The sequence below is a fragment of the Sminthopsis crassicaudata genome, chromosome 2, assembly GCF_048593235.1.
Source record: "Sminthopsis crassicaudata isolate SCR6 chromosome 2, ASM4859323v1, whole genome shotgun sequence".
Taxonomy (NCBI): domain Eukaryota; kingdom Metazoa; phylum Chordata; class Mammalia; order Dasyuromorphia; family Dasyuridae; genus Sminthopsis; species Sminthopsis crassicaudata.
Genome location: NC_133618.1, coordinates 560,201,151 through 560,273,239, shown reverse-complemented (window position 1 = coordinate 560,273,239; position 72,089 = coordinate 560,201,151).

Here is a 72,089-nt window from a genome sequence, read left to right as displayed (position 1 = left end):
TTTAGTTTCTATAGTGTGTTTTCTGGATGCAGATGGTATTTTCCAACCCAAGTCTATTATAATTATCTTGAATCACCATATTGCTAAAAAGAGCTGAGTCATTCATAGTTGATCATCACACAACCTTGCTGCTACTATACATGATGTTCTTCTGATTCTGCTCACTTCACTCAGCATCAGTTCATGCAAATATTTCTAAGGTTTTTTGAAATCCACCTGTTTATCATGTCTTATAGAACAATATTATTTTATTACATTCATATGCCACAACTTATTCAGCCATTCCCCAACTGATAGGCATTTCCTCAATTTCCAATTCATTGTCACCACAAAAAGCTGCTATGAACATTTTTGTACATGTGACTCCTTTTTCCTCTTGGTCACCTGCTATTTGTTTTTCCCTCCAAATTTATTTTATTTGAAAAAAACAGAATAAGCAAAAAGAAAAACAGAAAAGTAATACAAAGCAAAAGAGAACATTATCATGTGCTCAGCGGAACATCAGGGAGAATTCAAAATAAATGACAACAAATGCCAATTTAAGAAAGTATATATACATATATATACATATACATATATGTTAGTAGAAGAAATTATATTCATGAATATCTGTCTTTTCTTTATTTCCTTGTAAATTGTTCTTTTGTTCTCTGCTATGCACCTTATTTACTTTATTCTTTCCCCCGCCCTTTCATCTCCCCTTACCCCAAAGCAGGCTATAGTTAAGAAAGGATATATTTATATATACACATGTAGATATATACATATACACATATACATATCTCTCTTTCATCCCTCTACCACCCCAAACAAGCTATAGTTAAGAAAAGATATATTTAAGTGTATACACACACACACACACACACACACACACACACACACACACACACATACACACATACACATACTCAAACTCACAAATACATACTCCAGATATATACACGTCTTTCCTATCCCTGCTGATTCTTTCATTAAATAACTTGGCTTAATATTTCTTAACCTCCCCCACCTAGGCTCCCTCCCTTTTCTTCTTCCTTTACCCTTTGCTTCCCATCCACCTATCCTGCACCACTTATTTCTTTATATATTTTGGAGGGTGCTATACCCTTCATGGTATATATGTACTGTTTATTGAATCCACTTCCAATGTGAGTAGGTTTTCAGAACTACAAGCCCTCCTCCCCTCCTAATGCCTCTGTACCTCATTTGTATAATATAATTAATAGTTTTATCTTTGCCAATTTTTATTTTGAGCTTACCCTATTATTGATGTAAATCTTAAACATAAAGTAAACATTTTCCATGTTTAAAAAACATAATTTGTCCTTCTTTAAACAGTTTGTCCATGTTGACTTCCTTAAAATTGTTTTTTGATATTGACATTTATGTGTTAAATTTTTTTGTTAAGTTTGGGTTTGATTGATAGAAAGTCCTGAAAATCTGCAAGTTTGTTGAATGTCCATTTTTTCTCATTGAAAATTATAAATAATTTTGTGGGATATGATATTTTTGCTGCAGGCCATTTTTTTTGCTTGTCTGTAGGTATCATTTCAAGAACTGTGGTATTTTATTGTAGCTGCTAATAAGTCTCATACAATTTTAATTGTAGCTCCAGCATATATGAATTCTTCTTTTTTTTCTTATTTCTTGCAAATTTCTCTCTTTGATCTGGGGTTTTCTAAATTTGGCAGTAATATTCCTATGTGTTTCCACAAAGGATCTCTATGAGGTATGACCTATGGATTTTTTCTATTTTTAGCCTCTCCTCACGTGATATCACTCTAGGACAATTTTCTAGGATTATTTCCCGAATTATTATTTCAAGGTTCTCTTTTTGGTCACAACTTTATTGGAAAAGTGTTTGTAGCATACTTGACTAATGGCCTTTATCTATCATTGTGAGGTGCAAGTATGGGCAATTCCTTTATTATTGGTGACATTTTTTCCCCCTTAGTCTACAGTTTCCTATCTGTGTTTAGAACTGTGGTAGACATTTTGCTTCTGGGCTTTGTCATTGACATGGAAATACATGATGAAACCCTTTTCTATGCATTGAGTTAATGGGTTTTGTAAACAGAAGCAATAAATTAATTGATTCAAGAATAAGAAGAAACAAAGTCATTAAGGACTTTGAATGAAGATAAAATAGAACTTCAGCCCATTGTGATATAGAAGATACCTCCTCATAGTTGAGTGTGCTTCTTTTAAATGAACAGTATTACTTTCAATCCTTGTGCTTGTTGCCAAATAAATTTTTAGATATGCCTGCAATTTTATTATTATGATTTCCACACTGTGGTTCATTTGTTACTTAATATTTCTAGGAATCTTTTTTTGATGTGGGAATGTGAAGCAACTGCCTTCGTAGATTAGACATTGGGGGAAAATATGTTTGGTCTAGAGGGAAAATAATTGTCTTTTTTTTTTTCCAAAGAAATTTATCAAATAGATTTTGAACTCTTATCAACCTACTCTCATATAAACTTTGAAATTTTTTGAGAAGGTTAGTTCAGAAATGGTTTTCATCAGTGTAGTCTCTTCCCTTTATCCTAACTCTCACACTCATATCTTTTACAAAACTGGTGATATTGCCATTAGATAGTTCTAAGGGACACAACGTTATATTGATGATTTTTTCTATCAGTAAAAATTTTATAATAACTTCTCTCTCCCAAAATGCAAAGAAAATGAGTTAATAATGGTTATGGAAGGTCAAAAAATGCATATAGAAGGTCTCAGCCTTCACTTTCTTTCTTTTGGGTAGGGAAACACTGAAGAAATCCCAACATTCCTTGGGACAACTCCTGATGACAAGTAACAACATCAAGGTACAACTATGATCTTTAGGGCATTCCCCTGGCCATTTTGGCTGGAAAAAAATAAGTAGTACAGGGCTTCTGTTTTTCTAGAATAAGTGAAGGATTCTGGGCTTACATTTATTTATCTCGTATTATACACAATAGTTACTTAATAAGTATCAGTGCAGTGAATAAATGCCTATTGAAGGAACTAAAATAATGCAGTGTTTCATAGAGGCAAAGAATGTCAACACAGAAAGGAATTTAGAAGATAATGAAATTCAACTTTCATTTTTCAGAAAATTCCACTTTCATTTTTCAGAAGAGGGAAATGAGGTCCAGGTATGGTGGTAAGTGTCTGAAAAAATACATATATTTTAAGTTTAATCTGAATTATTTATACTTTCTTAAATATAGGCAACCAGTAAAACAAATCAAGTCCTTATTTGTAGCATTTGTTGATTTTCAAGTTATACATGCTTGTGCTGAAAATTAAATCCTGATTTGATCTGATTCTAGCACAATCCTGGGTTGAGAGAGGAGAAATCATTTGTGGTTTTTCTAGGCATCATCTTGTTCCCTTCATTTTAAGTTTTACCAATGTGGGATTTTTGTTCTTTGTGGTCAAATTACTTCCATGGTTCATGCCATTAATGAGTGTCTTTCCTGGGATCTTCCTTTATTACTTCTAGATAAAAAATTTTAAGATCTTGTAGGATCCAAACAAGGACATATTCACATATACTCAGAGCTACGCCCATGCACACCCACCCACCCACTCATACATACACTTACTCACACCCTCATACATGTACACACCCTCATACATACACACACTCATACATACACACACTCATACATACACACACACATACACATATATACATACTTATATATACATACATATATATACACACATACATATATACACATTCATACATATACACACACACTCATACATACACACACTCATACATATGTGTATATACACACACTCATACATATGTGTATATACACATACATACATGTACATACATATACACATACATATATACATACATATACATACACACATACATATACACACACTCATATATATATACATATACATACACATAACACATACACACACTCATATATACATATACACTCATACATATACATACTCATACATATACATACACACTCATACATATACACACACTCATACATACACACACACTCATACATATACATATACACACTCATACATATACATATACGTACACCCACTCATATATACACACACACTCATACATATACATACTCATACATATGTATGAGTATGTATATGTATGAGTGTGTGTGTATACGTATGAGTGTATGCACATATATGTATATATATATATATACATATACATATATAGGCATACACTCATACGTATACATACACACTCATATATACATATACACTTATACATATACACACACTCATACATGCACACACTCATACATATACATATACACACACTCATGCATACACACACTCATACCTATACATACACACATACTCATACATATTTATACATATACATATATACACACACACACACATATATTCATACACACACACACACACACACACACACACACAGAATGAATCCTAGTAGCCATGCTTATTTTTCCTGCTATTGGGCTTCAATTGGCATTGGCCTATTACCAAGATCCTATGATCTTTGAAGCATTGACATGGGACTTAAAACTTAACTCATTGCTTGAATGCTGGACTTTGGAAAGAGAAGGAGATGGAGATAACTGAAGGGGAGTTAAAATCTATGATGGAATTGTTGATGGTGCTGGAAATAGATAAATCAACTTTGACTTTTTTTTTCCTATTCATACCAGGTTATTTAGCCTCTGGGAAGAATAGGGAGACGTCTTGCACTTCTTTTGTTCAACATATTTAGTCCTCCACATTGCTACCCAATTTGTGAGTAAAAACTATCTTCCAAACACTGAGTTTCCAGAATTTTACCCTCTATGATGCATGGGAGCAGGTATGGGAAGGGAGTATGGTCTGCAACAGAATGAAATGAAAGTCATAGATTATTATATAGGTGGCTAATACATTGATTTAAACAGGCAAATGCTCTGTATGTTTGTATATGTGTGTGTGTGTCTATTTAGATTTAATATATCCGTAAAGTAATGAGATGACCAATTTCTAACAGAGGTAATTCAATGAAACATATGCAAAGACATAAAATAATGGGCCTTGCTTGTGTGGAGTGTGGTGGATATGTTTGTAGAAATAAATAATTATAAGGCCAGATGTAGAAACTATGCAGAAGCACGAGTTAAGGGGTTTCTAACTCCTCAAATAGCTGCTTTGAAATCCTTCAATAGAAGTATAATAATTTTACTTGGCTAATAGATACAAATTTATCTCTTATGAAGTGGTGATCATTACATATTCTATAAGTCTGAGCTCTTGTTTCAGTTTTTAAAATTTTTTTTATTAATTTTTATAATTATAACATTTTCTTTGACAGTACATATGCATAGGCAATTTTTTTTTTACAACATTATCCCTTGTACTCCCTTCTGTTCCGAGTTTTTCCCCTCCCTGTCCCTCCACCCCCTCCCCTAGATGGCAGATGGATTAGCTCTTCTCTATGTTGAAGATATCCATTTCCATCAGAATACATCCTCATACAGTATCATTGTTGAAGTGTATAATGATCTCCTGGTTCTGCTCGTTTCACTCAGCATCAGTTCATGTAAGTCTCTCCAAGCTTCTCTGTATTCCTCCTGTTGGTCATTTCTTACAGAACAATAATATTCCATAACATTCATATACCATAATTTACTCAACCATTCTCCAATTGATGGACATCCATTCATCTTCCAGCTTCTAGCCACTACAGAAAGGGCTGCCACAAACATTTTGGCACATACAGGTCCCTTTCCCTTCTTCAGTATTTCCTTGGGATATAAGCCCAGTAGTAGTATGGCTGGGTCAAAAGGTAAGCACATTTTGATAACTTTTTGGGCATAATTCCAGATTGCTCTCCAGAATGGCTGGATTCTTTCACAACTCCACCAACAATGCATCAGTGTCCCAGTTTTTCCACATCCCCTCCAACATTCATCGTTATTTGTTCCTGTCTTCTTAGTCAATCTGACAGGTGTGTAATGATATCTCAGAGTTGTCTTAATTTGCATTTCTCTGATCAATAGTGATTTGGAACACTCTTTCATATGAGTGGAAATAGTTTTAATTTCATCATCTGAAAATTGCCTGTTCATATCCTTTGACCATTTATCAATTGGAGAATGGCTTTATTTCTTATAAATTAAAGTCAATTCTCTGTATATTATGGAGATGAGGCCTTTATCAGAACTTTTAACTGTAAAAATGTTTTCCCAATTTGTTACTTCTCTTCTAATCTCGTTTGTATTAGTTTTGTTTGTGCAGAAACTTTTTAATTTGGTGTAATCAAAATGTTCTATTTTGTGATCAATAATGGTCTCTAGTTCTCCCTTGGACACAGACTCCTTCCTCCTCCACAAGTCCGAGAGGTAAACCATCCCATGTTCCTCCAATTTATTTATGATTTCGTTCTTTATGCCTAAACCTTGGACCCATTTTGATCTTCTCTTAGTATGTGGTGTTAAATGTGGGCCCATGCCTAGTTTCTGCCATAGTTTTTTTTTTTTTAATCCAAAGAAGATTAGAAAATCTTCTGACCCAAAATTATAGTGATGGAGCTTGGTGTGTTCACCTAGAGCCACATGACACTCATGTCCATGGCCACAGAGTCAAATATCTCTGCTGAAATTATATAGTATTGAAATTAGGACTTTGGCAATCATATAGCCAACTCATCTTACAAATGAGAAAACTGAGGCAACTTGGTCAAAATCATAGAGAGTATAAGAAGTATAGTCAAGATTGGGACCTGAGTCTTCTGATTCCAAATTCAGTGCCTTTTTTGTTATATTACATTAATGATATATTTCTTCCGTCATTTATATCAATAGATATTTATTTATTTTTATTTTAAAATAGCATTTTTTCTAATTACATGTAAAGGCATTTAAAAAAACATTTATTTTTAAAAAATTGAGTTTCAAATTTTCTCCCTTTCTTCTAACTCCCTTCCCTAATACAGTAGGCAATTTAATATAGGTTATATATTTATAGTCATGTAAAGCATATTTCCTTATTAATTATATTGTGAGAGAAGAAACGGACCAAGAGAAAAAAAACCCACAAAACACCAAAAGAAAGTGAAAATAGTATGCTCTGATCTGCATTCAGACTCCATTAGTTTTCTCTAGATGTAGGTAACATCTTCCATCATGAGTCCTTTGGAATTGCCTTGGGTCATTGTAATAGCTGGGCTACTTAAGTCAATCATAGTTGGTTGTCAAATAATGTTGTTACAATGTAAAATGTTTGGGTTCTGCTTATTTCATTTTGCATCAGTTCATGTAAGTCCAGATTTTCCTGAAATCCACCTACTTGTCATTCCTTATAGCATGTCAAAGGATATGCACAATCATCAAATATTTATTAACTAGTATGATTTCTAGAAAAAAAATCTATAGTTTCCTTAACAAAGATGGGACTATAACCTCTTCAAAGCTCTCAGATTGGCTAAGATGACAGGAAAAGAAAATGATAAAAATTGAAGGAGGGGGTGTGCCATGGGGAAAATTGGGACACTGAAGTATTATTGGTTTTCTCATTTTTTCCCTTTTGATATTATTTTTTCTTGTGCATCATGATGAATATAGAAATATCTTTAGAATAATTGTACATACTTAGCCTATATCAGACTGCTTGTTGTCTTAGGGAGGGCGCATGGTGGAGAAAGGAAGAAAAATTTGGAACATAAGGTTTTGCAACGGTGAATATTGAAAACTATCTTTGCATATATTTGGAAAAATAAAATGCTATTAATGAAATATTACAATTCTAGAGAAAGACTTAAATCAAAAAATGGTGTTTACCACAATGACTTCTCCTTGAGGTAATTTTAAAAAATGAAATAAAAGCTTTAGATCAAAGCACTGCATGAAAAAGAAAAACAAAACAAAACAAACAAACAAACAAAAAAACACGATGGGACCGTAATAGCACTCTTTACCTCAGAGGGTTGTGAGGATCAAATGAAATGCTGTTTGTAAAACACAGTTTATTATTTAGCACAGGACTTGGCATATAATAGGTGCATAATAAGTGCTTATCCTTTCCCCCTTCCAAACATATAAGTAATAGTTAAAAACAAAACAAAACAAAACAAAAAAACAAACTGTTCTGAGATTGATTCTGGCGGAAAATAGAAGACTTTGGGATCAGATTATGTGGGGTCAGATCCTATCTCTGATACTTATTACCAATATGACCTTGAGGCAAATTACCGTCCATTGCGTTTCAGTGTCCTTAGCTGTCAAGTGCAGGGGAGAGGGGATTGAGCTAGATGACTTCCATCCATCCTTCTAGTTCTAATGCTATTACAGACAGCTTGGTGTAATAGGATGTTGAACTTGGAGTCAGGAAGAACTGAATTCCAGTTTCATCCCAGAAACAGATTAGCTATGTGATTCTGGGTAAATCATTTAAACTCTATATGCCTTAGTTTCCTCATTTGCAAAATGTAGTGATTGGACTTCATAACCTTAACATTTATGGTTCTGTATTAATGATATTAATGCTGACTCTCATTGTTTTAAAACTAAGCAATAAATCCCTAATGTAATTGAAGGACTTGTATACAGACTTCACTAAGAGAGATACAATATGAGACTTTCATCTGGTCAATAAAGTAAAAAAAAAATCATTCCTACTCTTGCTTTGCTTTTAGGGTTTTCTGTGGCAAGTATTAGAGGATGGAAGGAATGAAAACTAAACAAATTTCTCAGAGTATTCAGAATGTCATAGCCAAGATTAGAATTTATGAACTTCTCTGGTGCTCTAGAGTTTTGTAGATCAGTTTTGTAGAGTTGTAGATCTGTTTCCTTAGCAAGAAGGATGAAAAAAGCCCTGAACAACAACAATGGCAGCATCCCTTATTTTATGTTACAGACAGTAACCTGAACCTATGGGGGGATAATGAACAACTTGGAAAAGCATTCCCAGGACCCCGACTATTGTTTCAGTGGGAAGAAGCTGGGAGCTCAATTACTGGAGAGGCACCGGAACTGAATAGGTTCAGAAAAGAACTCAGTCATGAATTTGGAACAAAACATTGGAGGAGGAGGGAGGGAAGAAGGAAGCTAATCCCAGCTGTTTGGCTGTGTGTGTGTGTGTGTGTGTGTGTGTGTGTGTGTGTGTGTGTGTGTGTGTGTGTAATGAAGCTAAGATCTTCAGCACCTGTTTTACCCTTTGATTGCTCCTGGGAGAATGGAAATGCTGGAAAAGAATATATAAGAGAGAAAAGCATAAAGGGAGAGCAGGAGAAAAAGAGAACATACATTCTCTTGGAGTTGGGATATTTTCACAGGGATGGAACTGATGCTTTCTTCTCAGGCCTTTGAGGACTTGTTATATTCCCAAACTTCAGGAGGAATCCAATTTATTTTTGAGCTCCTGGTTCTGGGAGTCATGTATAGCATGCAATCTATTATCTGCTTTACCTGTTACCCTTTTTTGACACCCAAAATCCCCAGCTAGGGGCCAGGAACATAGGCCAACCGTCTGAAAGAAAAGACATGTTTCTAAAGAGTAAAGAAAACTCTTAACCCACTTTTAAAATTCTGGTTTCCATGACAACTTGATGCAGCAAAGAAAATGGCCCTCTCCTCCACACATCATTGTTTAACTTTTAGTTGCTGCAGCAACTGAATATGGCACAATCAGTCGGCTTCTATTGGCCTCTTTCTTCTTTCTCAGTCACAATTTTGTGGGGCCTTCTTCATGCCAACATTACTTTGTCTTCGATTCTAGAAGTTCATGTGAAAAAAGAATGGGTAAAATGTCAGGCACTGTTGGGAAAACTGGGAAGAATCAGTGACAACAAAGAAGATTGGGGAAAGAAATCCCTTAATTACTTAGTCTCATCTACCTAAGCAGTAAAACCTTACTTTGTCACTGAACATTTCGGGATATGTTATTTATTTTAATTTATTTAATTGTTATTTATTTTTCTAACTGAGGAGTCAAAACTAGTGGAAAATGTAGCACTTGTAGACCTAGGAAACTGATGAGGCAACTTAAGTCTCAGTGAATGTGTTTCCAAGGAAGTTAAGACAGCTTGTTCAGTCTTTCAGTCATGTCTGTCTCTTCATTATCTGTTTGAGGTTTCCTTGGTAAAGATACTCCAGCGCTTTGCCATTTCTTTCTCCAGCTTATTTGACAAATGAGGAAACTGAGGCAAAAACAGGATTAAGAAACTTACCCAGGATCACACAGCTATTATATGAAATCTTAAAAAAATCCTAGTGAATAATTTGTAATATCCCTTCCTCCATCGATTCTAAAACAGTTTGGATTGTATACTTTGTGTGGCTAAGTGCAGGTAGACTTTGAGAACTTTTAATCTTTGTTTTCAAATTTCATTTAATGTCATTTCATTCCTGGCTTATAAATGGCAAAGTAACAATACATCTAGCTGACATCTAAATGTCATATATGCAATCTTAACCTGGGGTTATGAACTTTTTTCTTGTCCGTGGATAGATTTCAAGAAGTTAGAAACTTGGAGGAGAAAAATAAAATACTTATATTTATTTTCACTAGTTTTTAACTGAAATTTTTAGTATTTAAAAAAATTATTCTGAGAAAGGATACATATACTTTACCAGATTTGCAGAGGAGTCCCCAATCTAAAGAAACTACTTTCTATAATTTTACATTTAAAGAAAAATAATGGATTTTGTACCAGACATGGGCTACTTATTTTGTGACTTTGGGCAAATAATTTTCCCTTGGTATGTCTCAGTGTTTTTTTGTAAAATGAGAGTGTTTGATTAGATGACAGCTAAGATCCCTTTTTATCTCTAATCTATGGTCCATTGTGGAAATTCTGGACATGAAATTAGAAATTAGAAATCTGCTAATAGTTAAAATCTACCAACAAGATAATGAATAATGAATTACCGGTGATAGATTAATTTTGTTTCTTTTATAAAAGTAAGTTTTTAGTTCTATCTTTTGTTTTTTTAAATCACCTTAGTTTTCTTCTAATATACCTCTCTCTTCTCCCAAAGAGCTATCCTATAAAACATCATTTTTTTAAGACTTTGGAAGGGGAAAAAACAGTGTACCTTTAATAGATTTTAAAAGTCTGAAAATATGTGTATTATGTAACATTTATGGACTTCTCACTTTTCATAGATGTGGATTGGGAATTTCTTCTTATATCTCTTATTTCTAGAGACATGCTTGTTCTTTCTAATTTTACATTAACTTTTAATATTTTTTGAGGGTGTATATAGTTGGTTTTTCTACTTATGTAGTTGTAGTTATAGTGTTTTCTTGATTTTGCTTACTTTACTTTGCATTAGTTAATGCATATTTTTCTATTCTATTCTATATTCATCCTGTCATTATTTACAATAATACTCCATTGCATTCATGCACTAGAATTTGTTTAGCTATTCCTTAATCAATGAGCATCTGCCTTGTTTCCAATTCCTTGCTATCACAAAAAAATCAGTTATAAATATTTTGATATATATGGGTACCAATATTAGTTTTTATTTCTTTCCTCTCATAAGCTGAGCAGAAAGTGAGGATCATATACAGCACTTATCTCATAGGATTATGGTGAGGATCAAATGAGATAATATTTGTAAATCACTTTGCATAGTGCCTGATACATAGTAGGTGTTTAAGAAATACTTATTTCTTTCCCCTTTTCCTCATTCTCATTCCCTCTTTGGCTGCAAAAGTGATTAGAAATTTCCCTCCTCTGGGCTGGTACTTGGTGTGACTTCTCACCATGGCACAGAGAGTGGGAAGGAATGTTTGGAGTTCTCCTAGGCCAAGGACAGCAAGGCAAAGTTTATGTACAGAGAGTGCCCTGGAATCGTTCATGCCCATGCAGAGCAGACAGGCAGTGGATTTCAAAACAGACTGGCTCTTCCAAAAGACCCCACACAGTGAACTTCATAGCACTCCACAAATCTCTCCCAGAGAAAGATGGAAAGCTTGTTTGAGTCTTCCAGGATGTAAACGTGTGGTTCCGCCAAGCCTAACCAGATGCTGGAATAGAACCTGAGCAGTCAACCTGATGCCCAAGGCCACCAAGTCACCCTTCCAGTTGGGCAGCTCAGAGAAAGCAGCCAAAGGCAAAAACAACATAATACCCAAAGCTCAAATAAATGATGTCTCTGCCTTGAAAAGGATCACTGCACATTGCAGGACTGAGGCCCCTTATTTATTTAATGCTCTCCAAGCCAGCAACAGAAATAATTGCCTACATGGTCAGGGCAGGAAATCCTGACAGAGGGAACTCAACACGGTAGCTCTACATTTTTTTTTTTTTACCTTCAAGCATATTTTAAGGCAAGAATGTGGTATTTAGTTAACACTAGTCCCAAGAGAAATATCTGTCATTTCTTAGCTGAAGATTAGTGTCTATCATCAGTGTAATCCCTCAATTTGGGGACATAAAAAGATATTTCTGCTTCACGGACACTCAAGTCTGATTTTGACAGGGTCTTTCCCTTGGGAATAGTTCTGTCTGTTTTCAGACTTGCTACTAGAACCATTTTCTTCAGAATAAATATTTAGTGGTTGGCAATGAGATGCCAAAGAGGACAAAACTGTTCCATTTGGACCTAAAATTTTTAACCAACAGTTTTTGAATTGAATCCAGTGATGATAAATGATATAGTAAGACCTGATGAGAAATTCACTGTTTAACAGTGGATCACAATTTGCAAAATAGACTATCTTAAAATGTGTGTCATTTGTAGAGAGGCTTTCTTTTCTACTCTTTTATTATTTTCAAAATGTTTTCATGCTTTCTCCCCTCCTTTTCTCCTTTTTTTATTCCCACAGCCATATTCTTAGTCAGAGGTTTTTGAGTGGTACAATTCTTCCCTAATCCACTCAGAACAATGCCCTTCCATCAAATCTCTGATCATTCAATCACTTCCTAGTGCCCCACAAATCCAATGGACCCATTCTCATTTTTTTTCTTCACTAGTGTTTCCTTTAGTGATTTGAAGCCTGTCTTGCTGCTCTTGTATGCTGCTCTGCTTCTCAAATTGCTTATTTATGCTTACCACCATCTTTTCATGGTTTTAATTAGTCTTTCATGGTTTCCTTTGAAGTTCATCCTTTCTTTTCCTTTTTGACACCTTTTGAATTCCCAGGTTCTCTTCTCACCAGCTCCCTCCCAAGTATTTCCTTCTCTCCTGTGCTTAATTGTCTTTCTGGCTCTTAGATGTTCTCCATCCCCCTCTTTTCCTTTCCTCTAAATTTCTTAGAAAAGAACATTTTCTTGTGAAGACAGCCAACCCAATGCCTTTCCTCTATAAAAGCCATTTTTCCTCCTGTTGCTTTGTTACTGCATCTATTGTTCATTCTGAGTTATTTTGTTTTTCTTAGTTTTTTTTAAACTACCACTACCTGAAATAAATTTCTCACCCCCCCCCACTAATTTCTTCTTGAAATCTCCTTCTCTTATAGCCCCATACCTTCCTTTATGGCCACAAGAAACTTTTCTGAAATATTGTGGGCAGATGCTGCTAACTCAGATGTTTTGTTTTTGCTTTTATTCCTCCTGAATTTGGAAATGGCAAAGATGTAATTTTAAGAAGCGTATGTGGATGTGCCCTCCCTTTTTATGGAGGCAAAATGGATAGAATTTGGAATCTAAATCCTGCCTCAGACATTTCTTAGCTGTATGTCCTTGAGTAAACCCTCTAATATTTCTTGGCTTCAGTTTTCTTATGGAAAACTTGGGAATGACATTGGAACCTATCTGATAGGTAAGGTACAAATGAAATGACATGTTTAAAATAATATTATTATTTTCTGTATCTAGGAATTCTTAAACTTAGGGTAAATATAATGTGGTAGCAGTCAGTAGTGATTGGGAAGGCTGTTTGATCACAGATACAATCACTTTGAGAGAAAAGAGGTTCATTTCCCAGAAATCTGTACCTTATACTAGTTTATGGGGGTAATAATGAGAGGAGTACCAAAATAATATAACACTAGGGTCAGTAGCTGTCAGCAGGAAGTACCCAGTCCCAGAGAGGAAACAGTGCCCCTCTCAAAATTTGGCCCTCAGAAGAAAGGTTCAGTTTTCTTCATGCTAGATACAACTCCACAAAGGAGTTATACACTCAACCCCCTTTTTACAGGAGATAATGAAATTTTGTCTTTCACATTATAAAATTGTTTTTAACTTGCATGTGATACTAACAGTAGGTGACTCGTGTAGTTAACATCTTTAGGGTGTCCTAGATCAGCAAAAATCTTAAGAGAAAAATACCTGGCATCTGATGAACAATTCCCATCTTGCCATATGTCTATGACATACTTGTATTCTCCATCCCAATCCTTATAACAATTTGTCATTTTTTGCAGGAATTGTTTGCCTCACAATATTTTCTGGTGCTATAATTTCCTTCCTAGAGAGAATAAAATTTGGACTTAATCTACTCAATGGAATCATTACACATTTCACATTTTAGCTAGCCCCAGCCTTATTTTCTTGTGATATGTATTCAAAATAAACCTGTTTTTTAGTTGTTCTGAAGCTCAAATGAAATTCTTTGCTCCCAGGAATTTAAATAGGTCCCTTGGATTTATTCCAAATGAATTGACAATCAAGCCCCCACCACCTACTGTCTTACAAGCTGCTCTATTCACATGTAAAGCCTCTCCACATAGCTTCCCTTGAAAAGATTTTCCCATCATTCCTCTTTTCTCATAGAAAATACTTTTAACTCTTCTTCCATAAATATAGAAGGGAAAATAGGTAAAACCTGTAATCACGGAATATGAGAGTTGGAAGGGACATTGGAAGATTTCAAGTCCACTTTCTTTAGCTTATAGATGAAGAAACTAAAGTCTCAGGAAGTTAACTTGTCCATGATCACATGGCAGAGCCAGCAAGTGCTATCACTTATATGTTCTAGAATCCAGGGACATTTATACTATATAATGTTGTCTTCCTGGGTTTTAATTTTAATTTCACATTTCTACCCCACAGTCTATTTCTATCAATCTGTCCTGCTTGCTATTGCTTATTTTTACAAAGTTTTTATTTATTTTGTCCTAAACTTAAATAATACAAATATTTCCAGGATATTGTAGAATAGAAAAAATGATTGAATATGAAACTGCAAATCTATTATGAATAACCTGATATTCCTTTTAAATATATATTAAAATTATCATGTAAACTTTCTTTTCCCTCTTTTTACTTCCTTCCACTCACCCTAGAGATGGCTACCATTAGACACACATACACACACAATTTCACACAACTATTTATCAGCATTTTCCTTTATAGGTCCTTTGCTCTTGTTTATTCAAAACATTCTACCTTCTGCTTTGCTCAAAGCTATCTGTTCCCCACTACTTACTATTCCCTCTTGCAATCCATATCCCACTTCAACACTGAGCTCAAGTGCTACCTCCTATATAAGACCTTTTCCATTCTGCTCCCTTTGGCAACACCCCCCCCCCCATTCTACCCCATTCTCAGCCAATAAAATAACTTGTCTTTACTTATTTGTATATATTTTATTTTCCTTTAGTGGAATGCAAGCTCTTTGAAGATAGGGTTATTATTATTATTATTTTAAATCCTCAGCCTCTGGCACATAGTAGGTACTTAATAGAGGTTTGTTGAAAAGAAAAATCTAAAGGAATTTTTTTTTTGAGGCTGGGGTTAAGTGACTTGCCCAGGGTCACCAAGCTAGGAAGTGTTAAGTGTCTGAGATCACATTTGAACTCAGGTCCTTCTGAATTCAAGGCTAGTGCTCTATCCACTGCACCACCTAGCTGCCCCCATCTAAAGGAATTTCTATACACATTTGACAAATGAGAAAATTGAAGCTCAGAGAGCTTAAATGATTACTGGTTCTTATACAAATAGTGTTGGAGGTAGGATTTGAATGCAGATTTCTACAACTAGATCCATTACTACAGCTATTATTTTAGGAAGACTGGCTGAGAGCCTGTCCCTGGGTTCAGCTATCCTCATAGTCTCCTTTTGTTCCACTTTTGAAACTTGAGCTTTTCCCATTGAGTCTAGGAGGTCAAACCTTGGCATAATACTTGTTCAATTATGTCCAAATCTTCATGACCCTATTTTCTTGGAAAAGATACTGGAATGGTTTGCCATTTCCTCCTCCAGCTCATTTGACAGATAAGGCAAACAGGGTTAAGTGACTTGTCCAAGGTCACACAACTAGTCAGTGTTTGAATCCAAATTTGAACTTGAGAAGATGAGCCTTCTTGATTCCTATCTTGGTGCTCCATTTATTGTGCCTATCTCCCTAGATAGTGTATTTGGTATAATAATACTGAGATGTTATTTACTTCTCAAAATTATACTTAGGAAAATTTTGATAGGCATAATGCTACTAAAATTATTTGTGTTTCAAAATACTTCTCATTTCCCAATTATATATCAGTATAAAACCAGATTTCCTTCATTTACTAACATTACAAGCAATTGAATACAGAAGTAGATAGAAGAACCTAGCTGTCTTTTATTCAGCCCAATATTAATGAAATTTGCAAAAATATGTAAAACCATATTACTTTTCCTCACTATTTTTTGTTCTGAAAAAGATAGTTATCCTTAATTAAAATGCTAATGATTATATAATGGGTTTATTATTGTTTTAAAATTATATAATAAACATTTTAAGTTTTAATAGTTTATAGTTTTAATATGCTAAACATATTATGGTTTTAATATGGTAAACATAAAAGCTCTTCGATCTCCTCAAGAATTTTAAAGAGAGTAAAGGAATCTTGAACCACATATATAATATACACACTTTTCTCCTTTCCCCATTCCTCACATAATAAAAAAAAATCAATCTATTTGGACTTTTCTGAATTTGTTATAAGGAGAAGAAAGCAAACTCCATAAGAAATAAAGGGGATATTTACTATGAGTTAATGTAAGTGTTAAATCGAAGTACTATAATTATAATTAAACATCTTTTTAATGGTTCTGATAAATTATTAAAAATTGAAGTTCTCTGAACAATTTCATTATATTATCTATATTTTGACTGCTTAGGAACAAAAGGCTGGCAGACCCTCTTGGGGACCTCAAAGGAATCATATCATCCAGGGACTAGAATTCCCGTCTGTTTAGTTAGCTATTTTGTGGGTGTTCTATGTGAAGAATGAGTGTGCAACTAAAGAATTTTAGTGCTTCTTAGATGAATTGTAATTATTCAATAGGCAGGGAAGCTTGGGTCAAAACTATTAAGGAAAACCTCTTGCCCTTTACAGGAAGTACAACAGAGTCTTGAATGAAGGTTCAGAGCAGACAGTACTATATCTTTTGGGACCCATTTTATACATCTATGGAATAAATTATAGATTATTATCTTTCACCCCAATAAAATATAATAATATATTCTATATGTATAATTACATTTTAATATAGCACTTTAACATTCTCATTCTTTAGTCTACTATCTTCCTTGATCCTCAAAGCAAACCTATTAAACAGGTACTATTAGGATTATTATCCCCATTTTGCAAATTAGGAAATTGAAGCTCAGAAAAGTAAAATATTTTCTGAATGGAATAGTTTAAATACTTTAATTATTTGCTCCCAATTTACTGAAACTTTTCTCCATGTCTTTGCTCCTTTTTTATCAGGTCAAGTGAATCATTATTGAAAGAATGAATCTGGTCATTACATGTTGACAAATTAAAGATAAACTGGCCACTCTCCTTTGAGGATAAGGAAGAGATCTTCTATGGTCTAACTCCAATCCTTAATAGAGCCTTAATAGAGGCTCCTAATAAACCACACTCCTCTTGTTTTGGCCATGCATTCTGTTTGCAAGCCCCCAGCCAGTAAAGCATGCATATTTTTGCAGTAGGGTTTTGGTTTAACTGTTATACCCTCACTACCCACAAAATACACAGAATTCAAGTTAACAAATAGATTTACCCAAAAGTCTACACAATGTCTGCCACAAGTATGCAATATGGAACTCTGGGAGCTGGGCTTTTTGCTGTTCAGAGCTACTGTTGTAAACTATGGGAAAATAATTTGTCCTTTCAGTGCCACACACATACATACTGTGGTTCAGATGTGGTTTGGGCAGCTATAAAATTGGATTTCAGCTGGTTGTGCCCTAGCTTTATATTTGTGTATCAGAATTCCTATTTACCTTAGCCTTAGTGTTACATTCCTAGGACACCATTGCCCATGTCTGCAAGGAATGTGACCAGCTGTGTCTTGCTGGTACAACAAGCCTTGGGGGTGAGAGGTAGATGCCTATTTTTTTGAGTCCTCATAGATTTGTGCACCTTGAAACAAGGACCTTATTACCACTGTGTAACCACCATATTAAGTTGATAATCCTGATTTCATTCATGCCAGAAATAGCACCTTATAAGGTTTGTGTTTTGCCTGGGGAATTAGATTGAGATCATCTGACAATGTATGGCATTTGGGCTGGGCCTTCAACACCTGGAGCTAGAAAGCTTAGCCCATATGTTTAAGGCCCAAAGTAGGATCCCTGAGGTTATATGGATCCTGAAATTTATAGCATGTTACTATTTTTGTATAGCAGTAGAGTGTTTGTAAGATGAATTAAGAGGTGATTGTAAGATTAATAAGTAAATCCAGACTCCCTTCAATCATGCTCTTCTTATCCGCTGTAAGAGAATAGAAAGGTAATAGAAATTTCCTGGCCTGATCACTGTCACACAGGGTCCTTTGAATGGCAGAAAAGGAGAACTGGACGTAGACAGAGAAATAATCACTTAAAGATTGTTTGGAGAGACACAAACAGGCTTTTTGAAATGAAATTGCAACTAAAGGGAAAAGTATAACACAAAGGAATGGCCAACTGATTTTTCTCCATGACAGCATAAATTTGGATTAAGGGAGAATCTAAGAGTAAGGAAAAGACATTACTTCTTATTTCTACAATTAGAGAATGTGTTTTCCCTTTCAGAAAAAGAGGAATACATGGACTAATTCAACATTTTAAAGCATATTCCTTTTTTTTTTTTTTTTTTGTGAAACCTACTTTCCTACATTTAACCTCTGTACTATTATACTTCTGTTTATACTTTCCATGCCTGGAATTCTTATCCTTTTTTTTTCTCTCTCTCCCTCTTTGCCCTTTGAATTTCTATATATCCTTTAAAATCAACACAAACATAAAGCATATTCCTTTTTTTGTGAAACCTACTTTCCTAAGTTTAACTTCTGTACTGTTATACTTTCTATGTCTGGAATTCCTATCCTTTTTTTCTCTCTCTCCCTCTTTGCCCTTTGAATTTCTATACACCCTTTAAAATTGACACAAATATACTTCTTCCATGAAGCCTTTTTTTTCTTGGAGGCAATTGGGGTTAAATGACTTGCCCAACATCACACAGCAAAGAAGTGTTAAGTGTCTGAGGTCACATTTGAACTCAGATCCTCCTGACTTCAGGGCTGATGCTCCATCCACTGTGCTACCTAGTTGTCCCCTCTGTGAAGTCTTAATGAATCATTTCTTGTTATAAACAGTATTTCCACATCAGTTCCTTGCTTTTATTCTTCTAATATATGTATTATGTAGTTCTAATAGAGAACTTGAAGGATCTGTGATGCTGTCATCAGTATTTCTTCAATTGAAATAGATCACAGCACTTCCAAGATTTTAATTCTATGAAATTCTTGTCAATGCCTTCCTATAAATTTATTCCCTCTTCTATTTCTTCTCTCAGTGAGACTAAATATTTATGAGCTGTGAAGAAGCCTTTGTGAGAAGTTATAGGTCCCAAGAGGCAAAATAGAAGATTTTCCTGTTATTGCTTTGGTCTCCCCAACAGATTTCAGGTCAGTACTCTCTTTTTCAATTGATCTCTAGAGAAATCTAGACAATGTGCATATGTGGGCAAGGAATGCCATTGTAAAAGAAGGCAAGACATAGGAATATATTCTTTGTTACAGTGGCAGAAAATCCTTCCTCAGGACCAGAGCAAAGATTCATGGCTGAGGACTACTTTTTCCGTATGAGAACTCCATTCAGTTTACCCTATTCTTGTTCCAACCTCACTAGGACACATGTAGATGATGTAGCTTTAAATATCTTTCAGGCTATATGAGTATTACCTGTATATTCTCAAAAAAAAAAAAAAGGTTTCAAAAAGTAGAAATGAGGTACAGCTGATTTGCAATGAGCAAAACAACAGGCTTTAAAACCAGTGAAAATGCCAGCAAGTTACTAGAAGACTGAGCTGTAATCCTGTGTGTGAAAATACCTTTCTCTGCTCACTATGCTTGGAATAAAAATATTTCTTCCTCTAATAAAGAAAAAAAAAAGATGATAAAAGACTTAGCCATTGGTGATCTATCCATGGTACTGAAGATCTTCTGGTTCTTTTGATCATTTGTGGTGCTTTTAAGCAACATGTTGTCCCTTGCTACATCATGGTCACAGTTCCATTTTTCAATCACACAGCCTTGTTTTTATTTTTCATTGCTTCTCACATGCAGATTATCATTGGCAACATTCTACACCTTGCCTACACATTCCATATATCTTTCTACATTTTCAGGTCTCTTGCATTTGGGTTATTTTGAGATTGTGGTGTTCCTTAAATTATATCCAGATAGTATCACCAAGAAAGTACTTGTTGTGGTACTAAGTTGATGGCAGTGGAGGCTAAAAACTTTCAATTTTTTTAATAAATATTTTTAATAGTTTTTATTTACCAGATATATGCATGGGTAATTTTATAACATTGACAATTGCCAAACCTTTTGTTCTACTTTTTCTGCTCCTTCCCCCCACCCAGATGGCAGGTCAACAAATACATGTTAAATACGTTAAAGTATAAACTAAATACAATATATGTTTACATGACCAAACAGTTGTTTTGCTGTACAAAAAGAATCAGACTTTGAAATAGTGTACAATTAGCCTGTGAAGGAAATCCAAAATGCAGGCGGACAAAACTAGAGGGATTGGGAATTCTATGTAGTGGTTTATAGTCATCTCCCAGAGTTCTTTTGCTGGGTGTAGCTGGTTCAGTTCATTACTGCTATATTGGAATTGATTTGGTTCATCTCATTGTTGAAGATGACCAAATCCATCAGAATTGATAATCATATAGTATTGTTGTTGAAGTATCTCCTAGTCCTGCTCATTTCACTCAGCATCAGTTCATGTAAGTCTCTCCAGGCCTTTCTGAAATCATCCTGTTGGTCATTTATTACAGAACAATAATATTCCATAACATTCATATACCACAATTTATTCAGCCATTCTCCAATTGATGGGCATCCACTCAGTTTCTAGTTTCTGGCCACTACAAAGAGGGCTGCCACAAACATTCTTGCACATACATGTCCCTTTCCCTTCTTTAAGATCTCTTTGGGATATAAGCCCAGTAGAAACACTGCTGAGTTAAAAGTTATGCATAGTTTGATAACTTTTTGAGGATAGTTCCAAATTGCTCTCCAGAATGGCTGGATGTATTCACAATTCTACCAACAATGCACCAGTGTCCTAGTTTTCCCAATTCGTCTTTGTCTTTTCCTGTAATCTTAGCCAATCTGAGAGTTTTCACATTCATTTTTAAAATAGTTTTTATTTACCAGATATATGCATGGGTAATTTTACAACATTGACAATTGCCAAACTTTTTGTTCCAATTTTTCCCCTCCCAGATGGCAGGTTGACCAACACATGTTCAATATGTATAAATTAAATACAATATATGTGTACATGACCAAACAGTTGTTTTGCTGTCCAAAAAGAATTGGACTTTGAAATAGTGTACAATTAGCCTGTGAAGGAAATCCAAAATGCAGGTGGACAAAATTAGAGGGATTGGGAATTCTATCACATTCATTTTTACAAGATTTTGAGTTCCACATTTTTTCTCTCTCCATCCCTTTTTCTTCTCCTTTCTTCTTTTTCCTTCCCTCTTCCAAAGATGACAGGCAGTTTGATAGAATTTAAACATGTGCTCTTGTATAGAACATATTTCCATATTAGTCACAGTTGTGGGGAAAAACAGATTAAAAGGGAAAAAAATCATAAGAACAAAGTAAGTGAAAAAAATGCTTCGATCTGCCAAATCCATTAATTCTTCATTTGATTATGGATAGCTGTTGACCTTTTCACTGCTAACTCATGTTTGGTGATCACCCTCACCCACCTTTCGCCTGTGGCTCCAAAAAATTGTACCATGTACAATGGCCATACCATGGTAAATCTATCTTGCCAGAGAGGTTAAACCAGTTTGAGCGTCATTGACAGGTCTTAAAGCTATAGGTGAGTTAAGGATATGTCTACCCCAAGCATGTGAAGACTTCCCATGGTGGGATGAGTGGATGAGAACAATTTGCTTCAGTGCTCATGTAGTTGAAATAGGTGCTGTGGAATATTGGTGAGGGAGCAAAGACACCAAAGTCATCCAATGCATCTTGGTCTGCCAGTTGTCTTGAATTTTGTTTTGCCATTGGACTTCTGAAAGAGAGATTGAGATTGATGACTTTGCACAATTGTGACTCATTAAAATCCAATTCATATGCAAGTCAAGATACACTTGTGATATCATTGGTCCTCTTCAAAAATGAAGGATGAACAACAACACATGACATTCCAGCTCCTATCTCCATGCTTTTGCATTGGCTTTCATGTCTGAAATATATCCTTATTTCTTCCTAATAGAGTTCCTTTCTTCCCATGGGATGCAGCTCAAGTACCTTCTTGTAGATGAGGCTTTTGTGATTCCCTCTACTTCCTTACCCAATGCTAATATCTTCTCTCTCAAACTACATTGTGTTTAACTAGTATATATTTGTATTTATTAATGTTGTACTTATGCTGTATATGTTTCTCTTCCTGGAATATAAGTTCATTGTGACCAGAGTCATTTGATTCTTTGTACTTGTATACCAGTGCCTAGAGCAATATCTGGCACATAATAGATATTTAATTAATACTACTTGAATAATTTTATTCTTTTATAGATTTTATAAAGATAAGAATATAGATATGTGTGTCCTTGGTATAATAGTATTTTTGGTCTTCTTTTAGGTAAAAGAGCTGTCAGGTTTTGTTTTTTTTTTAATTTTCCTTCTTTGAGAGAACTTGAACAGTCATATAATACCTTTAAAACTGTGTTGCCTCTAGCATAAATTTCTTTTCTGTGTATTTTGTCATATACCCTGAACTTTGCCTTCTTATTGTTCAATAGATTCCAAATGTTGTACTTTTTATCTTTGTAACCAATGAGCATAGATTATTATATAAACACTGTTAGATCTATTCTGATTCATATCTAATTTTTGTCCTTTTAGACAAGTGGTTTCACAATGACTGATTATCTTGGTCTCATATTAGATTTTCTGTAGGTTCATTTTCCTCTCAATTTCTTTTGTGATATTTTGAAGAGATTCTATTTGTAATCTTCTTTCAGCCTCTTCTTTAATGTTTTGTTACTGTTTTTGATTCTAAAACCTGACTTTCATATTTTTCTTTGTTTGGCAAGGTGGATAACTATTTTCTGTTTAAGTTTTTAAGTATTTTTTATTTTTTATTTTTGGTGAAGTACTTGGGGTTAGGTGAACTGCCCTGGGTCACACAACTAGTAAGTATTAAATGTTTGAGACAGGATTTGAATTTGGTCCTTCCGAATCCAAGGCCAGTGCTCTATCCATGGTGCTATTAACTTCTTCTAGTGAGGCAATTTCAAGGATCCTTAATACTCCAAGTTGTGAGTATTATTTCACATAGATTTGATATCTCTAATATGTGATTATATTTAAATGCTATGTCTTTGCTTGAAACAATTTGCTATCGTTTTAGATTCACTAGTTTGTTTAAACCAGTTGGTTTGGAGCTGCTACAAATGCATTATTTATTCATTGATTTCTTATAACACACACACATTCTAGCCAGACTATTATCTGGCTTAATACAGAGCTGATTCTGAAATTACTGTTATATTAAAAACTAGTTATTTCCTATCTTATAATACAATAAAGTTTTTGTGATGTCACTTGATACCTACTATGCATAGGACTTTGTGGCTCTTTTTTTGAATTAAGTATTCATGAAATATAGATAATGAGTTTCAAAATATAGTATAGACTCTTTTTGTTCTCCAAATCATATTTTCTATCCTCTTATATGTCTACTTTTACAGTGAAATCCCTGAGGATCATGATATACATGTTCCTTTGGTTTGTAAGACCTTGTCAAATTTTTATAGGGTTTTCTCCTTATTTCCCTTTAGAATATTCTGCACAAACTTAATGTCTTCTCAGTGATCTCTGCAAAGCAAGATGACTCAAATAGAATGGAAGTTTCTTGAGGATAGGGATGGTTTCACTTTTCTGTTTTTAATTACCAGCACCTAGTATAATGCTGACAGGTAATAGGCATTTTATTGGTCCCTTTGGATACATGATGGAATGAAGTCTATAGCTGCCCTATTTGGCTTTTTGTGAAGAACTGGAAAGATCCTGCGGTGCAACTTCTTCATTAATTTTGGTTTTATTTATCATGAAGAGACATCATCAATATAGTTGTGGCTTAGGCACTCAAAATGCTTCCTGGTAATTAGACAAAAGTCAAGCATTAAAAGGTATCAATAATTAAATGAGTTTTAGATGGTCTTAGGACAGTGATTCTTTGAACTTTCTGTAATTTTTTATTGTGCTATTGTGACTACAGAAGTAGAAAAATGTTGCTTTTCTTGTAGTGCTTTAACACAAAGCCCTTCACACTGTAAGGAAAATCATAAATATTTGTTTTACTGAATCAAATTTTTAATTTGGAAAAACTTTCAGTTGATGAATCACAACTGTTCTCTTAGTGTACTCTGATGTAGTACCATCATTATTTGATTCTGGGATTCCTTGGAATCGTGTTCATTCTTTCTTTGTTTCAGATTTCAGAGAGTCTTGGAGATCACAGGTGGTATTGCCACAACTTGAATTAGGGATATATGATTTTATAAAGATACTGATGAAGATAACCCTCTTGCCAAAAATTGTTTGTACAGTTTGTAATGGCTCATTAAAATATTAATTCCTATTAAAAGAAAAATCCCATATAATTTAGGATTTTATTTTAATCAAATTCTACTCTATTCCAAAAGTTTTTCATTTAATAGAAAAAATGTTTGGAAGAAAGAGTACAGTTCTAGGTTTTAAGACTTCATGTAATACTGTCCTGGATTTTTCCCTGAGCTTCTGAATGAAAGAAATCACTTCTCAGTTTCTCCAAATTACAAAGGTTAATACCTAGGAGAACTTTTTCAATAGACTTAAATGTCTTCTAGTAGAAGGTTGTTTTTGTTCATTTTATTGTTTTTTGGGATAGGGTTTTACAATAGTCAATGTTATACAGGGTATAGAGTGTATGGTTTGAAGTCAGGAAAACCTGATTCAAGACCTGTCTATGATTTTTTATTATTTAATCTCTATAGACTCCAGGAAATCTATAGAAGCCTTTTAAGTTATCATTGTTCTTCTTTGATGGAGAGAGTACCCACAACCAGAGTTCCTTATAAGATCAGAAAGTCTTCATAGAGTTGTGTAAGGTTTTATAAGCCCAACTATTTTTTTCCTGATGATAATTTGAAATAGTAGATAGCATTTCCAGTCTTTCTCCATGGACACTTTATATCCTAAGTCTTGACAGCTATGGGACAGAATGGATCAGTAAAGATCTGGACTGACTTTCAAAAATCCATTACAGGAATGAGATTTAACTAAAAGCAGAAGCTGACTCTTAACATTGGTCACTTTGGAGGGTTCAAACCAAGAACAATGGATAGGAAAACTGGGAAAGATACATCAAAGGTAAAAAACTAGAAAGTGCCACCCACGAAGCAGCACAATCAGGATATAATTGTAGATCCCAGGATTATCTATCCTTTCCTTGATTCTGTGGTTAAATAAAGCCTGGGATATGTGGCTTTTCCCTGAAAAAAATAACTAACTTTTAAAATATGTTTGTAATAAAATTGTGAAGTCTCACCAGAGGACCAGATCTCTTCGGCTAATGATCAGCCTCCTCAATGCAGGGTAACCAGATAGATGATTTGTTTCTTTAGCTATTCTCTAGTGTACCTTGTCTTTCCCTTCTGAAATAATCCTTGTCTCTAACTCCCCCATTCCTGAGTACTCTCCAATCACTTTAAATGAAAGTACTCACAGGTTCTTAAAACTGCTATTGTTATTTCTGTGAGTCTCATCTTTGTTACTATCAATATACCTTCATTGTGTATCTATGAGATAGGAAGAAAGGATTCTGTGGGGTGTTGATCCACCTGTGGATTATTCTATCTCAATAGTATGCCTTGATTCAATATTCAGCTTTTGGTCTTGCTGTGGTTTTCATGAGGGGGTATTCTTGTCAGTGTCCTTAATTAATTGGTTTAATGTGCTTTTGCTTTGCTAACGTCCTGGCTGCTTACACTGATATCTGGATACGTGGTGAGCTCTCAATAGAATCTACTGTCATTAGTCTCAATATTCTGGGACTGTTGCCAATTCATGATGGCTATAATACCATTTGAATCTGACAGTAAAATATTTTAAAGTGAAATATACTGATCTCTCTTGGGAAAAAAAGTCTGCTTATTTTATTGGCTCCAAATGGGTAATAACTTAGACAGCAACATTGATAAAGTACACTGGCTCTCTTTATAATTCTTTGGTTGGGTGATAGGACAAACATGTAAATTATTGGATGACTGTTTTGTGCCAGGTCTTTATTATATAATGTATTGTTTTATGGGGTATAAGATGATAAAAAAACTATGCTGTATACTATTTATTAATCTCTCCAAGAGTGGGAATATAGCCTAAATAGAGTTATATCTAACTTTTTATCTTTTTGATAAAGGTTATCAGGTAGAAAGTCTGTGAATTTCTGTAGTTTTTAGGATTCGAGGATTAGAGAAAGGGATAAAATGAAATCTAAATTAGGGCAATGCTCAAAATTATAATTTGTTTAGAGAAACTCTGAGGGAGTTGAAGAGGGTCAGGGATAAGCAGAATTAGACTTGTTTTGATTGGCTTCAGAACAATTAGAAGACGTGGTTGAGATTTGCAAGGAGCTGAATTTGAGTTGATAATTAGACCTATCCAAAAGTATAAAAGGGTGCTTAAGGAGATAGTAGGTTTTCTCTCAAAGGATATCTTCAAGCAAAGACTGGATGATAATTTGTCAAGTGTATTTTATTTTATTTTTAAAAATTTTTTAAAATTAATTTTATAATTATAACATTTTTTGACAGTACATATGCATAGGTAATTTTTACTACATTATTCCTTGTACTCCCTTCTGTTCTGAATTTTTCCCTTCCTTCCCTCCATCCCCTCACCTAGATGGCAGGCATTCCCATACATATTAAATATGTTATAGTATATCCTAGGTACAATATATATGTGCAGAACCGAATTTTGTTGTTGTTGTTGTTGCAAAGGAAGAATTGGATTCAGAAGGTAAAAATAACCTGGGGAGAAAAACAGAATGCTAACAGTTTACACTCATTTCCCGGTGTTCCTTCTCTAGGTGTAGCTGATTCTGTCCATCACTGATCAATTGGAATTGGATTAGATCTTCTCTATGTTGAAGCTATCCATTTCCATCAGAATACATCCTCATATAGTATTGTTGTTGAAGTGTATAATGATCTCCTGGTTCTGTTCATTTCATTCAGCATCAGTTGATGTAAGTCTCTCCAAGCCTCTCTGTATTCCTCCTGTTGGTCATTTCTTACAGAACAATAATATTCCATAACATTCATACACCATAATTTACACAACCATTCTCAAATTGATGGACATCCGTTTATCTTCCAGTTTCTGGCCACTACAAAAAGGGCTGCCACAAACATTTTGGCACATACAGGTCCCTTTCCCTTCTTTAGTATTTCCTTGGGATATAAGCCTAGTAGTAGCACTGCTGGATCAAAAGATATGCACAGTTTGATAACTTTTTGGGCATAATTCCAGATTGCTCTCCAGAATGGTTGGATTCTTTCACAACTCCACCCATAATGCATCAGTGTCCCAGTTTTCCTACATCCTCTCCAATATTCATCATTATTTGTTCCTGTCATCTTAGCCAATCTGTCAAGTGTATTTTAAAGGAAGTAATTCTTAAAGTATAGGGTAAAAGAGGTGGCTTTAGTTCTCTTCCAACTCTGACATTTTGTTTTTGGGTTTGTAATGTATTTCTGAAAGAAGTCCCAGAGTTATGACTGACCCTAAGCTTCAGATGAAATACTGAAATTGGGACAATTAAATAAAATATAATCTGCTCAAGCTGACACCTGCAATCTGTCTTAGAGAAAATTTCTACATTCCATTAGATTAGACCAGAGGATTTTTAAAGGTCCTTCAGAGTTTGTGATGATATACAAATTTATTTTTAATTTTTCACATTGAACTGATCCAAACATAGTGAGAAAAGTATCCACATGTTCAAAAATGTTTGTAACAGCCCTTTTTATAGTGGCAAGGAACTTAAAAGTAAGTGGATGTCCATAAGTTCAGGAATGGCTGAATAAGTTATGGTATATGAAAGATATAGAATATTGTTCTATAAGAAATGATCAGCAGGATAATTTCAGAAAGACCTGAAGAGACTTACATGGACAGATACTAAATAAAGTAGAACCAAGAGAACAGTGTGTAAAGCAACAACAAAATTATGTGATAATCAACTGTGATGGACTTGGTTCTTTTCAACAAAGAGGTGATTCAGGATAATTCCAATAGATGTGTGATGGAGAGAACCATCTGCATCCAGAAATAGGACTATGGGGACTGAATATGGATCACAACATAATATTTTCACCTTTTTTTGGTTTGGTTGCTTTCTTTTTCTTTCTTATTGTTTTTTTCTTTTTGATCTGATTTTCCTTATGTAGCATAGTACATGTGGAAATATGTCTAAAAGAACACATAGTTAGCCCATGGGATTACTTGCTAAATATGGAAGGAAGAAAGGAGGAAGGGAGAAAAATTTGGAACACAAGATTTTGCAAGGGTAAATGTTGAAAACTATCTTTGCATGTATTTTGAAAATTAAAAGTTATTAAAATTTAAAAAATTCACATTTACTCTTTACTTTCTGTCTAGTGAAATTCAATTCAAATGAACAAATATTAGTTTATTAGATTCTATGTACAAGACACTGATATACTTTGACATCTTTCCCTCTCCCTCTCCCATTTATTAATGGTACAAAAGTTTTGGCTCTTATAGGAGCTTATGTTCTATTGGAAATTATTTGGGACTTATGATATGTAGAAATGATATGTTTTCCAATTTCCCCAAATTTTTAAACTTCAAGATACTAGAAAATATCTGAACTATTAGAAGCCAAAATGTACATTCTTTAGAACTATTCAAAACTCATAAATTTTTAATTTTCATATCTACTTTTTGTTTTCAATTGTAAGCCTCTTCTTTTGTTCCTGATATTTGTAGTAATTGAGTGTATTAGCATTTTATAATTAGTCATCATAAGCCCAGCATCATTAGCACCATTTTTAGATTAGGAGGGAGTTTCCCTTTAATTAGAGTACTAGTTGGCTCTATACATTCCCTCTATATTCTCCTCTTTCCTTTGGTAGGGACAGAAGGGAGGGAGGGAGGGGAGGAAGAAAGGAGTTTGCTTCAAATTGCCAACAGAGGCTCTTTCTTCTAACAATAGCACCTTGCATCCAGCTTTAAGAATTTTCTTTTACAGCTGCAAACAGGATTTAAAAGCTTTGAGGATTTCTATTGCAGTTAATAACTTCCAGATCCTTCCAAATCCATTTTCTACTTGTTTCCATGCTCAAATCTGGACAGTATTATTAAGGTCAGTACAATCCCATTCAGAATGAGATAGGTAAGGGAGATTCCATACAAAGCTTTGTCTATCTGTGCCCCTCTCCCAAAGTACTAAATCATTTTAAAATATCCTTTATATTCTAGATTTGAAAAATACCTGTGTTGCTTGATATCAAAGCAGAAAACCAACTGTTCTATAAATGAATGGATCAATGGTAGGGAAATTGGATTTGTGTTTCTAAGTCATTATTACCCAAAGCTAAGTTTCTGTGAAGACAAAAATTATTCATAATTTAGTCTTTTCCCAACTTTTAACTTTTGATTTCTCTTTTCCTTCTTAAAAAAAGCTCACGAAAAGTTTATTTCCCCCATTTATTCTCTCTCTCCTTTTACCTTGTCCCTCCTCAAAAATGTTTTGCTACTGAGTACTCCCTCCCCCAACATGCCCTCTCTTTTATTACCCTCTGTTCTTCCTGTATCCCATTCCCTTCCTATTTTTCTTCAGGGTAAAGTAGATTTCTATGCCACTATTGAGAATGTATGCCATTCTATGAACCACTACATAGAATTTCCAATCCCTCTAATTTTGTCTGCCTACATTTTGGATTTCCTTCACAGACTAAATGTACACTATTTCAAAGTCCGATTCTTTTTGTTCAGCAAAACAACTGTTTGGTCACATATACATGTATTGTATTTAATTTATACTCTAACATATTTAACATGTATTGGTCGACCTACCATGGGGGGGGAGGAGGGGAAAAATTGGAACAAAAGGTTTGGAAATTGTCAATGTTGTAAAATTACCCATGCAAATATCTGGTAAATAAAAACTATTTTTTAAAAAAGAGAATGCATGTCATTTCCTTTTTGATGAGAGTAAGGTTCACCCACTTCCCCTCTCTTCTCTCTCTTCCCATCCATTGTAAAAGCTTTTTCTTGCCTCTTTTTTATGACAGATAATTTGCACCATTCTACTTCTCCATTTTCCTTTGTCCCAGTACATATCTCTCACCTGTTAAGTTCATCATTTTTACAAAAAAAGATATTATACTTCATATTCAACTCACACCTGTGTCCTCTATGTATATGCCTGTCATAACATGAGAAAGTTGTAATGAATTACAAGTATCATCCTCCCATATAGATAAACCTTATAAGTCCCTTATGATATTATTTTCCTAATTATCTCCTTATGCTTCTCCAGAGTCCTGCATTTGAAAATAAAATTTTCCATTAAGCTCCATCTTTTCATCATGAATGTTTGGAAATTCTCTGTTTCACTGAATGACTATCTTTTCCTCTGAAGGATTTTACTCAGTTTTTGGGGGCTAGATGGTTCTTGGTGCAATCCTAGTTCCATTGCTCTCTGGAATATCATATTCCAAGTTCTCTATTCTTTTAATGTACAAGATACTAAATCTTGCGTTATCCTGATTGTGGTTCTACTATCCTTGATTTGTTTCTTTCTGGATGCTTGCAGTATTTTCTCTTTGACCTGGGGGATTCTGGAATTTGACTATAATATTTCTCGGAGTTTTCATTTTGGGATCTCTTTCAGGTGGTAATGGGTGGATTCTTTTAATTTCTAGTTTATCCTCTGGTTCTAGAATATCAGGACAATTTTCCTTGATAATTTCTTGAAAAATAGTGTCCAGGTTCTTTTTTACTGATCATGACTTTCAGGTAGATCAGTAATTTAAAAAATATCTTTCCTGGATCTATTTTCCAAGTCAATTGTTTTTCCAATGAGATATTTCATTCCCCTACCCCCGCCTATTTTTCATAAAAGCATTAGCTTCCATTTTTTCAATTCTATTTTTTAAGGAATTATTTTCCTCATTGAGCTTTGTATCTTCTTTGCCAATTGGCCAACTTTGCTTTTAAATCATTATTTTCATTAGCTTTTTTGCATTTCCTTTTGTACCTCTCTTAATTCTCTCCCTATTTTTTCTTTTATCTCTCTTACTTGATTTTCAAAATATCTTATGAGCTCTTCCATGCCATGAGCCCAATTCTTATTTTTCTTCAAGCCTATGGATGTAGGCTCTTTGATTTTGTTACCTTCTGAGTGTGTATTTTGATCTTCCTTATCACCATAACTTTCAGTAGTCAAAAACTTTTTTTTTCAGCTCATTTTTCTAATCTGCTTTTAACTCTTTGTTAAACTTTGTTTCTAGGATGGAAGGTGCATTTCTAAAGCTTCAGGGTTTTGTGCATCTGTTTTCAGAAATCTTTCTAGGAATTTGATCACAAGCTTTTCTGCTCTGGAGCTATTATGTGTGTCCCCACTCCACTGTAGCTCTAATGTGCTGGCCAAGGCTGGGGCTCTTCTGACTGGAGCTGCACTGGGACTGCACACCAGACTCCCATCCTATTGCCATAGACCCTCTCCACTGACTTTCTAAGTCTTCTCTTGTGTCCCCAGGCTGACAGGTGCAGAAGCCTCCAGCACTGCTGCTGATTCAGAGGTCCTGCCTCACTGATGCTGGGTCTGGGTCTGGGTCTGGGACTAGGGCCAGGCCTGTGCTGAGATTGCACATTGGGATCCCACTCTGGTTCCATAGACATTTTTTTTTTTGCTGACCATCCAGGTCCTCTTTGGTGTCTCTGGGATGAGAAGTCTGGAACCACCATTACTGCTGCTGGTTCAGAGATTAGGCCCAGACTGGGTCTGGGTCTGGGTCCAAAGCTGCTCCAGTGCCCCTTGCTTGGGCTGAAATCTCACCCTTGTGTCATAGACATTTTCTGCTAAGCTTCTAAGTTGCCTTTAGCTAGAAAAATGTTCTATTCTATCTTTTTGACTGTTCTAATGCTCCAAAATTTGGTTAGAGTCATTATTTAAAGAATTTGGAGCAATTTGGGGAAGAGGTTGGATAAGCCTTTACTCCACCATCTTGGCTCTGCTCTTTTCATAGAAAGTTTATATTTTAGAACTTGGGAAGAGTGTTTGACTTTGCAGGAACCAGAAAGAAATGATTTTATTTATATATTTATATAAAATTAACTTTAACCTCTTTCAAGCCTTGACCTTGAATTCCAAGGTTTACTTGGAAGACTCATAGAGCAATAATAGGAACTTAATTTTCTGAGGTTATTTGGATTTCCCTCTAATTCGCTTATCTTTCCACAGATGATGGAGGTTAAAGTAATGAGGGTACTTCAGGAGATATTATACATGGGGAGAAGGGAATCACCTATTATATAGAGTTTACTATATTACTGGGCACTATGCTAGACACTTCTCATTTGATTCTAACAATAACCCTGTGAGATATTCTCTTGTTATCTCCATTTAACAGTTGGGAAAATTGAGGTAAACAAACTAAATGACTTACTGTTATATAGTCAGTGAGCATTTGAAACTACATTTAAACTCAGTGCTCTAGTATTCCAGTTCTAGTATTTCAGCCATTGTGCCCCCTATCTGTTGACTATCTACTACCTATTTAGGAAAGGAGTCTTTATCTGGGTACCATGGATCCATAAAGTGTCTTGCATTGATTTCAGAAGATGTGAATTTAAATGGGGAAAATTTACATCTTTATTAACTTCTAATTAGCACCTAGCATTTTCTTCAATTATTAAAAAAACAAAAACATTATTCTAAAAAGGGATTCATGAATTACATTAGACTGCCAGAAGGGTCCATGACATAAAATGGATTAAGAACTCCTGATCTAGGGCTATTTAAATCCATTAAGACTGGAGAACAGAGCAGGTAGCCCTGAGCTGCTCCAGCCTAAAATACACAAGAAAGTCATCCAGTAATTTCTCAAAATAACTATTTCTATGGGTCTCTCCTGTCTGCTAAGATTCTAGGCTTTAGAAAGCTCTATTTCATTGTCCTATCTGTAAAGGGCTAGAACTGAGCAGATGCACTTAAGGCAAAATAACCTATCACTTAAGGCTAATTACCAATTGGACTATTCTCTATTAACATGCTTGGAGGATGACCCTATTCAACTCTGTGCTGGTTTGATCTATGGGTGTGTACAGAGAAGGGGAAGAGAGATCAGAGGGTGGAGTAGGACAAGTGGGATCACTCTTTGGCTGTGGAGAGGGAGAAAGGAGGTGTGGAGATTCCTATATCTAATTCCCTGACGGGGACCCCAAAAGACCAAGAATAAAGACTTTTGTTTATCCTATCTCCGGGCGATTCTAAGATATCCAGGGTACTAATGCGGTCATAACACCATCCATCTTGGATACTTAGATACTTACTGGAAATTCCCTTGGACCAAGAACTTGCATTTTTACTCATCATTAATCCTACAAGCTAAGAACCTGCTATATACCAGGCACTACTACCATGCCATTTACTTCTGATAATTGACAACATATATGACCAAACCATTGGATCACCTACAATGCTAAAATTCTAGTGACCTAGACCAGTGGTCTTGAGATTGAGATCTCAGTTGGCATTTTAGGTTAGCTAGTTCAGGCTCAATTAGTTTAGTCTACTCATGCTAGAGAAATATAAAAATGATGGAATATGTTAGAAATTACCTCTTTTTTTTAGCAAAACTAGCTAGATATATAGAAATAGCTAGGTGGCAACATGGATAAAGTACCAGGCTTGGAGTCAGGAGGAGCTCATTTCAATTCAGTTTTAGATACTTTTTAGTCATGTAACTTTAGGCAAGTCACTTATCCTCTCTACCTCAGTTTCATCATCTGTATTGAGTATAATGGCATCTATTTGCCATTATCAAGTCAAATGAAATAATTGTAAAGGATTTAGCTGTGGTTGTTGTTTCTTCTTTATTTTCAAAGAGGATCAGTGTGATATCTTAACTTGTGTGTGATTTGGATTCAAGTGAGGCAGAATTGTGTAAAGTATAAAGTCCAAAGTGTCTGAGTCTCCCTTCTAGAGTCATCAAAATTCATTGGTAAAACAAAGGTTAAGACAACTGGGAAGGAAAATGGCTAGATTGTTTTTGAGAAATTTCAGAGTTATTTTGCTGACCCTTAGCTTTCCAAGAAATATATAGTACAAATATTTAATCACTGATCTTGTATAGCAGTAAGATCTGGAACAAAACTGCATAGAACTCCAAGGAAGAGTAAGTTACTATCAAAGAATTGGATAACAGGAAGAAAAGAGATGGTCATCTGGCAAGAACAAAGAATGACAAGTCCCTTTTCTCCTGTGTTTGAACATTTTTCTCTTTCCTCATCTTTCTATAAGAAATCCCATTTTCTATAGGAATTCTTTCTTATTCTTTTCAATGTTTTATTGGTTAAGCCCAATTTATCTTTTATGTGTGTTGTTTGTACATGGTTGTTTGATTGTTGTAAGGAGTTATTTGATTGTGAACTTTTTGAGAGCAAGAGCTTTCTTTGTATTTCCAGCATTTAGCATAATTTTTGGAAAGTAGTACACCCTTAATAAGTGAATGTTGGCTTGACAGATGAAAACCAAAATTCATTGCTGATAACCTTGGAAGAAAATGAAGAAGTTCTTATACATTTTACATAGATCGCTTGTGGTTAATTCTTTGGAGGACATGGAAGAGTTAGAATAGGAGGAGAATACATGGATGGGTTTAAAACGCTAATTGGAGGAAACTCCTTATTTAACAAGAACATTAATCCACTTGAGTGATTTAATGGAAGCTAAATACTTAAGATAAAATGATGATTGTGAAATGATGTTCCTAAACTCTTAGCTACAAACATTGTATTTGGTCAACATAATTTGCATGTAGCCAGAAGCTTCATTAGAATTTTTTTTTATCTGAGATAAAAATAAATGAGAGAGATTTGCAGTAAAGGAAGGAAGATTGAAGAGAAAGGTGATGAATTCTGAGAATGGTACTCTGATTGGGGTTGGTGTTCTGTGTGTTATAGTCCAGAGAAGAACCCTAAAGCAAGTCTAGGAATGGAATTTGCCTTAAAAAGAAGTGCTCAATTTCCTTTGAGTCTCAGTTCCAATGCTACCTCCTATATATCACACTCTTTAACTATTAGTTTCTTTCCTCCCTTAACAAATAACTTTGTACATGTGCACATATGTTCTCCTTGCATTGAATGAACATTAGTTGAAGGTAAGGATAGCCTTATTTTTTGTCTTTATAGTCCTGCTGTCTAATTTGGTCTGACACTTTGTAACTTAATAAATACTTGCAGGTTAATTGAAGTTTCTTCTTCCTGGATGCAAGAACTCTGGGGAAAAGTTCCATTTATCTTGTACCAGTTATAATTCTCTCATTTTAGTAACACCTTCTTCCTCTACAATATCATGATCAAATTTTGCTTATTCTACTTTACTCAAATACATTTATTGTTTCCTCACAAATTTTTAGTAATAATAATATACAAGCATCAGATTCCTACCCATTCTAGGATCCACTTATATTGCAATAAAGGGTAGCCAATAGTCCTAAAAGGAGATAACGCCCATCATTCTATAAATAGTGTTGTGATTAGTCATCATAAATATAATGCAATATCTAAGTCAACTCAAAAAATAGTTTAGAATCTATATATCCTAGGACTAGAGTATATAAAAACAAATTGAGGGTGCATAGAATCCAGCGTATAGTACTGTGGAGAAAATAGCACTTGGCATCAACAAATGGCTCTCAAACAGTATTTATCTAAGACACTTTCTCTGTTTCTGATCCTCTGTGTGTGCATGCATGTGTGTGTGTGTGTGTGTGTGTATGTGTGATAGCATGTTAAACATGTCCCTTCTTTGCTCAACTGCACTGGTGCTTCATCCAAGAGAACATATTGTCTAAAAGATTTATTTTAGATAGTTTCACTTTATTTTTCTCAACTTTAACCTAAATGGAAAATGGAAATTTAATGCAAAATTTCTGGTGACATTTTTTATATTTTGCATAAGCTTCCCTTTAGTTTGTTTACTATAGTCCTAGGTATTTACAGTCTCTGGTGAATTCTTTGGTATGAATTAGGTATAGGATTATGGTTTCCCTACTAATTTTTTACCTAACCTAAAAATATGCATACAAAACAACACACTAATCTGAAAGAACCACTATTTTCAACTCTCTAAATGTTGCTATGATTGAATACTTGTGATTGAATATCTTTTATGAAAAAAAAAAAAAAAGAACTAAACCCCTGATAGGGATGTGGTAGAAGAAACGCCCCACATATATAGGACACTGGACTAAATGACAATGCCTAGTACTGTGACTTGCACATAGGAGGTTTTTAATAAATGCTTAGTAAATTGAAAAAAAATGAATATCTTTTATGAGGAAATTTGTCAGAGAATGTTAAGGGAATCATAGAACTTGAAAACTAAAAGGATTTAGATGAATGAAAGAGAAGGTGTACATTAAGTAGTTATTATGAACAAAGAATTGTGGTGTTCACTAAAAATACAAATAGAAGAGTAAAAGAGTTTTTATTCTTGAGGACCTTGCATTCTAATAATAGGAAGAACCAACACATTATTGGAATCGCCTACTACAGATCCTCATATTACTTACCAGGAAATAAAGGCCTAGTTTAGTTAACTGCCATAATCACACAGGGAAGTCTACTTTTCTGATAGAATTGTAGAGTTTTCCAGTTATCTTAATAGAAATCAGTGGGCTGGGTATAAAGATACCTGAACTTTAATCCCAGTTTAACAATTACTAACTATGTGATCATGGCATTTAATTAACCTAGGCCACTTTTTTCCCCCTTCTGTTCTCATTCTTTAATACTGTTAAATTTTACTGTTGTGGATCCTCTTTTGTTTGCTGGGTGCTCAGTATTCCAGAACCAGTTGGAACAGTTTGTGTTTGAGATGTTTCTGTTTCCTATTTCAACAGTGTGGTAGATTAACTTGGTTTCAACAGTACAATGAAAATGTTGTACTATTGAAAAGACACAGGCCTGGCTAGATCTCTTGCCTAAATAGATATGGTCATAAAACATAAAAGCCTTTTATGTATATAGTTCTTAATGTATTAAAACATGATAAGTTTAGAGAATTAATTGAATAAAGGACCATATTGACTCTAGACAAAATTGCAAAATAGACACAATTTATCTTTTGTTGTCCTTTCCTTTTCCTTTTGATGCACTTGCTCCAACTTGATATTTTCATTTCAAATGTTCAAATATTTTTGCTCTCTAGATTATCCTTACCCTTCAATGGTCATACTCTATAATCAAAACTTACCTTGAGATGTCCTATTCTTTCAGTAATCTTTGCTATAACTGATGTCAGTGTAATAAATTATTTAAGGACACTAACTCTATACTAAAGTGTTAGGCATGTGATGGTTTAGGTGTAACAGTTCAGGAAGGACATGAATGATCTAGATCAATGTCAAACACATAGTCAGAAGGCTAAACTCCCTATTTGGTACCAGATTAAGATGTCATTGAGAAATGTTTAACAAAATAAATTTAAGTACCCTAGAACATAGATAATGTTAATTTGTAGTTTTCTAAAACAACTTCCTAGCAATTAATGATACTCATGGATGGAATGGGTCATTCTGACTATATCAAGTCTATACACTTAATAAACTCCAAGAACTCCCCTGTTACTTCCAGGATCTGGTACTAAAAGTCCTTCATAACCTAGCTTCTATTCCTTCCAATCTTCTCATACTTTATAATCTCTACCCCCATATAATCTTTGATCCAGTGATGCTATATTCCTTGCTGTTCCTGGAACAAGATACATCTCTCAGCTCTGGGTATTTTTTTCTGACTATCCTCCATTTCTTAAATATTCTCTTTCCTTATTGCTACCTTTCTTCAAGTTCTAGATAAAATCAGTTTTCTACAGGAAGCCTTTCCCAATCCCTATTAATTCTGATGCCTTCCCTCTGTCAACTATTTTCTATCTATCCTGTATATAGTTTTCCAAGTCAATACCCTGCCACAGAGATCCATTTTCACTAGAATTTGACATCACTGATCTAAAGTTGCCAGAAGAGAAAAAATCAAGACAGTTTGAATAAGAGAATGGAGAAATGGGATGGGTGGGAAGTTTTTGTTGTCTTCATATATTTGAAAAACTACCAAATAGACAAGAGACTCTCTCTCTCTCTCTCTCTCTCTCTCTCTCTCTCTCTCTCTCTCTCTCTCTCTCTCTCTCTCTCTCTCTCTCTCCCCCCCCCTCTCTCTCTGTATGTATATATCTATATATCCATATCTATCTATCTATCTATCTATCTATCTATCTATCTATCTATCTATCTATCTATCTATCTATCTATCTATCTAAAACCTAATATGTTAACATTAGTTCTGCTCTGTCATTGGTGTCACAAATATTAAATGATCACCAGTTAGTTAAGTTGTAGTGATGATTCCTTGGGGGAGGTATAGACAGACTGGGTAGCAGCTTATATTCTCTTCCAAGTTCAAAATTCTATGATTTTGTGCTTTCTAGGGACACAGATCTTCACTTTAGTTATAATGCCCATGTGTCCTTGAACATGACCCTTTAGTTATAAAATCTATAAATAACACTGGGAATTCTAAAACAAAACAAAACAAAACAACTTGTATTGTAGATGATTTCTTGATCTTGAGTCCCTTTGAAGCATGAGAAATTAAATTAGTTAACCTATTCTGCCTACAGGTAAAGTATATAATGCTAACAAACCATCTGCCTTTCTCGGGATTAGTTGTTTTAATTCTCTGGTTAAATGACTGAGTGCAAAGAGTGTTGATTAATTAATGCTAGCTTCAAGATGTCTGGAGTGATGTACCACTAATTTTGTCCTTAGGCTTGCTCTAGTCAAATTTTTTGTAAACAACTTGAAGATACATCTGACATGCTTATTACACTTACTGATGACACAAATGACAAAGAGCTATAAATGCTGTATGATAAAATCAGCATTTAATTATATATATATATATAAAGAGAGAAAGAGAGAGAGAGAGTGTGTGTGTGTGTGTAGAATGCCAATTATTGATGGGACTTTGATGGCTCTAATTTTTTCTACTTGTGTGACATCAGGCAAGTCACTTCATTTTCCTGAGCCCTAGATCCTCCTTGCAAAGTGATGAGGTTGGATCTAACGATCTTTGAGGTTACTTTGAATGATAAAGCATGTGATTCTATGAGGTCAAGTAGTCCAGTCACCCCATCAGAGGAAAGAGTTCCAGAGAGTGGATATTTTTAAGACTACATTAAAAATGAGAAGGCATGCTGATGTATATGCACAATGTTTTTTGCTTCCAGTGCAATGGAGAATATGGGAAACACTCAAATTTATGTCTACTAATTTCAATACTGGTAACATAGTGAAGAATTTTGAATTCTTTGGTCTTGAAAATGCCATTTAAAATTTCCACACTTTACTTTTATGTCAAAAAATGATAAGACTTGTACTAAATCTTTCATCGGATGATAATCAGGTCACAATTTTTTTTTTTAATGAATGGCCTTAGAATCCAACCCCTTTATTTTACAAATGAACAAACTGAGTACCAAAAATCTTAAGTGTTTTGTCCAATGACAAACTAGTATGTATTTGTAGAGCTACATATTCTTTTTTTGTGTGGAGGATGGACTTTATAAATGCTAATGTGTTTTATAAATGTATTTTTATTATTATTATTATTTTCCTGGGAGGTTTCAATGATATGCTTATTTAATTAGTTTAAATTTAATCAGTTAAACGTTTGGCAGAGTGAATAGAAAACAGTCTTCAAGTAAGGAAGTTCCATCTCTGTCACTTGTTAGCTGTGGGACTCTTGTCAAGTTACTGAAACAGTGTTCCAGCAACTTTGTCATACTACAAATTGCACAACCCTCCTGATCCCCGTTGCTTGAGGGATTTCCACAGTGGAAGTTTCCTACAGCACTGAACTCATAGGTCCATTACAAAAATGTAATTGGGATTAATGTAAAGCCTGACACTGTAATTTATAATATCAGTTACAGTAATATAGGATAGGAGAGATGGGTTGTAACAAAGGTTGATGTGAAACAGCCTTGGGCAATTGAATTGATTGCAAACTTATTCCAAATTGACAGTATTACTTGTCAGCTGTGCAGACAAGTTAACCTTAATAGCATAGTGTCCAGAAGAAGGAAGGCAGTAACTGCTGCCCAATATAATTTTGGAACAACTAGAGCTCTCAAAAATGAGAAAGGACTTGGGCTAATGTGTTCAACTTGACCTGATGTTTTTAAGGAAAGCCCAGATAACTTATGTTGTAGAAAGGATTCTTATTTTTCAGTCATGAGATTGACTTGGTGGAGGTCCCTTGCAAGTTTGAAATTCCATAAGTCTTGTTCTTATGTATATGAGTAATTTGTGGTGAATAGTTGGACACTTTCTTTTGAATCAGAAAACCTAGATTCAAATTCTGCTTTTGTTTCTTATTAATCATGAGACTTTGGGTAAGTCCCTCAGTTCTTCTGGTGTTACCTCATGTATAAAATAAAAGGGTTGGATCAAATGAGGTCAGGTCCTTTCCAGCGCCATATCTGTAATAATGTTAGACTCCACCATTGATAATATGAAATAAAATTTTATTTATTTTTAACATTCATTTAAAAATTTTTGCATCCCAATTCTTTCCCTCCCTCCTTGACCTTCAACTACCCATTGAGAAAGCAAGTAATATATCAATTATAAATGTAAAATCATGCAAAACATATTTTCCAATAGCCACGTGGCAAAAAAAGAAGTATCAATCTGTATTCAGAGTTCATTAATTTTTCTCCTCAGGTAGATACCTTTTTTTTTTTCATATAGCCTTAAGAATTGTCTTGGATAATTGTCTTGATCAGAGTAGTTACATTTTTTCACAGTTGATTATTCTCCAATGTTCCTTTAATTGTATACAGTGTTCTCCTGGTTTTATTTACTTCATTTTGCATAAGTTGATGCAAGTCTTCAGGTTTTTCTGATACCATCCTGCTCATCATTTCTTTTTTTTAAAGGGCTAAATATGATATAATGGAATTTATTTATCTAACATTTTTCCTGTTTACATTAAAAACAATTTTTTTTACATTTGTTTTCTCATCATTTCTTATAACATGATAGTATTCCATCACAATCATATACTACAACTTGTTCGGCTATTCTTCAGTTGATAGACAATCCCTCAATGTCTAATTCTTTGCCACCAGAAAAAACCTATTATTAATATTTTTTAACAGATAAGTCTTTTCCTCTTTTCTTTTATCTCTTTGGAATATGGGCTTAATAGTAGTATTGCTGAGTCAAAAGAGTATACACAGTTTTAACATCTATTACATATAAGAAAAAACATGAAAGTTAATATGATTTTTGAGCTTACAGTTGAGATGATTTGGAATTTCATGGTAGATTAGACTAAAGGTTCCAGTCAGGCTTAATTGCTACATCCCCATTCAGTTTCTGTTGTGAAGTTACCTTTGGGACTGGAATTTCTCATTTCCTTTAAATTATCCCATTTACTAGAGAAACAATCAAGTTTTCAATCTTACATCTAACACCCTTAATTTTCTTGGAGGTTTTATTTAATTTCAGAGATTGAAGGGGTTTTAGGGATTATCCAGCTCAATTTATAATCAAACATGAATTCCTTCTGTAATGTCTTCAATTTATTATTGCCTAATCTTTAGAAGTCTTCAATTTATGGACAACTTTCTGCTTATGGAGTTACTCCCTTCCACCTTTGGAAAGCTTCAGTTGGTAGTAAGTTTCTTCCCTTTCACTTACTAAGTTGAAATATGACCCTACAATTTTCACAAGTTGTTCCTTGTTTTACCTTCTGGGATCAAGCAAAATAAGACAAATTTCTCTTCTATATTATGGTCCTTAAGATATTTTTTAATGGTTAATTTGGTCCAATCTAAATCTTCTCTTTCCCATGATTGAACAGTACCAGTTTTTTCAGTTGATTCTTGTATCACATGATTTTAAATATTAATGCTTGGAAGAAAGTTAGAAAGGAGACTAGTCAATGATGTTATCAGCATTGTATTTCTGATATATATATATATATATATATATATATATATATATATATATATATATATATATATATATATATCAGCTTTGATGTTTCTCTCAATCTCTCAATGAAGCAACAAAGAAGAACTACCTAGACCAGAACCAAATTTCAAGTTGCCTTCATGACACGATAACCGTGTTATGTGAAACAAGGGATTTAGGGAAAAGGAACAATGTTTCTCAGCTGGTAGTTTAAAGTTGTCTTAGAATTATTGTTATGGGGAGAAATATTGTAACTCATCCACAGAAGAAACTTTATAAAAGGCCTACCATGTGCTTCAAATCCCAGAGGATTATCAGGGTGAAAGTCTCTATCCCAAAGCACTCCAAAAGACCAAGATTCTCTTGAGTACTCCTCAAAGTACTAGTTAGAAAATTCCTCTCCAAATCTTGTGCTCTGAGTTGCCCTTCAATCCCCATATGCATACTGGAATTCCTTCAGTTGGAAGGAATAAGAGTTGTCTCTCCCTTCTGTATTAACATCTAATCCTCACACTCTGCTTAACCCACTTTGGAAATGCTTTAATTTTATATTATTTTTTAAATGTGGTATCCATAGCTGAATATAATACTCCAGATTTTGCCTGAACCAGGCTAAAATACAAGGAGATGAACACCTCCTATATTCTAAAAACCATATTTCTACTAAAATAGCACAAGATCAAATCAACTTTTGTGGATATCATGCCAGGTTATGTGACTTTTAATGAGTTTTTAGCCCACTGAAGTCACTATCTATTTTTTAATATGAACTATAAGCTATGAGATTTTTTTTCATTCTAATATGCTTGGATACTTTACCTTAATTTCATTAAAATATCATCTACCAGTCTTGTCTCATCATCCTGTAGTGTTTAGATTTTCTACATCCTAATTCCATCATCCTGTAAATTAGTAATCCCTTTCAGCTTCATATTATCTCCAAATTTGACAAGCAAGCCAAAGTTTTCCTGATTCAAGTAATTGATAATGAAGATGACCGGCATGGAGCCAAGGACAGATCCCTAGATCACTCTACCAGACTCTTCCCTCAAAATGAACAAGCTCTTAATAATTAGCCCTTTGCATCATCTGGTCCATATCTTTCCATTTTATGTGCAAAAATACTTTTATGATACATTATTAAAATCTTTGCTAAAATCTACTAATAATTGATAATCATGTGATTTATCCATCTAGTGTCCTTGTAAGAAATGGAAATGAAGTTAGTTTAGTATGATCTATACCTGATAAAACCACATTGGTCTTTAATGATCCTAATTTTTCTGTATATATTGTGATAATCATATGATTTCTGTTAGTTTAGTTATTGATATGGTCAGTTATGGTGAATTTTTTTCCCTTATTTTTCTGATATTGAACCCCTGCATTCCTGGTATAAAACTTTCTTGGTCACAATGTAATCCTAATTCTTCTAACTGCCTTTTATGAAAGTTAAGAAATCCTGTAACTATTGACATATAAGGCAATTTACACATTTTCTTGTTCAGTCATTTCAGGAACGTCCAATTCTTTGTGACCCCATTTGGTACTTTTTGAGGAAAGATATTAGAGTGGTTTGACATTTCCTTTGCCTCATTATACTGATGAAGAACTGAGTCAAACAAGATTAAGTGACTTACCTAGTGTCACACAGCAAGTATCTAAGGTTGGATTTCAATTCATAAATATGTCTGGCTATCTGCTAAATTACTTACTTGTCTTAACTAACAGATTATAGACTTTTGATTTATTTATTTAGTCTAACCTACACTTGAAAAATGAAAATCCTTTCTTTAATGTACCTGATAGTCTTTGTTTGAAGCTATCAGGGGAGGCAAGGCTCTTTATGATAGGTCTCATTGTTGAGAATATTTTTCTTACCTCAACTCTAAATTTACTTTTTTATAGTTTCCACCCATTTCTTTCCTTTTTGCAAGGAAGCACCTAATCCCTCTTCTATGTGAAAACCCTTCACAGTTATAAATATAATCTCCCCATTCTCCTTAAATCTTCTTTTGTTGAACATCACCAGGTCCTTCAACCATTCCAATATGGAATAAATTTGAGGCCTTCTCTGCATCTTTTTTCACTTATAAATATTCTTTCTGGAATCCATAACTGAACACAATAATGCAGATGTAGTTGGATCTTGGAAGGGTATAATATGACTAATAACTATTTTATTCCTATGTCCTGTCTTTCTTAATGTAGCTTAAAATATTATGTTAATTGTTGTTTCACAGAGAGCTTTGCAATCTGCTAATAAACTTCTGGAGATTTAAAAAGACAAACTGCTAGCTAGGCACATCTTCTATCTTGTTGTTGTGGAATTGCCTTTCTTGCAGACAAGTGTAAAACTCTATTTCCCCTATTAAATTTCATTGCTTTGGCCCAGTGTTCTAGAATGTCAATGGTCTTTTTGAATTCTGACTTTCTTTTCATAAAATTGTTGACAACCATGTCATGATTATCTTTATCCAAGTCATTGTTAAAATATTAATCCACACAGGGTTCAGGACAGATTCCTGGAACACTCTGCTCAAGATCTTATAAGCTGATGTTAAATCATTAATTATTGATCAATCCAATTGCTTCTGTTCAAATTTTGAATTCATCTTCAGCTTTGTAGATTTCCCCCCCTGTTCTCTGTAATTCTTCCGAGATTATCAACAGTGATTCAAAAATCAAGTCCCATATTCTTGAATATATTTCAACAGTTTCATAAAAGCAATTCTTCTAAAGAATGTATGAGTTCCTTTCTTACCAAAGATTCTCACTAATTATAAACTTCAATTCCCTATTAACTCTTTTGTGCCATGTTTTCCAGAGTGATATTCAATGAAATTCTCTTACATAGAAAAACAAAACAAGACCAGAAACCAAATAAGAATTGAATATTTTCATCTTCTTTCTGTTTCCTATTAGCAGTATCATAAGTACCCTCTCTCTTTGTTTTTCCTCTTGACCGTAATAGCATTAAACCCTGTTTATAATCCTTTATATTAATCATCAGCATCTATTTAATCTGAGCTTTAGCATTTCTTACAATAGTTTAAGGGAATGCATAGTTTTTTGGAACTCAGTCTCCATTATTCAAACTTGCTTCCATCTTCTGAATATATATTTTACACATCAAAATTATTCTATGAATTACATGTGCCTTCATAGTGATATATTTTCATGCAAATTGCTATACTTTTTTGCTAGTGTTTGTAAGACTGAAGCTTATACAAACCAGCAATGTGTTTGGTCCTTTGTGTTAGAACCTAAATATACTCCTTTGAAATAAATCCAAACAGTGTCTGTACTATCTTGAAGCTTGGATAATTCCAGAGGGAGCAAAAAAATTTGGAAGAAATGAATGACTAAGATTCTTTGTGGATGTGCCTTTGAAAATCTAATTTCTTTTTGTGAAGGCTGCCCTAACATTTAAAGATAACCATTACTATTTTATCTATTTTAAAACCTTGAACGATGCTGATTAGGAAGGCATCTAATTTCACCTAGAAAGAAAAATGGGAAGCTTTTTGTAACTAAAAAAAATGAATGCAAAAAAGAAAATCCTAGAGGATAAGAGAATTAAAGTCCTTGTAAGATGCAAAAAAACCCAAAACCAAAAACCAAAACCAAAAAAAAATCCCAAAAACCCAAAAACCCCAAACAAAAAACTAACCTGGGTCTTCTTTTCAAAATGAGATTAAAATATATTTGTTAAAAGTGTGGGTCATGTAAGCCTTAATTATTTCTTTGTAGAGTTTTTTCTTTTAAAAACCTTAAACAAAAGCTTCAAGAAAGCAGTTTCTTAAGCTGGAAGAAATTGCCCATGGTTTTAAAAGGTGTGTGGGGGGTGCAGGGAGGAACAAGCAAGCCAGAAAAAGAAGGCAATTACTAGTTAACAATAGTATATTAAGAGCTATTCTTTCTCTAGATTGAGTCTGTTCTATAGGGTGTCACAGGTCTGCTTGCCTAGGAAAAGAATGCCTAGGGATCTTGATAAATGAAGGAGATGGGAATAAGAAAATGCAGTAGTTCAAATAAGAGGAGGCAAGAAGACTCAAGTAATGGAGAAGACAACTGAGACAGTAATAAAACAATCAGTGTAATTATTAGTATGAATTTTCCCCCTGCTAAACAATATAACTTCTGTGGTGATTTTCATATTTTTCTTCCAAGCACTGATATATAGTTTAGCATTTCAGGACTGTTTCCCTTTTAATTTAGAATAAATCATAAGTGAACTTTCCAGTTTGTTATTTGTTTGCCTTCTGGTTGTACCCTGCTATTTTAGTATGCAGTGGGACATTTCCATTAGTTTCTATTCCTTCTGAGTTATGGTGCCTTCAATTCCTAACCAATGAATTAGTCTATAATTGTTCTGCAAATCAACATAAGTCACACTAAAACCATTCTTCAACCTACCTATTCACATTCAGTGCTGTCAGGCTAGCAAGATGAAAGGCACTACCTTTCCCCAAGGAGGGAGAGAGGGAGATTTACTCAATAAAGCAATATGTGCTATATTCCTGTCTTCTTGAAGGTCATGAGATGATCTTACCTATATTTTGCTTCATGTGTTTGCCTGTGCATGTATGTATTCTATTTTGCAAGTCAACTGAGAAATCTTCATTTTCTCATCATGGTAGAAACTCATTTTCATGAATCAGCCAGGAGTTTGTTTTTATTTTTGATTGACATCACATTATCAGAATGTGGACACAGACAACATGGTATGTGTCTTTTCTGCATGATCATGAGATTAAAAGATAGTGAGACAAGCAACCAGCAGACATGTAAGAGAGCTCTTTGAAAAGATCACCAAAGTTTGTAAAAGTGGATAGAAAAAAAATCACTTCTTGGCCTTTTCCCTAAGTAGACAGAATAATAAATAAAAGTAGACAGAAAAACCTAGGTTTGTTGGATTTCTGATTTCCTGAAAGTAACAAGGATTCTAAAACCAGCACCATTTCTTCAAAAGCAATTAGTTAATTGTGAGAGGGTCCTTTAGTTTTAGTTGTTGGTGTTTGTGCATGAATGAGGGACTCACATACATACATATACACACAGGAGCATAAAGCCTTGGTTTGCTTATGATTTCAGTGTCTTGATAAGAGAGAGCTTTATACATATCGTTCCTGGCTATCCTGCCTTCCCAATTCAAGCATATAATAATTGACTCATTATTTTCCATATAAAAATTGGCAATAAACAGAGCTATCACCCCCAGCTGAGTACCAAGGTGCTCTCTTGTCTTATAAAGTAAACCAAACCAAACACAAATTTCATCAGTGCAGTTTTCAGAACTTTAGTCTTTTGGGAACTATATTTAGTCACTTGATGGGCATTCTCATAATATGGGCCCAGGAAACATATTCCATAGTCAGTCTGAATCAACCAATATTGTCTAAAAGTCATGAAATTCAGATAGAATTTTAAAAATGAAAGAAGCCTTAGAAGTATAGTACACTTCATGGGATAAAACCCTTTTCTGTTTTAGATGAGGAAATTTAATCAGTCTAAAGAGATAAAAGGATTTTCTGAAGATTGGACAGCAAGGTAAGTATTTGACATCTTGGTATTTGACAGGACCACATTTATTGAAGTGGGTCTAGAATTGAACAAGGGACAAGAGTGGGTTGTACATGATATTGCCTTTGGGAATTGTTTCAATGTTTCTAAACAAAAGCTCATTTTAAACAAAAATTAACACCAATATTCTTCCAGTGATATTATGTGACTTCTAATCATGAATTAGTACTGTCTAAGGAATTCAAATTAAAGTTCACCTAAAGACCAATGGAGAACAGCAGATCACATTACAAAAGAGAAATTGTACATAAAGAGGATGGTATCATCATTTAAATGAATGAGTGGGAGAAAAAAAAAACATGGACAAGTCATGTAATACAAGCTATGGAAAACAGAGAAAGAACCTGTATACTACACTGGAATTCATATAATGTCAAGAAAAGGTAGGGAAGTGCCCCGAGAACATTGAGTAGACTTTCTGGGGTAGATTTTTGGGAGGCATGGACAACAGCTGTATAGACATAACCATGATAAGATTGATACAGTTGTGGGGAAGTTATGAAAAATCAAAATATGTGGAAGTGATAGATGTCAAATTCTATGGCAATCCTGTATTATTAAGCCATGTAGGAGAAAAGTGCAATGAGTATACATTAAAAAAATGCAATTCATTATTGTTTTATGTAAACAGAGAGATGTTCTGAGCTATGAACACAGAGTCTATAAGACTCTCCTAAACTGGGGTTGTGGTTACCTCTGTGTTTTACCTTGTGCCCTAATCTTAAAAACCCTCCCCCTAGACACTGATGACTTCAAAGACATTTTATACTCCAACTCTATAGGTCAAAATACTTGAGTGCATAATTTCCATGTGTTTCTAACTGGTGTGACCTCTGTAATGAGAGCAGGTCAGAGGATTGGCAGGGATTCTCTGCTGTTTTCCAGTCAAAGAGCTCTTGATGAAAGTTTTTCATGAGGAACTAGATAGTGAAAAAGGTATAAATAGGCAAGGCATTCAAAGTGGGTTTAGGATGCCTCAGGGAATTTCTATACTTTTTGTAGTTAAAGTCTAACAAAGGTAAAAGCACAGACCTCTGGCCCACCTAGGGCTATCTATCCCTTGGCTTCAGTGAATCATTAAAAATTTTACAGAATATGATCACTGTAAACCATAATCTCTACATTCAGTTATCCTTTGAGGATCCTCAAGGGTCAGGTAAAAATCATTTCCAAAATGTGTCTTAGTAGAATGAGCACTGAAGATTCTGATGACTTTGGTTCAAATCCCAGCTGCCCTATTTTGCTACCTCTGTAATTTTTAGCAAGATTTTATTTTTTGGGGGATTCACTTTTCCTCATCTGCAAAATGAAGATTTTTCACTTTCTCATAAGGTTTTTGTGAGAATCAATGGGATATTTCATATAAAATGCTTGTAGGCCACTTTCTAGATGGCAGAAAAAGAGGAATGATTTGTGATCAAGAATTGTAGTGAAGCTATTACTTGGATCATGGGATATAGTCCATGACTTGCACCTCAACATTATGCAAAACTAATTGTTAGCATATTTTAGAGTTGGTAGCAAGAAAACATATATAAATGAAGTATGGATTACAGAGAATATAGCTGTGGAATTTCCATATGTAAGACATGTGAAATGAGGAAAAAAAAACCTGAGATCTCCCCTTATCCAACTGTGGGGGGAGGAAGATTTGCAGACAAAGTCTAGAAAGATCTGTTTGGGAATTTTCTAAGTTGAGAAAAATTTTTTTTTACTAGCAGAAGAAAGAAGGGCATGACTAAGAATAGTATTTCTGTACCAATTCATTCTGCTTCATCCTCATTCTCAGTGCCTAGAACAGTGCCTGATCCATAGAAGATGCTTAATAAATATTGGTTAATTCATTACTGGTGGAATAACTAAATAATCTGTTCATCAAATTTCATATCATAACCTGGGTAATAGACATCCTTAATCCATTTGGTTTTTCCTGTATGGATTGCCAATTCTTGTTCTTTTATGTATCTATGATGGATAGTTTTCTGGGATTCAATCAATTTATTCACAAACCTATCTTAAGTTATAGCTAAGTGTCAGGAACCAGGAACTTAATTCTTCTCCAACAAGATAGTTCCTATTTACATGTTAAATATTATTAAAGGTGCTTAAAAGTAATAAATCAGTATTTTTCATTTAAACTTTTAGCTATCTCAAATTAGTAAGGCTTAACTGAAAATTCTTAACTGTTGCTGCTTTCTCTTCATTCAGAGTTCCACCTGGATCCTGCCAATGTGGGCCATATTCTAGCATTAGCTGTCTATACACAACTGATGAAAGGTCCCTTCTTGAAGCTGCTTCTTCACATCTGTCCAATTCCTCAATCAAACTAATCTATCCCCTTACCAAAAGCACATGGTTGCTATGTATTATTTTTATAGTCCTTTACCATTTCCTGGAGCTATTTTATGTGCTGGCAAATTACCTAGTCTTTCAACTCTTTGATATGGGGGGATTCATCATCATTCTGAAGTTTTGTGTTTTTCTAAAATAAGACCATATACCAATACCTTATCCCCATCCTTACTACTGTGTTCCTGGCAGTGAATGCAAGCATCATATGGAAGACATAGCTAGTCATTAGATTGTTTAGTGGATCTTTGGTATTGACTGTACATCAGAAAGGTAGCATAACAGAGTTAGACTTACAGTCAATGTTTGAATGCTACTCTGGCATTTAATAGCCATGATACCCAGGACAAAATAATTTTCACTTCTGAGCATATATTTCTTCATATGTAAGGTGGGGATAACATAATGCCTAATTCAGGAGACCACCAAAAGATTCAAATGAAATAATGCATTTATACCTCTTTGAAAATTTAAGTATCCCATTGCTTGTCTTCTAGAGGAGGGGGTAGAGGGATGGAGGGGAAAAATTTGGAAAAGAAGTGAGTACAAGGGATAATGTTGTAAAAAAATTACCCATGCATATGTACTGTCAAAAAATTATAATTATAAAATTAATTTTAAAAAAGGAAAATTTAAATATCCCAAGGCACTGGCATTTTCACTGGTTATCCCCCACTACTAGAATTCATCCCTTCTTAGCTCTACCTCCTGGCTTCTGTTGAGTCTCAGCTCAAGTTCTACTTTCTCCAAGAAAACTTCACCTACTCCTTAATTTTAATTCCTTCTCCCTGAGATTATTGTTTATCTCCTATGTACTTTGCATGTACATAGTTTTTTGTATCTTGTCTCCCCCATTATACTTTGAGCTCCTTGAGAGCAGGCCTTTATTGAAATAAAAATCAGTAGGATTTAGCACAAAATATGTCACATAGTAGGAAATTAATAATTTTTTTTCCTTTCCTTTATTTCAAGGGCCGCTACCTCTCTCTTGGTGATGGAGTCTGATTTGGTACTTATTAAGTACACATATTCACACACACATACACATACATACCACTTATGCACATACTCAGTACAAAGAAATTTTCAAGGGGGAAACACCACTGGAATGGTCAAATACCAGCATCTTGTAAGAGATGGCGTTTGAAATGGACCTCAAAAGGAAATTTAGGTTACAAAAGACAAAGATGAGAAGAGAAAGTAGTCCACAAACATTGGGAACAACCTTTTTAAAGTCACAAAAGTGGGAAATTGAATGTTGTATATATAATAATCTAAATTTAATGGAAAACATATTACTTAGAGGGGGGAACCTAATGTTCTAGGAATCTAGACAAAATAAATTGTAATTAGATTTTAAATCTCATACAAATGAATTTATTGTTTATTCTAAAGGGAAAAGGGATTCACTGAAGTTTCTTAAGTAGGGGAGTGATATTAACAGACCATGATATTTGAGAATATCAATTTGGCGACCATTTCATTGGGAGAAAGAAAAGAGAGGAATGGAGAAAGACCATTCATTAAGAGGGGTATTTCAGTGGTCTATCAGAAAATTGACCTAAATTATGCCTCATGAATAAAGAGAATGAGATGGATGCAAAAATATTATTGAATAATAATAAAATTTGACAATTGATTGTTTATGGAAACTGTTTAGGGAGATGAGTTAGCATAGAAAACATAAGACTTTATTTGTCCTATGTGGATCTGTCTCCCCATCTGTAAACTAATGGAATTGGACTAGCTTATTTCTAAGATCCTTTCCAGCTCTAAATCTTCCTATCCTAAAACTGCCTCTGATTTGTTGAGAAATATATAAATACTCTCTTTCCATCTTTTCATAACTCTGTGGTCTTGAATGAGTTAACTGCTAAAGTAACAGCTACTAAAAACAACTGGAAATGAAATGCCCTCAGGCAGTGATCAACCAATAATGGGTTAAGAAGTTGAGAGGATCATTTTCCAGGAGAATCATTTTCTAAGGAAAGTGGCAAAGTTATTTAAAGTTACAGTGGAAAAACAAAGAATATCTTTCAGTGCCTCCTAGAAAATGGGTTAGTTTAATATAAAGGACTTTTGCATTTGCATAATGAGTTTAACACCTCAGTGACTTTCTCCTAGATTAGATGCATAGGGGACCAGCTGTGCTCCATAAAGGACAAGACATATTCTTTATTTCTGATTTATATAGAAATGATATTGTAACACCTCAACTACATGGATCCAATAAAAATCCCCAATATTGCTCAGCTAAAAACAAATACAACCTGTGTCCTTCATAAAAAACAGATACCACACACACCGATGGCTACAGGGGGTCTTCTTGTCACTTTCAGACTAACAGAAAAGCAAATGATTGAGCATGGTAGTCAAAGGCTAGGCAAGAATATTTTATAATTGTTAATAGGAATCTTTCTGTATTATAAATTCTGAGAAGTATTTCATCAAGTGTCCTCTCACAGGATCAGATTTTGTATATAGGTCAAATACTTAAAATTCAAAAGGATCTTAGAGACCATCTAAAGAAAAATCCTCATTTCATAAGTGAGGAAATTGAGACAGAGAAATTGTTACCTGGGTCTCACAACTCCTAAATTACAGAAATGCAATGGATTTACTGAAAAAAGAAGGTAGTTCTCTAGGAGTTTAGCTAGCACCCCTCTTCTCACAGATGCCCTTTTCCCACTTCCAAGCCATAAATGCTGAAATGTTCCCCAAATTACAGAAAAAATACAATCTAGAAGGTGACCAACCACTTTTGGTAAATATAATCATAAGCTTCTAGGTTAATCTCATTCATTTTAAAGTAAAAATTTTAAGTAATTTAAAATAATGAAATTAAAAAAATTTGAGTGCCAAGGAGATTAAATGACTAATAAAGTATTGTACAGATAAGAAGTGGCAAGATTAGAATTGAAGTCTTTTGATTCCAAATCCAGTCTTCTTTTCACTGAACCATGCTGTACTTCAGAATCATTAGAAATTAAAAGAAGAGTAAATGGAGAAATTTTAAAATCAACACACTGGTTCAATAAAAAAAGGAAAAAATATTAAATCACCTAAATTGTATTGCAGTATAGACATAGCCAATTCATTGTATCTTTCACTTTTTAGTTGATTGTGTTAACATTAGCTAGACAAGTTCCCCCCCCCCAAAAAAAAAATGCCCAACTTCTCAATTCTTCATTTATAAACAAAGGATCCAACAAGATTAGGAAGTTTTTAGGGGCATGAATTATGGACTATTACATTTGAGTTGAATAAGAATCTCTTCATCTCTTGGCCTTAATTTGACTATTAGATTCTTACTTTTATATTCCAAAGTTAAGTGGTCCACAGGATTTTATTCAGCACTTATTATATGGCCAACACTGTACTAAGCTCTAGAAATATAAAGAAAGTGTTTTTTTTAAAGTTCCTATTCTCATTGAGGATGGGGGAAACAATTCACATATAACTATGTCTACATGACATGAAAATTGGAGATAAAAGAAGAAACATTAAGGGAAATTGATAACAACTTCTGGTGGTAAGGGAGGGCCAAATTTAGCTGAGAATTGAAGAAAGTCAGAGAGAGTAAGAAATGAAGAGGAGGAAGGAGAAAATTATGTGCATGGAGGACAACCAATGAAAATGCATTGAATCTGGAAAGGCAAAGCTTTGTGTGAGAAGTTGCAAGAAAGCTATTGTCACTGGTACACAGAGAGGAGTAAGATATGAAAAGATTAGAAAGATAGGATGGGATCAGGTTATGAAGGGCTTTGAGTATCAGATTTGATTCTAGAAGTGATAGGAGAAAAGTCCAAACTTACTGAGATCAAAGGAAATTGAGACCCTTGGTTGTTCTTCAGTTCACCACTCTGGGCAAATTATTCAATCTACCGCTGCCTGGTGTTCTCCTTAAATAAAATAGTGATTGTTTGTTGTTGTTGTTGTTGTTGTTGTTTTTTAAACTGTTTCTAATATCTAATTGACTAAAAACTTTTGAAAAAATAAATAGGTGGAAAATACCTTGATAATATGTAAAGGTATATAATATATATATGTATATATATACATATATATATTATACAAAGGTATATAAAATACAAAGGAATGCATTATATAAACACAAAGTATTTTTTTTGGCTATTATCTAACATTAAAAATTTCTTATTAAGCAGATTTATAATAATAGCATTTTTGGAGCTTTAAGGCTGGCAAGCAGTTGACCTATATTATATCATTAAGCTTCATAGCAACTTTGTGAAGTAGGTTCTAACTTTATTTTCACTTTATAGATTATACTGATTTCAACGAATCAATCAATAAACATTTATTAAGCACCTGCTACGAGCCAGGCATTGTTGCCCAGAGTCATAAAACTATAAAGCCTCTGAGCCTAGATTCAGTTCTTCCTGACTCCAAATTGAGCCCTTTTTCTACTATACAATCTAGATATTTTTTTACATAGTACCATAGTACTACGAGAAATGCTAAGATAGCATCCAATTCTGTGTTCCGGTTGAGTCCTAATTGGATTTCTCATTTTTATGCATGTTTTGATTTGTGATCACTTTTTAATTCTTTTGATTTTATTTTATTCTTTTTTTTCTAGGTTGCTGGACACTTTTACTTTAATTCTCGTTGAACAATCTGTGTCTTTAGATATTGAAAATATTGAGAGTTGGAAATAAATTAATAAAAGTCCATATAACTTTCAGATACTGAAGTTAGTTAACGAAGAGAAGAAATGCTGGTCAAGACTTCAGTTTTATCTCACTTAAAAATATGTGTTAAATGAGCTTTAGTGTGCTGTACCTAGAATTGACTCAGGAGAATCTGTATTGATGTCACATTTAAAAAAATGTCTCATTTTAACTAAAGCATGAAGAAACTTTCCATATTCACATTTCTATAATGTAGTGAGTCTCAGCCTATTCTTGGTATGGTAGTTTGGATATATATCCTGATTAATTAGAAAAAAAGTATTGAGAGTCAAAAAGAAAAATGTTCATGTTCCTGAAGTAGGGGATAGCCAAGATATCCAGGGACGTATGTACAAAAGAAAATTGAAAAAATAACAAATAGCAAAGACCTCTTCTTTTTCTTTCCTCAGCAGACTCTTGTGCTATTTTTACAGATCATTCACTTTGTCAGAAAGCTTCCCTGTGGGTAGAAAAATAAAACAACCAATGATTGCCAGCTTTTCCCCTGCCTTAACTAGATAACTAGATATAACCAACATAACTAGATGATCCCAGGCCATTTTATTTTATTTTTTTCCTTTTCATGACAAATGTCCACTCACTATTAAAATGATCTTTTGGGGAACATAAAACAATGAAAGAGTTGATACTTTTACCTTCTGCTCTAAAATACAGTGACCAGCACTGAAAGCACTGAGAGTCCTGGTTCATTCTTTCTCACTCAGTCTCTTCTGGTTTCCTTCCCCTTCCCAAAACAGCCAAGTCCCAGAGCTCAAGCCCCTCCAAATGTTAACAGGCCCACCAAACAGAGGTGTGCAGCATATGGCCCCTTATGATTCTGTCTTATGATCTCATCCAGTTGGACGGTTATTTTTACAGACTAGTATTAAGAAGCATAAACTAGGAATTTTATACACTGGTACATTGGATATTCTCCTGCCTGCTATACAGATGGTGCATTCCCAGGATTATAAAGTATAACAGATAGGGCTTTATTCTCTCCCCCTAAGACCTAAAGCTCTCCTGGGGTAACACACACACAACACACACACACCATCACCATCGTCCATCACCATCATCACAACCACTACACATTACCTGCTCCTTTTTGCCTCATTCTTCCTCTCTCTATTCCTTCCTTTTGTTCTCCTTTCTCTCTCTCTCTCTCTCTCTCTCTCTCTCTCTCTCTCTCTCTCTCTCTTCTCTCCTCTCTCTCTCTCTCTCTCTCTCTCTCTCTCTCTCCCTCCCTCCCTCTCTCCCTCCCTCTCTCCCTCCCTCCCTTCTTTCCCTCTTTCTCTCTCTCTCTCTCTCTCTCTCTCTCTCTCTCTCTCTCTCTCTCTCTCTCTCTCTCTCTCTCTCTCTCTCTCCCTCCCTCCCTCTCTCCCTCCCTCTCTCCCTCCCTCCCTTCTTCCCTCTTTCTCTCTCTCTCTCTCTCTCTCTCTCTCTCTCTCTCTCTCTCTCTCTCTCTCTCTCTTTCTGTGTGTGTGTCCCTCTGTCTCTCTGTTTCTCTATTTCTCTCTGTCTCTCTCTGTATGTCTCTGTGTCTCTCTCTGTCTCACTCTGTATGTTGTGTCCCTCTGTTTCTATCTCTTTCTGTCTCTGTTTCATTCTCTTTCTCTCTGCTCCTGTCTCCCCTTCTTCTCTCCTCCCTTTCTCTCCTTCTCTCTCTCTCTCTCTCTCTCTCTCTCTCTCTCTCTCTCTCTCTCCTCTCTTCCCTCTCCATTCCTTCATCCCATCTTCATCCCCTAAGCATTCTCCATTTTATTAAAATGATAATATATTTCTTCCCTCAGCTGAACTTGATTTTGGTTAGCTGAGGATAAGAATATATCCTAAACAGCATTCTTTGGAGAAGCCAGTTGTTATATTTCTGATGAAATAGAGAATTATCTGAGTTAAGCTACAGGCAGGCATTTCCTTATCTTCTGCCACAGTATATAGTCTGCACAACTCAGAAACACATAGAAACAGTCACAAAGTCACCTAACTTTACCCCTTGAATCAAGCACCTTTTATCCTCTAAGTGTCCTTATCCAATAAGCTCAGTCTCACTTAGTAGGAAAAAAAAATTAGACATAATGCCTGGCAAAGAACCCTTCAATGTAGCAATAGCAAAAAGATTGAAGGACTATTAGGGCCTCAAATCCAATCAAAAAAGGGAAATAAATGTAATGGACCTAACACAGGTTTATAGATCACTGATGCAGAGAGAGTCACTGATAAGTGCCAGCATTGCTACTGATATGCAGATCTTTTCTCTGGCATCTTAAGAGCCCAAGAATTACCAGAAGCCTCTGATTTACTAGCCTTACAGTTAATATGAATAATAATACATTTCATCCCAATCTTTTTTCCCTCTCATTCCTATGTCTTGGTTGGATTAAGAGATAGCCCTGTATGAAATTTAAGATTTATAAATGTTTTAAAGGTAAAAGGTTATACATAAATGCATCATTTTATAATTCAATCACAAAGAATGAAACAATCTTTACTCTCAAGGAGTCAACATTATATTGAGATGAGAAAAAATATATTTACTCATGTTGATATATATATATATGTTATATATATACATACTATGTAATTTACTATATGAGTATACATAAAATTTAAATTATACACAAGATATTAAATATTAGATAGATCAGGCACTAGCATTCGGGTAGAAGGGGATGAGAAAAGGTTTTATGTAAAAATTGGTGATATCATAGATGGACAATGAATTGGTCCAGAAATTGAGCAGGTGACAGCAAGCAGGTAGGATTGTGCCTGGAAAACTGACACATGCCTTCACTGATTCCCCTTATTTCCCTTAAAGGTCTATTCTTTAGAATAATTGGTGATTGGCACACATGAATGTGAGTCATAGAATACCATAATCTTAGAAGAGTCAAAATTGCAGGGGTCTTAAAGGATATTTGAAGAGCATTAGATCTTTCACCTAGAAAGGGTCTCCCACTTTTTAAACCAGGAAAGACAGGTGGCATAGTGGAGAAGCACTGGGCTGGGAGTCAGGAATGGCACAGTAGTAGCTTAATAAATACTTGCTGCTTTGGATTAAATTGATATCTTCCCTCTAGGTTGATGGGATAGATTGTGGGGAAGTGGTTTTTCTCATTCACCAAAATTGCTAGCATTTCCCCCCTCAATTATCTTGTATATTTTCTGACTAAATAATTTTTTTTCAATTAAAACAATTTAATTACTCTTTAGCTTCTCCATCCCACCATTAAATGAGCAACAAAGTAACAAAAAGGTGGGGAAAAAAGAAAAGAAAAGAAAAAAGAAAACTTTTTTTTTTTTTTTTACTTGATTAGAGGTCACTAAATGGTAAAAAAAAAAAAAAAAAAAAAAGAATCCTGAGCCTGTAGACAAAAAGACAAATTCAAATCTAGGCTTAAACATTAGTAGTATGACTCTGGGCAAATCATTTAAATTCTATCACCTTCACTCTCCTCAACAGTAAAATAGGGATGATAATAATAAAACCTTAGATCAAATGAGACAATATTTGTAAAGTGTTTGGCACAATTCTTTGTATATTTAGTAGAAGCTTCATAAATGTTTTTCCTTCTTTTCTTCCTTGTAAGAACTATGTATTGTTAAGCAAAGCAACTCCCCTCATTTTTTATGTTCAGAAATGTGTGCCTCATTCAAATTTTGAGTCTATCAACTTTGGTAGGAGATGGGTAGGATGCTTCATTTTTGGTCCTCTCTAATCATTGCCTTAATTAGAATTTTCAAATCTTTCAAAGTTGTTTTTCTTTTTAATATTGTCATTATTGAATTAATTGTTTTGGTTCTATTTATTATGCATCACCTTATATACATATCTATCTATCTATCTATCTATCTATCTAATCTTCTCAATATTCTCTAAAAATATGCATTTAGTGATTTCTTACGGCTTGATAATTTTATGTTGCATTCATATATCAACATTTGTTAAGGTAGTCTCCCAAAGGTAGGCACTTTTAGTTTCCAGATTTTTGCTACCATGAAAATAGCTTCTATAAATATTTTTGTACACATGGGTTCTCTTTCTTTGATTTCTTCAGAAGTGATATTACCCGTGCAAGGCATATGTACACTTCTGTGTTTTATTGGAAACAGCTTTGAAGTGTTGGATCAATTCATAGATCTACCTTAATTTGCACATTTATATACTTGAAAGACAAGATAGTATAGTCCATAGAGCTTTGGCCTAAAAGCCAGAAAGATCTGGAATCAAATCTTTCCTCTGACACTGTTTGATCAAGGTCAAATCACTTAATCTCTCAGTGCTCTAGGCAATTCTCTAAAATTATACATAGTAGAGAAGGTTCTGGTTTTCATTAGTACATGAAATTTTCTTACCTGGGAACTCCTTATACCTATGAAATTATAATATTAAATATATTCATAAAGAAAAATACATACATATATACATGTCTATATGTGTATATGCACACATATTTAGGTTGTCTCTCCTGACAGAATGCAATTTCCTTGAATATATGAATATTTCACTTTAGATTTATATCCTCAGAAAATAGCATATTACTAACATTTGTGGTTGTTCAGTCATTTCAGTAGTGCATGACTATGCAACCCCATTTAGGATTTTCTTGGCAAAGATACTGAAGTGATTTTCATTTTTTTCTCCAGCTCATTTTACAGATGAGGCAACTGAGGTAAATAAGGTTGAGTGATTTGTCTAGGGAGACACAGCTAGTATAGAATCTATAATTCTATAGTATAAAATAGTATAGAATTATGATAGGTTGTGATAATTCACTGTTTTCTATTTTTATCTCCACATCTTTAAAATAGGAGCTTGTGGATGGAAATAATGGATGGAAATGCTGGGAATTATTTTAGTCTGTCCTTAACTAGAAAATAACTCAGTAGTGAGAGGTAAAGTCAAAAAAGGTTTTGGACATATCTTGCTATCTAACAGAATATCTTGAGGCCAGAGACTGTTCTTTCTATTTGCCTCATGCATAATAGTTGCTTAATAATGTTTGCTGGTTGATTATGGTAGTCTTTGAATGCCAGACAGAGCAGTTTAATCTCCTTTAAAAAAGGACTAATCATGTCATTAATCATATCAAAAACTTTCAGTGCAATCCCTAATCTTTAAGATAAGAAATGGCATAGCTATTATAGTTATGTTTTATGATTAATTTGGCAATGACATAGTAGAAGAGTAGAGAGGGAAAAGAGTGGTGTTGGTAGGGGAATCAGGAGACTATCACAATAGCGTGAGTGATTTTCTTTTGCAAGCTCTCCCACTTCTTTTTTTTTCTTTCAATGTCCCAATCCCTTCCCTCCTTTTCTGGTATTCTTTGGAATTCCCCAAACCCTAGGTGATTTTTAAAAATCCCATTCTGGCTATCCACTAACCTTTGCTAAGATATTAATTAAGAATTAAAATATTGGGAATATATAAGCTCAGCCAGGAGTATTCACGTTTTAAAATTACAAGACCAAAATGTCTTCATATTGGTCAATCAGTGCTTACTTTGTGACAGGCATTTTGCTGATTACTGAAGATGCAAAAAATAGTCTCTGTCTTCAAAATTGAATGGGGAATCAGGAAAAGTGTCCTTTATGGGGTAACATTTGAACTGTCTTGAAGGAAGTCTAAACTCCTAGACTCTGATAAGGTAAGAGGTAGATGAGGAAAGGGAAAATGCTCCAGGCTGGGGAAGCTAATGCAAAGGCCCATGTGGAAAGAGGAGATTGGGCACTGTGGGTAAGGAACAGAAAGGCCAGTATGTTATCTAGGTGGAGAAGGGGAGTAAAGTGTAAGAAAATTAAAAAGGTAAGAAAATGCCAGGTTAGGAAGACATTTACATACCGATTAAAGGAATGAAACTCTAAAAGTGAAATAGCATTTGAAGGAGTTTATTCTTGCTGGAAAGTACCTTAAATTAAATAGAAAAGGTGATGCCTTTTTTCCCCCCTCTTTTCCTCTTGCTAAAATTGTCCCTGGCCAAAAGGTATATTGTGTTTTCCCTTTGCTGTTGACTTCCAAATCTGAATGGGATTTAATTCAACATGAAAACTTTGACAATTTGGGTCCTTTTTTTCATCTAGGACTATGTGGGGCTTGGATGACTTTTATTTTATTTTTTTAAACTATGGATTTTACTAATGAAAAACAGTCTTCTTCCTATCTCCTCTATCTTCTACGTACCTTCTCCTGCTTTTCTGACACCTTTGAGAACTAATTCATGAGTACTAATAACCCTGAAATTATTATCCTCCCAGGTCTATGGTGTGAATGGTCATTGACCCCATTAATCACCTTTGCTTTTCTATCCAGAGCATAAAGGATGGTCTCTCACAGGAATGCCTGATGGTAAGTAATGACTCTATTTCTGGTTGAATGGGTTTGATTGGACACTAATTTACTTTCCTCCCTCTCATAACTCAGTCTGAGTTCACACTGCTTGCCTTGACCAGCTTTCACCAATTTGCTGTTAAAAGGATTTTCCTGGGGCAAACAAGGGTGGAGGCTGGTTCTAACATGTGCCTGAGCATATTCCTGTGTGTGCTTGTGTGCCCATGTATTTGTGCATGTGTGTGAATACATTTATTCTTCCTCTCCTGCTGTCTTTGAGATGACATACGGAAAAGGGGGTGTTTTGTATAACTGCAAGAAAAAAAAAAAACATGTTCTGATTAACATAATTTATTGCCCTTCCACACGCTCAAACAACAGCTGATGACTCACTTGTTCTGCCATTTGCTCAGAGCACAGCTATTTTAGAACAGGTTTCTTCCTCTCCCCCATTTTCTTTGAAGTTACAAAATCAGTGGTGATTCCCTCCCCCTTGGTCCTAGTATGAATAGTTCTAACGGCTGAATTTTTTTTTTTCTGACACTATTATGTTGTGTTTGTTTTCTTTTCTAAAATCTGAATAAGCAAATTAGTTTTATTTTAATTGTATTGTGCTACGCTCAGGTTGAGTCCATATATATATATATATATATATATATATATATATATATATATATATATATATATATATATATATATATTTACATACCTATATATTTTGAATCTCTTTCTTTTCCTACTTTCATTCTTCCATTCACCTCCCAAATCTTAGTAGAGTTTTATAAGTACCATGAATGTTTTACTTTTTCCTGGTTAGTGGGATTTATAACTTTCCACATGATATTAACTCTCCATTCTCTAGGCTTCCTTGCATTTTGCTTCTACATGTTTCTGGCTAAAACCACTACAATTCTTGCTGTTTAGCTGCAACAATTTATTCTGTGTCCAACATGATGGTATTGATTATCAGCTACATTCAAGGAATTGTGGGAGATAGTAAGAAGGAGACATGATCTCTGTCACCAAAGTGCTCACAATGAGAACATATTTTGCTGATCAGAGAATTCCAGCATAAGAAAAGATCTCAAAGGATATCAACTTCAATGGATATCAGACTAGTTATCCTATCAACAACATGGCTAAGAGTAGTCAGAAAACTCTGGTGGTAGAACTTACCCCAACTTCATTCACTGTTTAGTGGATAAAGTTTAGTGTTAAATTTCTCCCCCTTTCATTCATCCTAAGTCTTCATCTCAGAAATGTCTACATATTGCCTACATCTATAATTCGAGAATAAAGAAGCAAGTCTAATCTCATTTCCATGTGACAATCCTTTAAGTATTTGAAGATGGGTATCTCATCCCCCAGAAATTTCTCTTTACTGAGATAAATATCCTTTAAATGATCATTATATAGCATATATTAATTATAGTACAATGTAGCATAATAATATTATATACATAATTAAACATAATATATATATCTCAAGTATATATATGTATATGTATCTATGTATGTATGTATGTATCTATCTATCTATATATATTTTGATTCCTCTTCCTGAACCTGTTTGTCAATGTCATTTTCAAAAATGTTACCTGATATTTGAACAATTGTAAAGCCAAGTTTTATGACATAATCTGGAAGGATATAGTTGTTTTTCCTAAATTTAGGAATTCTAAATTATAATAGGATTAAAATCATAGAGTATATTCACTAAATCCAGGTGGTGAACTTCTGGGATGGGGGTTATTACTTAAGAAGGGGCAAAGTGGTTCAAAGGAGAAACAGAGCTGATCAGAGCTTCTGTGTCTAGCAGCAGTGGGGAGGGCCATGTGTGGCTTTTGTACTTCTAGCCTGGGAAAAATAGGGAGGCTTAGTCTGAAAAACAAAATCAACAAAAAACTTTATCTATGATTCGACTAGGGAAGAACATAATGAGACTGGATGTTATAGCTTTCAATAGGAAATAATTTTATTAGAATTGGGTTTTTGGAAATAGCACATAGTAGATCTTGAAAGCCAGTAAAACCCTTGAATTTTTTCCCCATGAACTTTTGCTTAGACATTATAAAGATGATGTAGCATAAGTGGAAAATCAAAGGATTTGGCTTCTGAACTCAGTTCTGTCACTAACTTAGGTATAAAACTAATAAATTGTTTAAACTTTTTTTACTTTGGTTTTCTCACTTGCAAAATTTAGGATTTGGACTAAATTGTCTTACAGATTCCCTTTGTTCCCTTACAGATTTAAAGTTCAGTGAATAATTTCTCTCCAAATATTTTTGTCTATTTTTTCATCATATGTAAGAATAGGAATTTTTACTGAAGTAGTAGCAATATAAGATAAATGTTTTTAGTTTTTCCCTAATCTGATTATGTTGCCAAATTCATCCTTGAAGCTCATCAGAGATTCAAGGTAGTTCACATAGTCTGGGTATCATATGCCATGACACATGATAGGTAGAAAGAAACTTACTTGCTCCAGCTCAACTGTGTGCTGGCAATTCAAATAAAAGTAAAATAACATCTCTGCTCTCAGGGAGTTCACAGTCTAATGAGGGAGATGACGTGCTACTAACTATGTACAAATAAGCTATATCCAGGATAAATTAGAAATAATTAACAGAGGAAAGGCACTAGAATGAAGATGGGGGAGGATAAAAAATGTTTCCTTTGGAAGATGGAGTTTTATCTGGCACTTGAAGGTGTTTAAAGAAGGTAGAAGGTATAAATGAGTAGAACGAGTATTTCAGGAATATGGAACAGCCAGTTAAAATTCCAAGTTGGTAAGATGTATTGTCTTATTTGAAGAACAATCAAGAGAACAGTGTTTCAATTCCAGAAGCCTGAATTGTGATAAATGTTATTTCTCTTTCTTGCAGGCCTTAGAATCTATGGAAAATCCTATCTTTTTCAATATATGTGGTAGTAGTAAGTTAGAGAATGAATCTGTCCAAATAGAATGCTTGACTATTTGATTTATAGCATGGTAGACAAGGCACAGGGTAGGAGCTCAAAATATTTGTGTAATTGTTATTACCCCAAGTGCTTTTCATTGAACTTTGGGTATCAAAGGGTCCCAGAGTTGAATTGAATCCTTACCACACTTGTAAAACAGTAATCCTGCTATTATAGATGGAGAAAAGGAATTTTAGTAACTAACAAAAGTAGTAACTACTAATAGAATCCAGATCTGCTGACATCCTGAATAAAAAAAGTATTTATTTTTTATTTAATTTAATTTTATTTTCAGTTCCAGATTCTCTCCTTTCCCTTACCTTCTCCCTCTACCCATTGAAAGGGCCGGAAATACTAAACCAATCACAAATACGAAGTCATACAAAATATATTTCTGTATTAGCTATGTCAAAAAAGCAAGAAAAATGCTTTAAATCTGTATTCTATATTTATCAAACACCTACAAATGTACAAGGTGCTATGGAAAATATAAAATATAAAGTATAAATTCTGTCCTTATGGGATTTACAGCAGAACTTGAAAAATAAGTTATTTACATGTGGAAGTATAGCTTATTGTGATATAAAGAGTGGGCTATAATAGTAGAAGAAATACTGCATTTGGGGTCAGAAGATGATTGGTTCAAACTATAGCTTTACTACTTATTATCTGTGTAGCCTCAGAAAAGTCATTTCTCCTCTTTGGATCATCATCATTTGTAAAAAGTAGTTGGAGGAGGTGATTTCTATGCTCTGAAAACTATAATTTTTCTGATCATCTTCCATTTTTCTAGTCCTTATACTCTCAAGGTATAAAGACAGGGCCTAACTTCTACAGGAAGCTTGTGAACAATCCTGAGGGCAACACTAGATGGGATTAACAAATATTTAACAAAATAGATTAAAGTTCAATAAAATCCAGATGATATTAATATGTGGTTTTCTAAGTCAATATATAGCCCATAGGAAGGTTTTAGGGGCCTGTAATTCTAATTTAATTTTTTTTTTTTTTTAGGCTGGGGTTAAGTGACTTGCCCAGGGTCACACAGCTAGGAAATATTAAGTGTCTGAGACTACATTTGAACTCAGGTCCTTCTGAATTCAGGGCTGGTGCTCTATCTACTGTGCCACCTAGCTGCCCCCAATTCTAATTTAATTTGATATTATTGCCCTAGACAACTTTTACCTCACTCATCCTGGTCTTTTAGTCCTCCCTCTCTCCAACCTAATCTCCTATATTGATTTTTGTAACTATTTCATGTTCTTGACTTCAGTAATCATGCTCATTTAATTAGTGATAAGAGATTTCTCTGGTAGACTCTAATAACAGGATTCTCACATTTCATGTTGACATTAGTGATATGAATGAAGTGACAAAAAAATAAAAAAAATTATTGTCTTCAATTCTGTGATCAATGTTTTAATTTCTTATTTTATTAAAAGTTGAGATTTAACATGTTTCAGTTTAAAAGATAACTGATTTGCATATTTTTTCCTTCATTTAAAAAATAAGATTCTTACTATATATAGGTGCCATGTAAGGAACTAGAATATAAAGATAGATATGTCAAAAGACTTGTAGTAGAGTAGGAGTTCTTAATATTGTTTGTGACACAGGCTTCTTTGGCAGTCTGCTGAGCCCTGTGGACTCTTTTTTAGAATAATGTTTTTTTAAGTTAAATGATAGAAATGCTACATTTCAGTTAGAGGCTAGTAAAAATAAAGATATATATATATTTTTTTTCCATTCAATTTCATGGATCCCCTAGGAGTTTGTGGCCTATAGGTCAAAAACCTCACGCACTAGAGGAATTTATTAATAATCCAAAGGTGATGGGCCAATGAGGAGGAGGAAATGTATGCAATTAAATAAAGGACAGTGAGATAAGTGGGAAAAAAGTGGTCTAGGCAAAATTCTCTGACATCAGGATGAGAAATTAACTTAAACTTAGGGTGGTCACATCACACTTAATATAGGAAGTAGGGCTTGTGATGAATCTTAAAGAAAAATTGTGACTGACAATCGGAGAGAAATGAAGGTAAGCTCAAAATAGTATGAACAAAAGCATAGAAATGGAAAAGGGCCAGATATAAATAGAGAATGGAGAACAGTCTCATATAGTTGGTACTTAAGATGATAGAACTTTTGAAGATGTTGAAAACTAGAAGCAATTTGTACTTAATTTTATAGGCCTTGGGGAGCCACTAAAAGATTTTGAACAATTAAATGTTATCATCAAGACTAATTTGGGACCGTGCCATACATTAATCAGTTGAAGAAAAGAGGACTTGGGAGGAGGTGTAGAATAGTTATTTTGAAAATTAGGACTGTTATTTAGAAAAGTAATTAGACATTTTTTCCTTGTGTCTAGAGGGCATAATTAAGAAAAATGTGTTAAAGTAGAATTTTTAGGTTTAATATAAAGAAAACAATTAAATGCCATTAAAATGGAGCACAGAAATGATTTAAAATTTTAACTTTTATTTTTGACACCCTTCTTTGGTCAGCCATGAAGGACACTGAGCTCTTTATCCAATTGCTTATGTGAGATATGAAATAACTAGGTTATAATAGCAATTTTCTACTTAAATTGAAACCTTATAAGGCAATTATCAGGAACCAGAGCATGCAGTTTCTTCTAAGTCAGAACATCTTCACTTACTAGTCTTCAAAATATCTTTTTACTGCCCATTGTATGTCATAATCAGAACTAGAATGAACTGCTGTGTATGTATGAAGGGGGATCATTATATTCCATGGTGAAAAGGGGAAAGATCATCTTATTTTAAAAACTCTAAATCTTTTTGGATATATAGTCATATATTTTAAAGATTTAAATAAGTCAGTAATAGGACTTGGGAAAGCAAAAAGTAACTGATATATTCTGGTAACAAATGATGTACATAAGCACTCTGGTCTCTCTCTACATGATCATTTCTGTTAATGGCTAGTAGTTTCAGGGTAAAGTGGAGAATGCTCTTGATGGGTTAGAGATGAAGGATCTGTGAGTATTTACATGGGTGCATGCAAAACCATACATGTGTTTAGAGGATAGGATGCTGTCCTTCACAGATATTAGAGAGACTGAAATTTAGGATCACCTTTACCTGTATGATTGTGGTAAAGAACCTGATGATGATGGGAGCTGGACCCCTTAAAGAACAGGGTGACTGAGGAGCCAAACTTCCACAGGGATAGTAAAGCTATCTCTGTTTTGTGGGTATGTATAAAGAAAATGGCTTTTTTACTCAACCAAGTATTTCCTTGGACTTTACAACATACTTACAGTATGGCCAATTTTGTAAAATTATAAAAAATTAAAATGACTGAAGTTTGCTTTGCAGACTTTGAGTCTTATATGTGAGTAACAATATGGAAGAGAGTTCTGTCCCTGATGCATTGAGTGACTTGGGCCAAACCATCTGAATTTCATACCTCTGGAAAATGATTTACTTAACAATGATTTCATGTTACCAGTGAATTGGTGCAGTAGATAAAGTGTAGGACCAGGAATTAAGAAGGCTTGAATGCAAATACTGCCTCAAACACTTACTAGCTATGTGCCTCTAGGCAAATCACTTATTCTATGTGCCTTAGTTTCTTTATCTGTTAAATAGAAATAATAATAATAACTATACTTTATAAAACCTTAGAAAAGCTATTTATTATTATTATATGTAACAATAATATTGTTACTTTATCATATTATTATTATAACAATAACTTTGTTATTACCATAATAAGGGAAGCAGCTATTTCCAATGGCCCCAAGAAAGAATGAGGCCCTTATCCACTCTGACTATCGGAAGTTTATGAAAGCCAAAAGATACTAGGCCTCTTTGCTGGTGTTCCCAAAGCTGATGCTTATATTGTGTCTATAGAGCTGCATGTGTTGACATTAAGAAGAGTAAAAGAGGCAGGTGAACCCTCCACCTGCCCTGGAAATATGACTCTAAAGACTGGTTGCCTTTAAGGCTTTCTTTGTGTGTCTGTGTTTGTTTCCATATGTTGCCTGTCTTTTTAAGGAAAGTCTTGTTCATTGGGCTAAACTATAAACTTGTAAGGTCCTACTCAGAGAAGACAGCTGGGTGATGATGATGTTGATGGTATTTTTGCTATTACTTTTTGATCCCTTTTCTGTTTATTAAGTTGGGTAAGCTTCTATCAGGGGTTATAGGACCCAGGCATTAATGGCTATGGGTCCCTAAAACACTAATTTGTATGTTTTTTAAAAGATAATTTCCAATTAATGTATTTTGAGCTAATCAAAAGCCATCCATTTGTAAGGTTTTTATGTAATCATATTAAGTTAAAATAAAATAATGTTTCTGGGCATTAATGGGGAAACTTGTGTTGGGTTAATGAATCCTGGGATCTCTTAATTCCCAGTTTTAAAAAGGACAAGAATTTTTTAAAATAGCTATGGGAATCTCTAGTTCTTAAACTACATCCTGCAGGCCTGTATTTAGGTTATGTAGCTACTACCTTTCTCTGTGTTGTTTCATTATTTTGTTTTGTTAATAATTATCACTTGCTAAATGATTTGGCCTTTCTACTTGCCTTTGTACTTAGGAGAGATATTAGTTTTTATTTTATTTTCTATATGCTTCTGAAGAAATTGAGAAACATGGTAACATTAGAAGCCTTTCTGTTCAAATGAGCTTTATTTTTATTTTTTAAAAACAGTTTTTAATTGACCATGGGAATGAAAAAGTACTCTCCAAAGTGGAAGAATTAGAAAAATTTTTGGGAAATAATAATTTAAGTTCCTCATTACAAAATAATTGAGTGAAGACTCTGGGTTCAGGAGAAAAAATTATGAATTTCATATGTGATTAACACCCCTACTACAATATATGTAGACAGAGCATACAACCATTTTTATCATTGCTCTGCCAATAAATTTCCAAGCTACCCTCAGGGGTAAAATTGCCTGGGTTGGGAAAGTAATTTGATCTTGGTGTTGCTTTAATCAGTGTGCTTCTGTTAAGCAAATATTTCCAATTTTTTAGCAGTATTGCTTATAGTGTAAATTTCTCCATGCTGCCAATACACTGAGTGGGTACCATTAATTTCCATGGAAATGCTGGTGCTGGAAAGCTGTACCTCCTTGGGCTCACTGGAGGCTGGTGAGAAGTTGATGGGATTATATTTAATGAATGATATATACAAAATGACCCACTGGTAATTCAACTTGCATTGACTTATTTGGTATGAACAACAAACAAACCTATTCTGGTTACTATAGAAAGTTTGACTGCCTGAGATTTGCTACAGGCCATTTTGATTACTAAAGGTTAGCACCAAAGGGAGCTTTGAGCCAGGAATTGCATATTAATAAGCCACGGAGATCTCTGCATGTATAAGCTGTCCAGAACTGTATTTTAAACACTGTTACTCCAAGATAAAGAGCAGGGGATAGAAATCAGATGGACTGGCAAATCATTTAAGATGAAGGGAAAAGATTAAAGTGATGGAATCTGGCTTCTATCTTTATTTTTAAATCATCCCCAACAATATCTTTTCCAGGTTTTTAAGGCATAGAAATTAATTCTGGACTGTCATGTTAAGATAAACATAATTTTAAAACTATTTCAGTTATTCCTTCAGCCACCAGTCATCATTAATCAGTAAAAACAGTTCTCAATGTAAATTCTTTTATTTCCAAATGTATATTGAAATATTGAAAATAACTAATATGAGAATAATGTTTTAAGACTAACAAAGAAATTTCCATATATTATCTTATTTGGTCTACATAACAATCTATTATTATGACCATTTTACAGATGGGGAAACTAAAGCTAAGGGAAAATGACTTGCCCAGATCACACAGCTAATGAGCATGTGAGACAAGATTCAAACTAATTTCTCTGACTCCAACTTCAATAATCTATATATTATATCATATAGCAGTTTCTGTTTTGTTACTTTGATAAACAACACACAGGAAGCAAAGCAATCTTTGTACATGGAGAATGTCCAATGAAATGGTTATGTATTTATAAAATGGCAGATGGTCAGAATCAAGGAATCTTAGAGCATTTCATCTTTTTAAACTGTATCTTAACCCTTTACAACAGACTGAACAAGGGATCAATCAGCTTTTTCTTGAAGACCTCCAGGGATGGAGAATGAACTATTTCTCATGATAGCTCATTCCCCTATTGTTCTATTGGTCTTCTCTTTTTTATTTCAATTCTAAATTTACTTCTTTGTTAATCATTCATTGATCCTATTTCTGGAGATAAATTCCATATTAGGGGCATATTGGCTCAAGTTCTCCCAGCACTGGCCAGTCTGGGGAAAAGGTTCCTCTGAACCTTTCTTTACTTGACCATTGATAACAATGGATCTTTGACTCTCCTGTAGAGATTTCTCTCATTGTCCTGAACTATGTGGATCATTTAGCTTGAAAGCACCATGGGAGGAAGACTGATAAACACTCAAAGTCTTTTTTTTTACTTTTGGTCAACTGCTAATGGCTGAATGGGAACCACAAATGAAGAAAGATGAGTTTCTCACCAAAACTTCTGGAAAATAGCTCCATGAACAGCCATTTTATCCTATTGAAGATAGGTTTCTTGAGAAGAACAAATCTCTGTTGGTTAATATTGATCCTTTGGGGATGGTAATAGAAACATCTCTTGAATGTTTCATCTTTTCTTAACTTTTGTGGTTCCCAAAAGTATAAATAATTGAAATAAAACACAAAAGGAATCATGTTTTTAATAACTTCAAGACAGATGCTGAATTTTGTGTGGTTTGAAAGCAGTTTTTACTTTATTGGGGTCTATTTATTGATTCATTGGTCTCCATCTCTCTACTAAAATGCTTTACTTGCAGAATCTGAATGATGTTTAAATGCCCTCTAGATGATGGCACTGGCTGGGAGGTCATCTCTGATGTACAATTTTAAATGTTCAATTTTTAAATAGAATTTATAGCAAGAAGGAGTTATGATAGCTAGAGTTATTCATTTTGCAGATGGTGACATGCAAAGGATTTGAATGATTTTTGCAATGTTGATAGCAGGTCTGGAAGTAATACCTAGAGTTCTTGGCTCTAAATTCTTGGTTATTTTGGCTATATCACCAATTAATTTAGGATCTTTCTCCATTAGAACTTCTTTGAGCATTCTCATGTTGTGACTGGATTAATTAGAGTTGTGGTAAGGTGAAAGGAGAAATACACTTGGTGTCAGAAGATTAATTTCAAACTCTGTCAAATAATAACCACTCTGAGCCTCAGTTTCTTTATTTGTAAAATTACAGAATTATGACAGATGTTCCCTTAGTTTTAATCTAGCATTAGATATTATGATTTAATGAAATGCAGTCTGATGGATTTAGAAATGTGACAGAAAATGTCATCTAAGTCCAAAAAACTAAACTTTTGCTTATTCACATTTCCAAAATTTCAAAGTGGTTACACTCCCCCTCTACATATGACATATCAAACACACA